The sequence below is a fragment of the Arachis hypogaea genome, chromosome 7, assembly GCF_003086295.3.
Source record: "Arachis hypogaea cultivar Tifrunner chromosome 7, arahy.Tifrunner.gnm2.J5K5, whole genome shotgun sequence".
In the NCBI taxonomy this organism is placed as follows: domain Eukaryota; kingdom Viridiplantae; phylum Streptophyta; class Magnoliopsida; order Fabales; family Fabaceae; genus Arachis; species Arachis hypogaea.
The window spans coordinates 9,146,870-9,198,379 of NC_092042.1; the positions used below are offsets into that span (position 1 = coordinate 9,146,870).

The 51,510-nt window shown below is 39.0% G+C and overlaps 1 protein-coding gene and 1 pseudogene across 8 annotated transcripts; one reads left to right on the forward strand and one right to left on the reverse strand.

Moving 5' to 3' along the window:
- The first annotated feature begins 17,772 nt into the window (after positions 1-17,772).
- LOC112702369 (lethal(2) giant larvae protein homolog SRO77) lies at positions 17,773-28,476 on the forward strand. 8 transcript variants are annotated; one of them, XM_025753366.3, is made up of 25 exons: positions 17,773-18,346; positions 18,537-18,667; positions 19,036-19,120; positions 19,438-19,491; positions 19,691-19,782; positions 19,888-19,991; positions 20,248-20,320; positions 21,331-21,790; positions 22,658-22,993; positions 23,163-23,369; positions 23,484-23,582; positions 23,676-23,748; positions 24,388-24,518; positions 24,647-24,935; positions 25,018-25,238; positions 25,315-25,439; positions 25,888-26,002; positions 26,530-26,585; positions 26,706-26,799; positions 26,881-27,061; positions 27,132-27,197; positions 27,268-27,315; positions 27,387-27,502; positions 27,582-27,644; positions 28,059-28,476. In XM_025753366.3, the coding sequence occupies exons 1-25, from the start codon at positions 18,290-18,292 to the stop codon at positions 28,164-28,166; spliced, it is 3,384 nt and encodes a 1,127-aa protein (XP_025609151.1). In that variant the 5' UTR covers positions 17,773-18,289; the 3' UTR covers positions 28,167-28,476. The 8 variants fall into 8 exon arrangements, with proteins under 8 accessions (XP_025609151.1, XP_072055148.1, XP_025609150.1 ...); XM_072199047.1 differs by having other exon boundaries at positions 17,806-18,346; positions 25,312-25,439; positions 26,530-26,603; XM_025753365.3 differs by having other exon boundaries at positions 17,806-18,346; positions 25,312-25,439.
- Positions 28,477-29,470: 994 nt separating this feature from the next.
- On the reverse strand, positions 29,471-32,582 carry LOC112702370 (zinc finger CCCH domain-containing protein 29-like; annotated as a pseudogene).
- Between the last annotated feature and the right edge of the window lie 18,928 nt (positions 32,583-51,510).

Here is a 51,510-nt window from a genome sequence, read left to right on the forward strand (position 1 = left end):
TAATATAGAAATTTTTGCATATAGCACATAAATATTTGCTACGAATATATTTTGTTGATCGGGTGAGTCAATGTTCTAGGCATACATGTGGTACTTTAAAAATTCATGTGTTGTGTGTAAGAACCAAATTTTCGGTAAATGGACTTTTCTGGTTAAAAAAAAAACAAAAATTAAAAAGAAAAAGAGAGTTACGAGGTCAAACTTGACTTTATGAGAGTAATTAATCCCTCTAAGTCAAATTTGACTAATGGATATTAAATGCTATCTTACTATTGTCTTAGTTATCACACCAGAAACTTTGAGCCCCAAAAACGCTTTTAATGACGACTGTGCGTACACCAAAAAAATTCTAGTAACAAAAATCTCAGAACCAGTAGTAAAAGTAATTTCTATTCAAGTAAATGTGTCTCTAGATTTATATTAGCTCTCTCTTCATGATTTACTTCTTTAAGAATAGTTATTAGCCATTAATTGTTTTACTGCACAATAAAAGTTATATGAACCAAATTTATACCTAGTTTTCCACAAATGACTCCTAGAGGCCTCGAATCCTCTTGCTTGCTACCCAAGTAACTTGGCCTCCATCTCTTAGCCTATAGGTTGAGATTATCTCAGACTCTCACCTTTCTCTGTTGTGTTTTTAACCACGAGTAATTAACCGCGATTAACTGCAGATAAACACGTTATTATGATGCTGACTGTGTTTTCTCAAAATTATGCCCCTTCTAACTTGCTATCAGCCCATTTCTCTGTAATTTTTCCATCCCTCTTTTAACACATTTAATTAGGTTAGACTTCAAATTTTATCTAAGACCATTACTAAGCAAAAATTCAATATTTTACCATAAAGAGAGGTATAGAACCTTGAGCGAGAGAGAAAAAACAGAGAAAATTTTGCACATACTACCTGCGTTTTCAGTTCTTATCTCACCATTCATACACTATTCTTCAAGTGTTCTTCAAAGACTCAAACCATACAAGTACAAACTCTTGTCCGTTTTCACCAATCTTGGCGTTTATACCGAATTTTGGCTAGGTAAACTCTGATTCTTTCTCCTTTTCTTTTTCTTTTTAAAAAACAATAGTAGCCATGATGAATCCTTACTCTCCTTCATGTATGGAGAACTCCTCTTGAAGAACCCATGGAGCACACCTAAAGAGTTAAGGAGTTTCGAGCTCACAGTGGTTGAATTTTGATGTTTGCTTTATTTTAGGCCCAAAAATGAAACTCACCACCACCAGCGGTATTTCTGCCCTTGTATGCACGTTTTCTAGTGTGAGAAAGATTTAATAACTGAATTACATAGGAGGTAAGGGTTAGGATTAGTTAGAGTATGGTCATGCTTGTTTTCGGTGCTTATATGAGCAATTTTGTGGTGAATTTATGCTTGTTTTGAATTTCTAAAAATTTTGTGAGTTACCACTATTTTGACTTGCTAAATATGTGTAATATATTGTTGTATTGCCTTTAAATTTTGTGTGAGAACATCCGGAAGCATAAAAGTGCTTGGGATTTAAGTTTCAAGCTTTAAACGTCACAAAAAATGAAGAAAAAGATAAAAACTGTACCTCTAAAATTTTCAGTCACTAAGAGCACAAAAATTATGATAGAAAAGAGTTAAAAAGTAGTTATAAAAATAGTTTTAATCCAAGAAAACAAAGGTGGAAAGATAAAACGGGTATTTTGTTCATTTTTGGGTTAAAAGAGAGTTAAAAATATAATTTAAACGAAAAATAAGTAAAATTTTGAATTTAATATTATTAGGGGTAAAATAGTAATCATATAAATTAGTTGGGTCAAGATTATAATTATAAAAAAATTTTGGGTCTAAATGAAAGCTTTAGTAAAGGTTAGAAGTAAAATAGTAAAAATCGATAACTAGAATAAGTAAATAAATTAATAAAGGGTAAAATTGATTTTAAGTCCTTTATGGTGAAAATTGGTATTTAATAAAAATGTTAGGAATAATTTTAATTATAGGCAACTACTAAGATTAATCCGGTGAAATTTTGATGCTAAATAAGGTTAAACGGTAAAATTAGAGTACTTATGAGCATATTAGTAATTTCAGGCATAAAGTCAAATTAAAAATGAATAATTTACTTAATCAAGGAAAAAATGTATATTAGAAAAAATATGAAGATATAATGATAAAATAGCAACATTATAGGTGAAAGTGTTATTAAAAACCTAATGAAAACGGTAAAAAGAAAAGTTAAATAAAAAGGGAAAAATGGTAAAACGTGACAAGACTGAGACATTTTAAGAAAGAGTCGGGCACAAGTTTTTACAAAAAAAGGGATGAGAAGTCCCTTAGAAATAAAGTTTGTTGAGATGTGTCATGGAAGAAGAAACTGTAAATTTCAAGGTGCTAAGAAGTACCTGGCAGAGCGAACTTCCATCCGCCTGGCCAAAGACTATATGAAAGTGGGGACACTCGCCATATGGACAGCTACTCACTGGGAGCACCTTGTATTTTTGGGCCATTCTTTATTAGTTCTGCGATTGTGTTTTGGGCACCGGTGCGCGACCAACCCAGTGGAGTAGTCATATCCAAACTTGGGCCAGGTAACCTCGGTCTACGGGTAGCCAACCGACCCATGAGCTGTTGATCTGCGTAGGACCAGACATGCATCATACTTGGTTGCTGCATTTCCTTGCTTACGTATGCTTACTTGTATATGTGACTGTTATACTGTTATATACTTGTGATTGCATCTGTTTGTATGATTGATTACTGTTGTGACCTTATAAACGATTAGACTTAGGCTGCAGACCCCCTTAGGTTTTTCTTATAGTACCCTACTAGGAACCTTAGGTTCTCACCCCCTTTTTCCATGTCTCCAGATGGGGAACAGCGTGATCTTTTTTGAGTACCAGCATACAGCAGATACGTGGACCCCGCGACAGGGAGTGCGGTATTTTTAGGTAGTCCGCATACACACAGCTACTATCTTCCCGACTATCCTTTCTCTCACCCTCTGCTCAGCCAGAAGCTTGACCCTGACATGCCTTATGATACACTGCTATCCGAGCTTCACCCCGACAGAGGCTAATATCCTTTTCTGCCTTACCCTCTGAACATGGCAGAGCCAATACCAGAGTCTTCGATCATTGACATATCCGAGTATCCACCATGGTTCAATCCTGAAGAGGATCAAGTAGTTCTTGGCGTACCTATGCCCGATGTTCCACCACCATCCCCTGTAGCCGAGCCAGGATTCGACGGGCCAGGGGTTCCTGAAAGCTATGGTTCTACACCTTCAACTGAGTTTAGCTCAGAGGTGTGGATTGACCAGACGATGGCGGATCTGTACTCTAACTCTTTTGAGACCGGGGAAGAGGACTCCACAGAAGATGCGAGTAGTAGCAATATCACTGGCGCATCTGAGTGATTCCCTCGCTTCAGCATATTGTGACAGTAGTTTCTAGACATCCAGTATCAGCAGCAGTAGTAGTAGTAATGGTAGTAGTCTTAATAATAGTGGTCTTTATCCTCACTCTTGAATAGTCTTTTTAGAGGGCTAGCTCTTTTTATTTATTTAATAATGTAGATCGGGTCCCAGTCTAGGGTGATTCTTGTGAGCTGGGGCTTGTAAGCATTAAATATGAAGTATGTAATCAAGTATGAACTTGGGTTTTGTGATGAATTAAGCCTGCGGGTGTTTCATGTATGATATGAGTATGCTATGCTATGCTTTTTCCGTTTCCTGTATTACCTGCTTAATTTATAATTATTCCAATATGCGCGACTAGATACACGATTCTCAACTAGCGCTATATGCTCATATGTATACACTTAATATATTGTCTAAAGTATCTAAAGTCAGCTAAATAGTTTCGCCTGGCTGCTAGCCTTGGTCATGATAGGCTAGAAGTTGGGTCGTTACAATTTGATATCAGAATAGTTCATCCTTAGGAGAGCCTGGGGAATGGATTGACTATGTTTCACTGCATACTTTCTTTTTTTTATCATGCCACTAGGATATCTCTGATGATATTATCGCATGATTGTCTGTACACATATATTTTGGAAATGTTAGCACTTAAATTGGATATGTTAAGATTGATCACGTTAATATTGATCGTTTGGTGTTAACAGGACCTCAATGTCTACAAACAGCTGTAGCCCCCGTCAAGCGAGTCTGAGTTATGAGCTGGCATGTGACCTGTCCACCTTGCTAGAATCTATGAAGGCAATGGCTGTAGCTGTGCGCAATTCTGTCGCTGTAACTAACAGAGTGGTGGAAAAAATGGAACGACAGCAGGGGAATGGTAATTGGAATGGCCACAACAGTGGAAATGGATCAGAAAATAGTGTACGTGAGGGGGAAATGCCAATGACTTTGGCATCTTTCCTTAAAGTTAATCCACCCAATTTCTCTGGAACCACCAATCCGACTGGTGCAGATGATTGGTTACGCACTATGGAGCGGGCTTTGTAGGTGCAACATGTCCCTAAAGGATAACAGGTAGAGTTCGCCACTTACATGCTGAAAGGGGATGTATAATATTGGTGGCAGAGAGTGAGCTAGTTGTTGAGGCAAGGAGGCACTGAGATCACTTGAGCTGACTTCCATACTGAGTTCTATAAGAAATATTTTTCTTCATCTGCCCGCACCACTAAGGAGTTGGAATTGCTATAGTTAAGGCAAGAAAACATGATAGTGGTTGATTACACCTGGAAGTTTGAAGACTTGTGTCGATTTTCGAAGGTGTGTCAAGAAAATCTTGCTAAATAGGAAGAGTGGAAGTGTATCAAGTATGAAGGAGGTCTTAGGGAGAAACTGATGGCTTCCGTGGGATCAATGGAGATTAGAAACTTTGCAGAGCTGGTAAATAAGAGTCAGTTGGCTAAGGAATGCACCAAGAAGTTGGCAGTAGCCCAAGCTAACCGTCGGAATTTTTCCTCTAGGAATTTCAACAAAAACCTGGCAAACAAGGAAGGAATTTTAAAAGAAATGGCTAGCTATAGCGTGAGATCCACCCAGCGGAAACTCTAACTCTTTATTCTACCCGAGAAACCATACTCAGAGACAGGACTTGGGGAGGCAGCCACAGCGAGATCAGGCAAGTTCCACTTATGCTAAGTGTGGGAAGGACCATGGAAGCAGGCCATGCCATTTTGGAGCGGGTGTTTGTTATAATTGTGGCAGGTCAGGAAACATAGCAAAAGATTGTCGCGTTAAGCGAAATGGACCAGTCCCTGACAAACCCCATTTTAAAGGTTTATCTTGTGCTAATTTCAAGGGTTTTATCAATGATTTCACACACTTTCTGTATGAAAATACAAGGATTTGCATTCCTTTCCTAGTTTTGCACCATGGATGAAAACATACTTATTTTGCACTAAAATAGATACATTTCTAATCCTCTCTCTCGATGCCATTCGATGCCGTGACCCGTGTGTTAAGTGGTTCCATAATACAGGGCAGGAGTGGACCGGAAGAGAGAAGGAAGATGGGAGCAAAGGAAGGGAGCAAGAGAATCAAGCCTTGGAAATCTCAGCATGGGCGCGTGCGCGCAATTGACGCGTCCGCGTGGATAGAATAACTAGAAGCCAAAGCCAAAAGTCAAGCCACGAGTCGGCTTGCGTAGCGGCTAAGCCATGATCTTCTTGGGCGCGCACGCGTACGTCTCGCCTCCGCGTACACTCCAAAATGCATCTATGGCGCGCGCGCGTACCTTGCGCGTACGCGCCGATGTTCGAATGTGATTTTTTTTAGAAGTCACGTGACTCAGGCGTGGAGTTGGTTAGAGATCCTAATTTTTGGGGAGTGTATTGGCGGGAAAAGTTTAAGAGGACCAGGGGGGCAAGGGTCAAGGACACCTAGTTCATTTTCTAGTTTTTGGAGATATTTTTGGGAGAGTTTCACTCTTGTGGGAAGGGAGAGAGGACTCAAATTCTTACTAGGGTTCTTCTTCATCAAAATTCTGGATTTTCACCCACTCCTTGGTGAGATCCATTGCAACTTTCACTTCACTTTGTTCATGTAATAGGTTTTCTTTTCCAATTTCAAGTTGTAGTTGTAATTGCTAAAATTCCTTGGATCTAAGATTCAACTTTATGATTTTTGGATTTTATTAATACTTTGAGATTTTGATCCTCATTATTGCTCTTTGACAATTGTTGTTAATTCCTTGTGTTGCAATACCTTTAATTCTACTTTTCTTCTCATTTTACTATGACTTTCTTTCTTGCTCATCACATGTTTGATAAAATGTCAACACTAGTTATGGAGTAGAGAATTCTCACTTGGCATAGGGTTGGATCATTAGAAGAAGTTGAATAGTTGTGTCAATTGTTGATTTGGAATTAGGGATTGCTAATTGACTTGGAGTGCACTAAAGCTAGATTCCCATGAGGTGAAGCTAGGACTTGTGACTCAAGTTGATTACCTTCATTTGATTTTCCTCTACACCTAGGGGATAACTAAATGAGGCAAGGTCTAATTGTTATCTTCATTGAAAGAATATAAGGATACGTATTCAAGTGCCAACTCTAAGCCAAGTCCTTTAATGATTGATTGCTTGTTCCCTACTACGTTGCTAAAACTTTCAAAGAACCTTAACAAATCTTTCTACTCAATAAGATGCACATTTTGGCAATTCCAAGGGAAGACGACTCGGGACTAATACTCTCGATTATAGATTGTAGATTTGTTTGATGATGGATTTTGCACCGGTTTAGACTATACTACGATTGATTACTTGATAATTTCTATACCGACAAAAATTCACTCATCAAAATGGCGCCGTTGCCGGGGAATTTGCTTAGTGTGCCATGTTATTGTTTGGATTGAGTGTGTGCATATGTACATAGCTACATTTCATTGTAAATTGTTCAAGTGACTAACCCCTCATCGTCACCATGAATTTCATTTTCCCTTCATTGCATGACGCGTTCACAACCGAATCCGAGCTTAGCCCCTTTTGATCCGGAAATAGAACGAACTTTGTTTCATATTAGACAAGCTCGGAGGCGGCTTAAGTTTGGAAAAGGGGAAGAGGTTTTCACCACCTCAACCACCTTACTAGAAGTGAACATTGAACCGTCACTCAAAGAAGGCATTAATCCTACTCCCATCAATCTCACTAACAAATCTTCTTTTGTTCAAGGTACTAATACCATGGATGCTCCGAGGAGAGTTACCATCAAGGAAGCGGGTGCACCGGATTATGTCCTTCAACCCCTTCACATAACTCACCCCAACTTGAATGCGAACTTCGAATTGAAGACCGCTTTGATCAACCTCCTACCCAAGTTTCATGGGCTTCCCGCACAAGACCCTATTCGACATCTCAAGGACTTCCATCGCATATGCTCGACTACTAGACGGGAAAGGTCCGATGAGGTTGCCATATGGTTGTTTGCTTTCCCTTTCTCTCTTGAAGACAAGGCTAAAGAATGGTTCTACACCCTATCTAGTGAAGTTACCTCCGATTGGGACTTACTTAGAAGAGTATTCTTGGATAAATTCTTGCCTCCGGAGAAGATGGATAGGTTAAGGAAGGAAATGTCTTGTATTGTGCAAGGTGAGACGGAACCACTCTACGAGTATTGGGAACGGTTTCGTAAGCTACTAGACGCATGCCCCAATCACATGCTTGATACACAAGTATTACTTGGATACATATGTCAAGGGATGCGAGAGCAAGATAGAACTCTCTTGGACACCTCTAGCAATGGTTCTTTGACCAAATATAAAACAGCGGAGGAGGCATGGCAACTTATCATTGACTTAGCCGAATCCAATCAACATATGAGACGAAGAGTCAACCGTCCAAGAACCGTGAATGAGGTATCAACTAGTAGTGAAACCACCGCTCTAACTCAATCTTTGAGTGAAATGACATCCATCTTGAGGCAACTCCAATTGAACCAACAACAACCACAACAACCTCAATCATACCAACAACAACCTACACCCCCTCAACAACACAACCAACAATTGGTCCCTCAAAAAGTATGTGGCATTTGTTCTTGCTATTCTCACTACACGGATGAGTGCCCAAGCCTTCAAGAAGATAACACTTTGGCGGCTACCCATAATTTCTATGACCGCCCAAATCAAGGATACTACCAAGGCGGTAATTCTAACCAAGGGCACCCTTATCAAGGAGGAAACTACAATCAAGGGGGAGGGTACCATAATCAAAATTGGAGAGACAATCACCAACAAGGAAATAGGGACAACAACAATAACGGAGGAGGTCAAAGATGGAACAACAACTCACAAAATTTTTCACAAAGCCGGCCACCATACAACCAACAAAATCAACCATACAACCAACAAAACCCACAAAGAAACTACCAAACATACCAACCACCACATCAAAGACCACCACCCAACCAATCACAAGCTCCTCAACTCACATATACAACCACTCCCTCCAACCAAGACGAAACACTCCGGACCATTATTCAAGGCCAAAAGGAACTACAAAACACACTTGCTTCCGGTCTCACCGGCCTCACCTCTACACTACAAGCTCTTCTTGCACGCATGGATACATCATCAAATTCCACCCCTCAACCCCCAATCCAAAGCGTCATTCCCTCTCAACCTCAACCCAATCCAAAGGGGGGTATCAATGCTATCACCCTTAGATCCGGAACACAATTAAAAGAGAAAGAAGCAAAGGACCCCAATTCCATCACGACCACCCAAGAGGATGAGGGAATAGATATGGAAGAAGTAGAGGAAGAGGAGACACCACAAGTCATAGTTGAGGATGAAGCCCAACCAACAAGAGAGATAGCCAAGCCCAAGAGAACTTTGGAAGAAGAAGAAATTGCTCAACCACTTCCATTTCCAACACTTGCAAAGAAAGCTAGAAAGCGCATGGAACTCGACCCAAAAATGGTAGAAATGTTCAAGAAGGTTGAGGTAACCATTCCCCTCTTTGATGCTATCCATCAAGTTCCTAGATATGCGAAATTCCTCAAAGATCTATGCATCAACGAGGATAGAATTCTTGAATTGGAAACCATCCCATTGGGGAGTTCTATCTCCGCTTTAATGGGAGCATTGCCCGAGAAGTGTGATGATCTGGGCCCTTGTATGGTCACTTGCACAGTCAATGGAGTTCAATTTAGAGATTGTATGTGTGACCTCGGAGCATGTGTTAGCATCATGCCGCTCTCCGTCTACCGGGTATTGAAGTTACCACCACTAAAAAGGTCGACGGCAAGATTTGTCCTAGCGGATAAAAGCATAATAACCGTAACGGGCGTTGCGGAAGACGTATTGGTGAATATCAAAGGATTGGTGTTCCCAATTGACTTTTATGTCCTTGAAATGCCATCAAGCGAAACCGAAAGAGCATCATCTATCCTACTTGGAAGACCATTCTTGAGAACTTCTAGATTTAAGCTAGATGCCTACTCGGGAACCTATTCATTTGAAATAGATGAGAGGGTCGTAAGTTTCAGCCTAGAGGAAGCAATGAAGCATCCACCGGAGAATCACTCACTATTCCGGTGTGACCCAATTGATAACATGGTTGCCGAAGTACACCTTGCAATGTTAGATGAGAAGTACATATGAAGCACTCTACGGTCGCAAATGCCAATCTCTACTATGTTGGTATGAAGGGAAAGAATCCAGTATGCTGGGACCAGAGTTATTTCAGGAGACAACTGAGCAAATCAAGAGAATTCGCGAGAGGGTTCTGACGGCTCAAAGCCGACAGAAGAGCTATGCCAATAAGAGAAGGAAACCTTTAAAGTTTAGTGAGGGTGATCATGTTTTTCTTAAAGTTCCACCAACCACCGGAGTGGGTCGTAGTCTCAAGACCAAGAAACTAATCCCTAGGTTCATAGGCCCTTTTTAGATTCTAAAAAGTTTGGGATCAGTAGTAGCCTATCAACAAGCTCTTCCCCTTTATCTATTCAATCTTCATAATGTATTCCACGTTTTCCAACTTAAAAAGATATAAGAACCACCCATGCAAATAGTCGACTGAAGTATCAAACAGCTGAGAGGCAAGGAGGTTCCGTTAGTAAAATTTGTTTGGGGATGAGATGGCATGGAAGAACACACCTGGGAGCTAGAGAGCACAATGAAGACGAATTACCCACAATTATTCACAGGTGACTAAATTTTGAAGGCAATTTTTTTTGAGGAGGGTAGAATGTAAGAACTATATTTTCGGTAAATAGACTTTTCTGGATGAAAAAAATGAAAATTAAAAAGAAAAAGAGAGTTACGAGGTCAAACTTGGCTTTATGACGGTAATTAATCCATTTAAGTCAAATTTGACTAATGGATATTAAATACTATCTTACCATTGGCTTAGTTACCAAACCAGAAACATTTGAGTCGCAAAAACGCTTTTAGTGATGATTTTGCGTGCACTGAGAAAAATTCTAGTAACCAAAAACCTCAGAACCAGCGGTAAAAGTATTTTCTATTCAAGTAAATGTGTCTATATATTTATAGTAGCTATCTCTTCATGATTTACTTCTTTAAGAATAGTTATTATCCATTAATTATTTTACTGCACGGTAAAACTTATCCGAACTGAATTTCTGCCTAATTTTTCGCAAATGACTCCTAGAGGTCCCGAATCCTCTTGCTTGCTACCCAAGTAATTTGGCCTCTCTCTCTTAGCATCTGAGCTGAGATTATCTCAACTTCTCACCCCCTCTCTGTTCTATTTTTAATCACGAGTAATTAATCGCAGTTAACTGTAGATAAACATGTTATTATGATGCTGACTGTGTTTCCTCGAAATCACACCTTTTCTCTCTTGCTATCAGCCCATTTCTCTCTAATTTTTCTATCCCTCTTTTAACACATTTAATTAGGTTAGATTTCAAATTTTATTTAAGACAATTACGAAGCAAAAATTCAATATTTTACCATAAAGAGAGAGATAGAACCATGAGTGAGAGAGAAGAGACAGAGAAAATTTTGCACATACTACCTGCGTTTTTAGTTCCTTATCTCACCATTCATACACTATTCTTCAAGTGTTCTTCAAGGACTCAAACCATACAAGCACAAACTCTTGTCCGTTTTCGTCAATCTTTGTGTTTATACCGAATTTCGGTTAGGTAAACTTTTGTTCTTTCTCCTTTTCTTTTTCTTAAAAAATAAACAGTAGCCATGATGAATCCTTACTCTCTTCCATGTATAAATAACTCCACTTGAATCACCCATGGAGCACGCCTAAGGAGTTAAGGAGTTTCGAACTCACAGTGGTTGAATTTCGACGTTTTGCGACACTTTAGGCCCAAAAACGAAACTCACCACCACCAGCTGTGTTTCTGCCCTTGTATGCATGTTTTCTAGTTTGAGAAAGGTTTAATAACTGAATTACATAAGAGGTAATAGTTAGGATTAGTTAGAGTATGGTTGTGCTTGTTTTCAATGATTATATGAGTCACTTTGTGGTGAATTTATGCTTGTTTTGAATTTCTGAAAAAATTTTGTGAGTTATCACTATTATACCTTGTTAAATATGTGTAATATACTATTGTATTACCTCTGGATTTGTGTGAGAATAGCCGGAAGCATAGAAGCACTTGGGGTTTAAGTTTCAAGCTTTAAACGTCACAAAAAATGAAGAAAAATATAAAAAATGTACCTATGAAATTTTCAGACATTAGGAGCACGAAAATTATGATATTAAAGAGTTAAAAAATAGTTATAAAAATAGTTTTAATCCGAGAAAACAAATGTGGAAAGGTAAAAAAAGTGTTATCGTCATTTTTGGTTTAAAAGAGAGTTAAAAGTATAATTTAAACGAAAAATAAGTAAAATTCTGAATTTAGTATCATTAGAAATAAAATAGTAATTATATAAATTAGTTGGGTCAAGATTATAATTAATAAATATTATAAAAGCTTTAGTAAAAGTTAGAAGTAAAACAGTAAAAAGCGGTAACTAGAATAAGGTTCCTTACGGGAAAAATTGGCATTTAATAAAAATATTAGGAATAATTTTAATCATAGGCAACTATTAGGATTAATCCAGTGAAATTTTGATACTAAATAAGGTTAAACGGTAAAATTAGAGCACTTAGGAGCATAGTAGTAATTTCAGGCATAAAGTCAAATTAAAAGTGAATAATTAACTTAATCAAGGAGAAAATATATATTAGAAAAAATATGAAGATACAATGATAAAATAATAACATTAGGGTTGAAAGTGTCATTAAAAACATAATAAAAACTTTAAAAAAGAAAAGTTAAATAAAAAGGAAAAAATGGTAAAATGTGATAAGACTGAGACATTTTAAGAAAGAGTCGGGCATGAGTTTTTATAGAAAAAAAAGGAAGAGAAGTCCCTTAGAAATAAATTTTGTTGAGATGTGCCGCAGAAGAAGAAACTGTAAACCTCAAGCTGCTAAGAAATACCTGGCAGAGCGAACTTCCATTCGCTTGGCCAGAGACTATATGAACGTGGGGACGCTCACCATATGGACAGCTACTCACTAGGAGCACTTTGTATTTTTGGTCCATTCATTATTAGTGCTGCGATTGTGTTTCGGGCACCGGTGCGTGACCGACCCAGTGGAGTAGCCATATCCGGACTTGGGCCGGGTAACGTCGGGCTGCGGGTAGCCAATCGACACATGAGCTGTTGACCTGCATAGGACCAGATATGCATCATACTTGGTTGCTGCATTTCCTTGCTTGTGTCTGCATACTTGTATATATGACTGTTATACTGTTATATACTTGTTATTGCATCTGTTTGTATGATTGATTACTGTTGTGACCTTATAAACGATTAGACTTAGGCTGCGGTCCCCCTTAGGTTTTTCGTATAGTACTCTACTGGGAACCTTAGGTTCTTACACCTTTTTTCCCATGTCCGCAGATGGGGAACGGTATGATCTTCTTTGAGCACCCAGCGTACGGCAAATACGTAGACCCCGCGACATGGAGCGCGCTGTTTTTGGGTAGTCCATGTTCACGCAGCTACTATCTTCCCAACCGTCCTTTCCCTCACCCTTTGCTCAGCCAAGAGTTTGACCCTGACATGCCTTATGATACACTGCTATCTGAACTTCACCCCAGTAGAGGCTAGTATCCTTTTCCGCCTTACCCTCTGGTGGACGAAATTGTGATCCTCAAAGTTGATCTCTTTGTACTTGTATGAAATCAAAAATACCCCAAAGAGATCATGGTATGATAAATTGGGATCTTAATAATCCCTAGTGTGATCATAACTTCGTTCAACTTAACCAGCAAGTGTATTGGGTCATCCAAGTAAAACCTTACGTGAGTAAGGGTCGATCCCACACAGATTGTTGGTATGAAGCAAGCTATGATCACCTTGTAAATCTCAGTTAGGCAGATCAAATGGTTTATGATAAGTTTGAAAATAAATAATAAACAAAAAATTAAATAAGATAGAAATACTTATGTAAATCAATAGTGGGAATTTCAGATAGGCGTATGGATATGCTGTGCTCTTCTTGAATCTCTACTTTCTTATTACATTCATCCAATCCTTCTTACTCCTTTCCATGGCAAGCTATATGTAGGGCGTCACCGTCGTCAATGGCTACTTTTCATCCTCTCGGGAAAATGGTCCTATGCGCTGTCACTGCATGGCTAATCGTCTGGAGGCATCACCCTTGTCGATGGCTACATCCCATCCTCTCAGTGAAAATGGTCCAAATGCTCTGTTACAGCACGGCTAATCATCTGTCGGTTCTTAATCAGGTTGGAATAGAATCCCTTGATTCTTTTGCGTCTGTCACTAACGCCCAGCCTTCAGGAGTTTGAAGCTCGTCATAGTCATTCAATTCCGGAATCCTACTCAGAATACCACAGACAAGGTTAGACTTTCCGGATTCCCATGAATGCCGCCATCTATCTAGCTTATACCACAAAGATTCTGTTGAGGAATCTAAGAGATATGCGCCCAGCCTAAGGTAGAACGGAAGTGGTTGTCAGTCACGCGCGTTCATAGGTGAGAATGATGATGAGTGTCACGGATCATCACATTCATCAAGTTGAAGTGCAACGTATATCTTGGAATAAGAATAAGGAGAATTGAATAGAAAGTAATGGTAATTGTATTGAAACTTGAGGTATAGCAGAGCTCCACACCTTTAATCTATAGTGTATAGAAACTCCACCGTTGAAAATACATAAGTGAAAGGTTCAGGCATGGCCGAATGGCCAGCCCCCAAAACGTGATCAATGGCCTCCTAAGATGAAGAATAAAACAATACTGAGACCAAAGATGAAACGTGGTCGAAAGACGACTAATACACTAGTAAAAAGTCTTATTTATACTAAACTAGCTACTAGGGTTTACATGAGTAAGTAATTGATGCATAAATCCACTTCCGGGGCCCACTTGGTGTATGCTTGGGCTGAGCTTGATCTATCCACGAGCTGAGGCTTTTATTGGAGTTGAACGCCAAGTTATAGCGTGTTTCTGGCGTTCAACTCCGGGTTGTGACGTGTTTCTGGTGTTTAATTCCAGACAGCAGCATGTACTTGGCGTTGAGCGCCACTTTACATCGTCAATTCCCGAATAAAGTATGGACTATTATATATTGCTTGAAAGCTCTGGATGTCTACTTTCTAACGCCGTTGAGAGCGCGCCATTTGGAGTTCCGTAGCTCCAGAAAATCCATTTTGAGTGCAGGGATGTCAGATTCCAACAGCATCAGCAGTCCTTTTGTCAGCCTTTTTCAGAGTTTTGCTCAAGTCCCTCAATTTCAGCCAGAAATTACCTGAAATCACAGAAAAATACACAAACTCATAGTAAAGTCCAGAAATGTGAATTTAACATAAAAACTAATGAAAACATCCCTAAAAGTAGCTTGAACTTACTAAAAACTACCTAAAAATAATGCCAAAAAGCGTATAAATTATCCGCTCATCACCCTCTGAACATGGTAGAGCCAATACCGGTGTATCCACCATAGTTCAACCCTAAAGAGGATCAAGTAGTTCCTGATGTACCTATGTCTGATGTTCCACCACCATCACCTGTAGCCGAGCCAGGATTCGACGGGTCAGGGGTTCCTGAAAGCTCTGGTTCTGCACCTTCAACTGAGTTTAGCTCATAAGCGTGGATTGACCATATGATGGTGGATCTGTACTTTAGCTCTTTTGAGACCGGGAAAGAGGACTCCTTAGAGGATGCAAGCAGCAGCAACATCACCGTCGCATCAGAGTGATTCTCTCGTTTCAGCATATTGTGACAGCAGCTTCTGGAGATCCAATATCAGCAGCAGCAATAGTAGTAGTAATGATAGTAGTCTTAATAATAGTGGTCCTTACCCTCGCTCTTGAATAGTCTTTTTAGAAGGTTAGCTCTTTTTATTTATTTAATAATGTAGATCGGGTCCCGGTCTAGAGTGGCTCTTGTGAGCCAAGGTCCGTAAGCATTAAAGATGAAGTATGTAATCAAGTATAAACTTGGATTTTGTGATGAATTAAGCCTGCGGGCATTTCATGTATGATATGAGTATGCTATGCTATGCTTTTTCCGTTTCCTGTATTACCTGCTTAATTTATAATTATTCCAATTTGCGAGACTAGATACATGATTCTCGACTAGCACTACAAGCTCATATGTATACACTGAATATATGGTCTAAAGTATCTAAAATAAGCTAAATAGTAGCGGCTGGCTGCTAGCATTTGTCATGACAGGCTAGAAGTTGAGTTGTTACACTGTGGACCAAAATTGATGTATTGTGCGTGTTTTTTTTAATTGGGTGTCAATGCTTCGAGTATGGAATCCTTAAAATTTTTATGTGTTGAAGACAAATTTTTTTGTACTATACACCAATTTTTTTTTTGTGTTTTGCATCAAAATTTATGTGGTCTAGTTTTCTCAAGATGCATAGAGAAGAATAAGATGAAGATGAAGTGGACGATAATGATAATAAAGGAGGATGAAGATGAAAAGGAAGGAGGAGAAGAAATTAAATAACAACAAGACACGGATGGCAGCAGTAGTGACAACAACATTGAAAAAAGAAACACGCAAAATAAGAAGATAACAGATAAATAGGAAGAAGAAGAAATAACACAAAAAAAGAAATAGCAGCGCCTATGTACGTACGAAAGAGAAAAAGTGGGTGATAACTTGGTTAGAAATTTAGTTTACAAAATGTTTAAAAGCCTAAATCTATTGATGGCAAAATAGGCCCATGTCTAAACTTTTTTAAAAGTCTAAATTTATTAATGCCGAAACTCACAAATTAATCTAATTAGCTTGCTAGATCTACTTGAACCTGGTTAAGATATAAATAACTATATAAATACCTTTTTAAAATTTGTTAAGACTTGATCATAATTAAATATTTTTATATTTTTTAAATGTTTTAAAAATTTAAATATTATTTTAAATATTTAATTTAGTATATTACTTATAAGTAATTCTTCATTGAAAAATATTTTTTTAAATAATTTAAAAAAAATTTATCAAACCTTTTAATAAATATAAGACTACATCACACTTTACATTCAAATTTAGTATTTAAAAAATTAATCTACAACAAATTATATGTCATATTTAAAAAGTTAACTATATTGTAGATTTGGTTTGTTTTCACCCTTGATGACATAGAAGTGATATGTATATAAATTATGTTATGATATATAATATTAGCATCTCCGCTAATATTTTATATGTCACTAATCAACACATCATCATCTTATTATACGTAATCGAACTATATTCTACTATATGATATTAATTATTCACATTACATAAAGTGAAAATTCAAGATTCAAATTGAGTTAATTAAAAATCTAAGGATTAATTTAAAATTACAGCAAAAATTTAGTTGTCACTTTAAGGTTTAACTCAATGACCAAGTCACTAATTGAATTGCACTTGGCTTTGGTTTTGCTTCAAAATCCTAATCACTAAATTATTCGAGTTGGGATTACTAGTTTTAAAGCTCCATTTTCATCTTTTGATTCTCTTTTATTATTTTTGTTTAGGTCAGACCAAGTATGTTTCTTGACTAATTCTCTTTTGAGACACTGAGTGAGAATCGATGGGAGGGGACCTGCAATGACACTTCGATATCAAAATTAATAAAGTATCTATGAAATCGAAAGTTAGAATTAGGTTGCATACTTTGCGAGAATCGTGGTTTTCCCTTTTATAGAATTCCAACGCTTCTTGAAATGGAAAGATACGATGCGTATCCGTGACATTAAGTGCCGAAAGTGATATGGACGAAATTAAAGGAATGGGCCATATCATCGTGCAAATCTCCAATAAGTCGGGTCTAGGGTTCGCCCATTATTGGGCCACCTGGTCTGGAGCCCAGGCCCGGAATAATAGCCCCCCAAACGTGGCATGCTTAGTTGTTACAACGTCGTCACATTTCTAAGGACCTAAGGTGATGTTTGTTCTTTCGGAGTTTGACTAGAGACGAACAATTTTCAGAAGCTCCTGATTGTGGGAGGCGTTGAGAACGAAAAGAATACATAGAAGGAAGAGAATGTAGAGAATACAGAGAAGGAAGAGAACGCAAAAAATGTTGAGAAAATAAAAAAAAACGAAACACGTATAAAAAAGACAGATATATATAATTGTGCGTTAAATAAAAAAGTTATTAAAAGTAATGGCGTATGGAGTTGAATTAGATTACAGGCTTATAATAACTTGGTTGGACTTAGTTGGTTAAATGATTTGGATATAAAATTTTATTATTAAATAATTAAAAATAATGATAAAAAACAATATATTTTAATGGTATTATAGCATTTCTACACCTAAAGTGTAGCATACATATAAGTTGATTATGATTTTAATAGATCTTTTATCATGTATGCTTGTTAACTCTATCAACCGAACAAGTAAGACTAGTAAAATTTTCAGGGAAAAAGAGAGAATTTAGTTTAGAATCAGCTGCTTATCGGTAAATCAATAACTACTGGTCAATTATAATTATTCTTTATGGAAAAATATGTTAATATGTTTGTAATTTTGAAAGAGAAGAAGTCGATGGAGTAGAGCAATGGCAATGAATAACTTCCACGGGCCCTACATATTCCTTTTTCAGTTTTTTGCTTTTCCGACCAGATCTTCATAGCTCCCTTGCAGCTTCAAATCGTACGGTCGAACAGTCGAAGTGTTCCCTGCAGCCCCGCATCACCGTCCATCTTTTTTATCACATCATACGAACAAGCGCCCCTGCACGACGCATCATACTGGTGACTAACACGGTACCTGAAACCCGCGCAGAAACCGAAAAAACCCGAATACACAAAATCTTCAGCACAGAAAGAAGCGAGAGGTCATTTCTATTCATTCATCGTCATCATCAACACCAACAGCAATGTTTTCTAGATTCTTTCAGAAACCTCCACCACAGCAATCTCCTTCTCATGCGCAGGTAGTGCGTGCCTCCGTTTCCGCCATGGATCAATGCTTTTTTTTCTATTTTTTCCCTGGCGAATTCTTCGATTACTTGTTTTCATCGATTGTGCATTTTGAATGTGCGAAGTTTCTTTGTTGAGCTATGCATTGATGTGATTATGCGATTTTTTTCTGAAATCGATGCCGTGTTTCTGTTCTTTCTGCAGCAGGAAGCGGGAAAAGGAATTTCTAAATCAGCGGATTTCGATCCGCGAGTTGTTCTTCACTTCGGAGTTCCATCTACGGCGTCTATCCTTGCATTTGATCGCGTCCAGCGTCTATTGGCTGTGGGAACACTGTGAGTTATTTACCAAAGTAGTAACATAATAGCATTGACTAATGCGTGAATCAGATGACATTAATTTTAAGGAAGATCATATATAGTATGCATGCTTTTGTAACTAGCTATAGAGCATGTGGTTAATTTTTCATTGGTTAGGCAGGTTTGTTATATACTACCTAGGGATACGTTGAATACTTTTTCCTTCAATTTTGTTTAAAAGGAATACATACGCAATTTCGTTATTCTTTCTGTTTGATGATTGAGGAGTAGCATATGTATTGGAATAGCAATATTACACTAGCATGTTGTGGACTTAACAAGTTTCCCATGGAGAGATTTAGTGGCTTTATTAGTTCACTGAGGAATTTTCTTCACCCTTGCAGTGATGGCAGGATAAAGGTGTTTGGAGGAGACAATATTGAAGGAATTCTTTACTCGTCTAAGCATACAGCCTTCAAGAATTTAGAGGTTCATAATTTTCGGTCGATTTTCAATTTTAGAGACTATTCTATTCTGTTTATTTATTTTATCAAAAACATTCAATCTCTTGTATATTATATTATGACCGGGATAATGTGTCTTGTTTCTAATTTTGAGTGTCCGTGTCCATGTCCGTATCCGTGTCTAGAGTCATGTGATCACGAGTATCACATGATGTGTGTACAGAACTGTGCTCTATGTATGTTTGGAGGTGCCCATGATTGAACTATAGAAGCTACAAAGTGAAATATTTATTGAGGCTTTCATGAATATTATGGTATCTAATATTTCTTGATCTCTCTCAGTTCTTGGATAATCAAGGTTTTCTTGCTAGTGTCTCAAGTCGTAATGAGATTCAGGTACCTTCTAAGGCTACTAAAGTTCTTAAAAACTGTCTATGATCAGGCATTTTCCATGTCTGCTTTTGACTGCTTTTTGATTTTTCATCTGAGCTTTCTTTATACTTTATTTCTTGTCGATTTCTTGTTTCCCTCTTATTCTTCCCCCTTACCGCTGTTTTATTTACTAATTTTCCCATTACGTTTCTGATAATGGCAGATTTGGGATTTGGAAAGCAGGCAAATTGCTTCTGCTTTGCAGTGGGAGTCCACTATAACTGCTTTCTCTGTTATTTATGGCACCAGTTACATGTAAATACTTGTTCATGTGATTTGGAATCAGCATTTGCATATAACACTTTCTGATAAATAATGCACATGGGTTATTAGTTATTCCCCACTGCTTATGATATTTAGGTATATTGGGAGTGAGCATGGGATGGTATACGTGTTGAAGTTTGACGCTGAAGGCAGAAAAATTGATATATTGCCTTATTATGTTCCTACAAATGTTATATCTGGTAAGTTTTCTACAATGAAGTCAGTATAGGGAAGGTGGCTCATGAAAAGAAAAAAGAAAAAGAGAGAAGAAAAAGAAAAAGAAGCTACTAGAATATTTGTACTTCATTTTGGAGGGGAATAGAATGACTTGTGAAGGGTGTTAGGTAGTAATGCTTACATTATATTAGAGCACAAAACGTTAAAAAAAAATGTTCCATGAGTTATTGTTCATTTCTCTAACATCTAACATATTTCAAATGATACTCACCTTTGCAGATGCAGTTGGAATATCACTTGATCAAATTTCAGTGATCAGGGTTCTTCATCCGCCTTATTCCAATGGAAACAGGTAACACTAGAAATTATTTTAAGAGTTTCTCTAATTGATTTCCTTGTATCTTATTGGAATTTGCATGACATGAATATTAGGTAATCTTGCTTTCGAAGGCTGCTAGTGATCTTTCTATTGTGTTCTCATTTTTTCAGGTTTATTCTGACTTTGGGTCGTGATGATTTTAGAGTTTAAATAATTTGCAAATAGGCTTTAACCACGGAAGTGACGAAACAAAATTGAATTATCACGAAATTTCTTCTATAAAATTTGAATGCAGTATATTTAATTCATGTTTTCAGGGGACAACTAAGTTTTCTTGACCGTTTTGTTGTTTGGAAATGAATTATAAATGAGGATTCTTCAATTTAAAGTGAGTCAAACTGCTTGGTATATCTTTTTGGTGTTTACAACATGGACACTGAATTCAGTGTTCACATAATTCAAGATAAAGGTAGAGACCCAGTGAACATAGAAAGCAAGAAGAATATAAAGCTTTTACTCTCTTAATAATGTTTGCACTCATTCAAAGGAAAGGAGAAGAGCCAAATAAAATAGTTGCAGTCTGCCAATCTGCCTGTCTAACTTGAGGGTTTTGTGGGTTAGGATGAAGTGCTAGCTTAATTTACCCTGTCCTTCCAGTCTGCAGAGTAAATTGGTTAGGGATGGTTAAGCAAAATTTTTATATAAAAAATATAAGTTGAATCAATCAACATAAAGGTCAAATTGCCATGGATCTTATTCAGACTTACGACCTTAAAATTTTGTCCTTGATGCATTTAGATAACTTGAATGCCTAAAATCTAAGATGATATACTTATTGTGTAAATTGAACCATCCAGTTATCCAGTATCCATTTTGGCTCTATTAAGGGTTAATTATGCTAATTATTTACAGTTACAAATTACAATACAGAAAAAACCAATATGAAAAGTTGTGTATGTAGAATATGTGTTTGTAACAATAGAACTTAACTTTTTGCGTAAGGTACGTTTGTTTATTGATTCAATAAAACCATCATCTTGCAGACTATTGATGGCATATGAGAATGGCTTGATAGTACTCTGGGATTCTTCTGAAGATAAAATTGTTCAAATCAGAGGACAAAAGGACTCTGAGCTGAAGATAGAAAGGGTGACTAGTTATTCAAATGACCCTAAGGATGATTCCTCTGACAATAAATTAGATAATGAAGAAGAGGATAAAGAGATAAGCTGTGTTTCATGGGCATCTAATGATGGATCTGTTGTTGTTGTTGGTTATGTAGATGGTGATATAATGTTTTGGGATTTGTCAAATGCTGACTCTTCTTCAAATCATCAATCCCAAAAGTTGTCTAATAATGTTGTCAAGCTTCAATTATCATCGGCAGCTAGAAGACTTCCTATTATTTTTCTACATTGGTGTGCCAATAAATCTTTTGGTAATAATGGAAGCCAACTTTTTGTGTATGGTGGTGATGAAATTGGGTCTGAAGAAGTTCTGACAGTAAGATTCATACTCATAGTAGTTATTTTTGGCAATGATGTTTTAATAGTTACTATTAGAGGTAAAAGAAAAAGAAGAAAATCATAGCTTTGGGTGTGTTTGTGGTGTCTGTATATAGAACATGATAAAACAGAGCCATGATTACCACAATTTCCTGTCATAACAAACTATCTGATTAGTGTTTTAGACAGTTTAGTCTTAACAAAAAACCAGTTGGAGGAAAAAACCCTGTCTTGTGTGGGCTAAGTGTGGAGATGCTATTGCAAACATTTTTCATGAGTTAGCCCCTTCTTGAAGAAAGGTTCCTATTCAGGAGTTTCATGATACAAAAACCTAAGTAGGGATGCGGGCAAAAAATACTCAAGAGATCACATATTCATTAGTTACTTTCTGTAGAGAGAGCTAATTCAGGCGTTGCACTCAAGGAATTGTTGTCCAATTATAGAACAAATGAACCACACTAGGAAAGAAATAAAGACAACAAAAGTAACTAGATGAGTACTACAACTTTATTATTTTGGTTTGTGCCTTTTCAATCTATTGGTGGATTGCTTTTGTTATACACAATAAATATACTTCCTGTCATCCTAATGTGGTAGATTTGCAAGGAAGAAAACAGGCTACAGTTAAGAACTCGGGGAACAGACATTGTTCAGCCTCTGCATTGCTAGTTAATTGTTTTCTACTGAAAATTAACTACTTTGTTGGAACTGCTTATTGCCACAATCAGTTTTGTACTTTTGCCATATCAGATTAAAAAATTAACTGTTGTCATGTTTAGCACTGTCAGTGGCTTGTTAAGCTTTCATAAATTCAACTTATATAGATGATAAATCAATATGACACGCCCTTTTCTCTTACTTACAGGTTTTGGGCCTTGATTGGTCATCTGGTTTAAAAAGTATTAAGTGCACTGGTCGCATTAATATTGCACTTAATGGTTCCTTTGCTGATATGGTTTTGTTATCTAGTGATTACCATGCAGCGGGAACTGGTAATATGATATTTGTGTTGACAAATTCTGGACAGCTGGATCTTTATGACAACAATTGTTTGTCGTCTTTAATGTCTAAGCAAGAAAAGAAGACTTCTTCTCCTACACTGCAATATCCCATGGTCATACCCACTCTTGAACCCTACATGACAACTGCAACGCTTGCTGTGATAGATCACGATGTGAAGACATTTAGGGACTTGTCTCAGGTAAATGCATATTCAGTGGGTCCAAAGATTCGTTCTTTCTTTATCAATAGTTGCCATGCCTATGTAAACTGTTACATAGATGTCATGTTTTCCTTACAAATGTTGATAACTTATTTTGAAGATAAAGCAGCTCTATTGTCAGTACTAATTGTAAGGGATATCTGTGTAGGTTCTTGTAGCTGCAAAGCAGCATTTAGTACAAAATCAGACAAGTATGGGCATAAAGTGGCCTTTGACCGGTGGTGTTCCAGGTCAGCTTTTCAAAGAAGACGATCATATCATTCAAATATATATAGCAGGATACCGAGATGGATCTGTTCGGATATGGGATGCCACATATCCGGCTTTGTCATTAGTTTACAACATAAAATGTGAGGTTAGCCATTAGCATACTACAAAAATTAACTAGCATATATTTCTATTGATACAGGATGCACTAATATTAATAGGTTGTTGAGACTTAACAGAAAATTATTCCTGCAACTGATAGGTAAATGATGTTAACAGTGACAGTGCAAGTGCACCAGTGTCAGCATTGAATTTTTGCCCTGATACTTTACACCTGGCTGTTGGTGATGAAAGTGGTATTGTAAGTTTTACAAGTGTTGAAATTGTTTGTCATTCTCTGTCTCCATAAAATAAAGTGTTCTATCTCTGATAATTTTATCTTGTCGGAGTGTAGGTCCGTCTATATGGTCTAATACAGAGTTCAAGTGAAACAACCTTTCATTTTGTGACTGAAAAGGGAACTGAAGGTTGGGTTTGCTCTCTATTTGACTTAAAAATAAATCCATATTTGTTTCAAGTATCTCATTAGGCTTGAATCATGAATAATGCACAAACACACCCTACCTTGTGTTGGAGCTTAAACTTTTTATAGAAGAAAAGGTGTAAACAAGGATCGTACTAAATTCCAGACTTCTTGTCATAAAAGCTCCAATAACATTTTGTAAACCATCTCTCACAAAAGCTCAGTCTATTGGGTAAAGGCAAATAAATGGCTTTACATCATAACACAACATTATGCAATAGTTAGTTGGGTTTCACGTGTGGACAATGCACAAGCCCTACCATCATATACTGAAATTCAATTTGCTTTGTTTAGAATAATGAGAACAAGAAGTATTGAACTTTTAACCACTAGTTCATAGAGGTTTCGATACCATATGATAAATCTTTTCTCCCTAATGTGTAAGCTATTGGGTATGACTTTACATCTTAACATTTGGAAACAAAGGAGAGTACGTTAAAGTTGTACCCTTTCCTGCTGCAGTGTGGTGCATTTGGTTTACGCGATATGAAAATGGAAGATTCTTTTTGTGTCTATGTTTACGCTACAAATTGAATTGATGTTTCTAATATCTAGTTTAACCTGTTTCTATTTATTGAGACAGTAGTTCACAATAAGCATCAAGGAGATGTACCTCATTGCACAGTACTGTTTTCCCTTCAAACTTCTGTTGTATGCACCCTACAGTTCGCAAACCATGGAGGGAAGCTTGCTGTTGGATATGAAAATGGCCAGGTGAGATCATGCAGTTCCTTTCTTTGTTGAAAGAAATGGTGTATTTATTGTCAGTTTAGTTGTCAAGTAGCTTTTTGGATTTGGAGGGCATTGAGTTTCCAACTTACACGTTCTAGTCCACTTTGCAGGTTGCTATGCTTGATATCAATACATCATCGGTTTTGTTTCTTATGAAAACTGAACCTGACTCACCTTCAGCAGTTGTTTCTCTGACTGCAAAATTTTCAGACTCTTGTAGCGTAAACATTCCACAGCAATCTGTATCTGATAATTCTGATAGTTCTGAAAAGGGGATACTCTTCATTATAACAAGGGATGCAAACCTTGTTGTAGTAGATACTTCAAATGGAAATATGGTCTGCAGTAGGAGCATGAGTGTAAATGCAAAATTGAATGCAGTTTCAATGTATGTTACAGGCAAGTAATTTCGGTTTGAAACATGTACATATATAAAATTGCCAAATAATTACATTTCTTACATGGTGATGTGTTATTTCAGATGGTTTTTCTGAACTATCAACTGAAACAGAGTCATTAAAATCACCTCAGAAGAGTGATTCGGGAATTCAGGACAATGTTCAGTCCGAAGATGCAAAAGTTGTAGATGAAACAGCTACTACCGTAGAAACTTCATACTTCGGGGAGATAGTATCCAACTCTCTCATTTTAATTTGTTATGAGACTGAATTGAGCTTACACACTTTAAAATCTGTGATTGAGGTGCAATTCGTCTGTCTATTCTTTTTCAAATTTTAATTTATTTCTTTCCACAGCTTGATAAAATTATTTTCAGCAGGATAGCAGCAAGTGTATAAAGAAGGTGAACCTTGTAGAGAAATGCTGCTGGACTACAATCATTAAGAAACATGAGAAAGAATGTGTTCTTGTTGTACTGTATCAAACTGGAGGCATTGAAGTAAGGTGAAGTGCTTCGTGTAATACATGTCTTCATGTAACCTATTTAGATCACTCGTTGAGTCAGGTTCTAATGAGAATAGCCAATGCTGAAGTGCCCAAAAGAAAGAAATTGAACTTCATTTGCTAACAACTAATAAGAAAATTTAACATGGGCTCTTAAAAATTTGAAATACTACTTTTCAGTTTTCAAATAAACCATGTATATATGAAATATCGTTAATTCTATATTATCTTCATGACCGGGATTTTTGGCTCCTCCTCCTTCCAATATTAAACCTGTAGTTTTGCCAATTGAAAAATGCATAATGAATTAATTATATGTGTTGCTTAAGAGAAATCGTATTTTTTGCTCTGAATCCATAATAGTAATTCCTGTCAAATGTTGGTGTTGATATTTTTCTTCCAGCAACTTACGACAAGCTTTTGATGGATGTAATGTCACTTTCATCAGGTCCATACCAACTTTGGAAGTGTTGGGAGAGAGTTCTTTAATGTCAGTCCTAAGATGGAATTGGACAACTGAGATGGAAAAGACAATATGTTCTTCAAATGGACAAATAATTCTGGTTTGTAATTCCTCCTGAAAAGTGCTATTTTGTTAGAATTTGTTGCAGGAACCTGTTAGATTGGTCTGTTTAGTAAAGTGAATTTGGTATTACTTAACCGATATCCATTCACTCAGCCTTTTGTACAGTGAATCATGCAGGAACTGCACTTATTTGGAAACAAGTAGGCCAAATAAACAAGTTTATTCTGTTTCTCCTATTTTATTTCTTATTTTCTTTTAAGCATCACCTGTGATATATAATGTATTATTAACATTTGAAATACAATGTGATCTTTCTAACTGCACCGAATAATCCACAATTGACATCAACATTTCTGATTTAAAGGAGAAAAATTGAAAATTCACTAAAAGCACTAAACAGTTGCCTTCTATGTGCATTGATCTTTCGGAAAGCATTTCATCTGAAAGATCCTAGAACATGCATTGCATGAATAGGTCTTGTATTTTTACAATTGAACAAATTCCAGTTGCCTTTTGCTTTTGTAATCAGACTAATGGTTATCTTGTTTTCAACTTTTTATATAGGTCAATGGGAATGAAATTGCTTCAATATCACTGTTGACATGGCAAAATGAGTTCTGGTATCTTTCTTTGGTCATGTAAACTTGCTGAATGTGATTAGCCTCTATAAAATTTATAAAGAAAATCATATTTACAGACTCAGTAATCTGTAAACTCAATTTTAAAACATAAACTTTTAGGATTCCGGAGTCTTTTCCTTGTCTTCATGATAAAGTTCTCCAAGCTGCTGTTGATGTTACTGTGAGCCAATCTCCAAGCCAGAATGAAAGACAGGTCCAAATTTTTCAGGCTTTCTGTGCTTTTGGTTCTTTCATTACAGTTACAGGATTTTTAATTCAACTTTCCTTGCCACAGGGAACAACTTCTGTATTTGCTAATTTTGTCAAGAACTTCACGGGAAAAGCAGATCCAAATGCAAATCAACCAGCTCATCTTAATATTTTGGAGAATCTAGAACAATTATTCTCAAATCCTCCCTTCTTAAAGCCTTCATCAGGCACAGTTGATCCACTTGATGATTTGGAGCTTGACTTAGGTCTGTCCTTAATTTCTTCTTCTGCTACCATCTATATTTTATTTATGAAACTTTTTACTTTCTCTTGCAGATGATATTCACATTGATGAACCCATAGTCCTTTCACCTATACAGAAAAGCGATGATGACAAAAGAGGTATATTTAACATTTGTATTTCCTCATTGTGTTATGTCTGTCTTTTGAATACTGAATGCTTGGCTTGCAGATAAAGGAAAAACAGCTGACAAACAGAAAACTGATATCGACAAGAAAGGTACACCTCTATTGTTTTATTTCCTCATTCCGGTATGTTTATCTTTTAAACACTGAACGGTTGGGTTGCAGATAAAGGAAAAGCAACGGACAGAGAGAAACTGTTTGAGGATGTAGGCACTGATTCAAAACCAAGAGCTAGAACAGCTGATGAAGTTAAGGCCAAATATAGAAAGACAGAGGCAAATGTAAGTTGTGAAAATTCTCTAATTTATTCATCTTCTTAGGTTACAAGTTCTGACCCTTGGACATGGTGAATGGTTTCAGGATGCCGCTGCAGCAGCTTCGCTTGCAAAGCAAAAACTTCTAGAGCGGCAAGAAAAGCTTGCGGTACATTATTATTTTATTCTATTTTACATGAATTATATTTCTCTGGACAGGTTTATATGAATTACAACAAAAATCTCTTTCAAGTAAATTTGGATTCATCTTAATTATAGTTGAAATCCCATTATCTAGCTGCATGACACATTCCTACTAAATAATACCTTTTCTTCTTTTAAGTTTTGACAATAAAATTCTTTTTGGTTCCTGATTGCGACTTCTAATGAAGAGGCCAAAATTTAAATTGCTACAACCAAGTTTTATGTTTGATTTGTTTGTAAAATAGGTTTGATTGCAAATGTGACCATTTACCAATATGAGAAAATGGAGTTATTACATATAATTGATTGGAACCTGGCTGAAATTCTTCCAATTGTGTTTTATTACTTTTCTTTCCAACGGTATCTACTTTCTTTATAGCTGCTCAACGAACGTACTGAAGAGCTGGCAAATGGGGCAGAAGATTTTGCATCCATGGCCAAAGAACTCGCTAGAAGAATGGAAAATCGTAAATGGTGGCAGTTATAACCAAGTTACATGATTCATTTTTCTCGTGGGCGTGTCCAACCGCCAACCTGCCTCACTTCTCTCCGAGGTAGCTCTTACTCTCTAGTCTGTTGCTTAGTTAGTAGTTACGCTTGTACAAAAACATTTATTATTCTTACATGTGTTAGATTAATTTGATTATTGTGTGTGCTTATATTTTATTTTTGTATATTATAATTAGACTCAATAAGGCGCTAAACGTGAAGAGAATATTTCAGTAATTTTTCTCAAACTAAATGTATAACTATTTTACTATCAGATAAATGAAAATACGACCAGAGAAAATTATGTATATGCTAATATGCAAGCTTTTATATATCTAGTAGTGCAAAATATATTATGGTTTTGAATTTACTATTCGAATTATTTTCTGAAAAATTGTTTCGAGGGTGGCACCTTTCTAGCTTCATATAAATTTCGGCATTTATTCATTGCTTGCTAAAAAAGAATTTATTATTATAAAATTGATGATGTGGAAGAAAAAGTGATTTACCTTAAATACATATAATAAAAAATGAAACTCTTTGATTTATAGAGGCAATAATGAGCTTGTCAGCCACATTTAAGTATTTAGAGTTGTCTTCATTTAAATTTCTAACGGTACTCGAACATGATTACTTCAGAGGGAACATAATATCTTAATTTGGTGGAAAGGATAATTTCTTAATGCCCTCAATCTTACTATTTTTTGTGTATAAACAAAAAATAAACCGAAGCGAAGTACTGTAAAACATAAAAATCGATATTCGGTACTAAAAAGCAAATGCTAAATCGTTAAAAAGTAAATAAAACAAATTTAATAGCATATATACTACACGAATTGACAAATAAACCTAAAAATTTAATTTGAAAGATACAGAGCCACCATTTTCGTTTTCTGTTGCAACCTCTCACGGTTTTTGCTTAGGACTCTTGATAATGATACACAGAACATGATTGTCTTCCTGAAACAAAATAATATAATAAAAAAATGAATTATCCTAATCCTTAACGTTCAAAATAGTATAGGTAAGGTCATATGGAAATGAGTTGTATTTGAAGTAATCATGTTTCCAGCCTATGATTATTTATCATAGCGGGCGCCATTTCCTGTTGATATTCACACACGAACTACAGAAGCAGTTTTAAGAAATGATTTCCTTTTGCCTGAGATTAATTAATACTTTAATAGTAATACTTATTTATGCTTTAGGACGAATCAGATTTCCGGATAAAGACAACCACAACAGTTGAAAATTGAAAGCCAACACAGATAAGAATAGGATGCCCAAAGAATACTATAAGAATTTATCAGCCGACTTAAAACAATATATATTTAAAAAATGACCTGCTTTATCAAATATCAATGACAAATACCTTGTCCACTTGTGCTAAATAAAATACAACAACCCACTAAGAAAAGGGGGGCCAATTAAATAATATAATAATAAAAAATTCAGCATCCTTCATCCAACGTTTCTCCATGTCTTCCTTGATCAAGAAGGCGACACTATGCTCAATTCTCTGGATTAACCTGAACTCTGTTCTTTGCAACATCTCTTCTTCTATCCCTAACTATACTCTAATGTTGGATAGTAATAACAGTTCAAATAAATAAATAATTAATAAATAAATAAACTCTTGTCAGAAAGACCAAGGAGCGCTCCCATGGCAGCACCTTATGCTACCATCTGCTCCTGCTCTATATACAACTGCTCCACCCATGGTGGAAGCCTTTCTTTACTGAGATCAAACTGCTGCTTCTTCTCAGCACCAAATATCTCAGAACTTTCAGAAGGAACCAATGAATGAACCCATGAGACATCTGGCTCAACATGTTCTGACTGTGCCAAAGGGGAGGCAGTTGCTGCCCCATTGTTTCTGAATCCAAAAGAAGCTGATTTCCTCAGCTTATTCAGTTCATCTCCATTCACACCCCAATCAAGCTTCCCAGATGGGGAATTCCAATCTGAAAGGCCAGAGGAGACCCTGCAGCTGGGGTTGGAGGGCGAAGACAGCCCAATGTGGTGGTTTGCAGCACTGCGATCAATGAAGCTTTGGCTTCGCTTTGCAAAGGCAGCAGACCTTGAATTCATCACTGCAGCTGCCACAGCAGCTGAAGAATCAAACCCAAAAGCAGAAGGTTTCCTCACCGGTGAGGAAGTGACATTGGATGGATAACTTGCCCGAAGATGGTTCATGTTTTGGCGCATCGACGATTGCAATTGCGTAGGAGTTGAAGGTTGAGCAGAGATTCCATGCAATTGAGACAGGAGAGAAGGGTCAGCAGCTGCTAATAGGTCATCAAGGTTAGTAGGATTCAAATCACCAATCCTGCTCCTGAAAGATGGAGAAGAGATCCTTGCAATCTCCTCAATTAGTTGTTGCTGCTGCTGCTGCTGTTGACGAGCAGGGCTGTCTAGACCAAGCAGTTCCATCTCCATATCGAAATCCCTGGCACTCAAAGCAGTCTTCAAGCGACTGCCAGGGAGCTGCAATGATGGTGGAGTAAGGTTTATTTTGTTTGCCCACAAGCTTCCACTCTTGGGAGATGAAGAAGCTGCCAAGGGTGACATGGGTGGTGTTGAAACGGTTGGCATAGGCAACGACGAGGAACTAAGTGAAAGAGGACTCATCGCCGTCATGTCAAGTCCACTAGCTGAGTAAGATTTTGGCGAAGGCATAGCTGAGCCAGTGGAAGCATACACAGGACGCAACTCCTCGGGTTTGTGAGCAAAGAAGCAGACTTTTCTGCTGCAGCCAGTCTCATCCTTGCAAAGCCTTGTTCTGTATTGAGCAGGGTGAAGCCAGGACTCAAAACACCATGTGCATACTCGCAGGAATCTCCCTTCTGGCAGGACCCTTTGCGGAATTCTGGGCAGGGAACACAGCTGTAAGGGTACTTGCGTGGGTCTCTCCTCCTTGCGTTCTCCCCTGGATGAACAAATGGGCACTCAGTCCAATCATGGGAATAAGCCCTTGAGCATGGCTTCACCTTGAAGCTGTACATCCTGAACTCGTCAGTTCCATAGACACCATTGTTTATGTCTGGCAACGAAACATCAACAGGATATTCCTTCTTATCAGCTCCTTCCTTTTTCTCCAATCCTTCTTTCAACGAGAGAGAAGAGAGCATCTGTTGCTCCATCTCCTGGTTGAAAAGCTGATCTCTTTCCCCACCTCTTAGAAACAACTCTATGGCCTTCCTCCTTGAACTTGACAAAGAATTGAAGGCAGGAGCAATCAGATTAACAGGCTTATTACCACTAGCATCAACACAATCGGCATCAGCATGGGCATCGAGCAAGAGCTTGACGATCTCAAGGGAGGATTCAGAGCCCCCAGCAACAGCACAGTGGAGAGCCGTTGCCCTATCAGAACCACAGGCCCTGTTCACATCAACCATGCCTGTCTCAATAATATACTTCAGCACCCTGGTGCTTCCAAACAGTGAAGCAATCATGAGAGGGGTCCTCTTCTCGAAACCCATCTTCTTTGATCCGATTCTTCTCCCATACCAAAAGCCTGCGTCGTTTACATCACAACCCTTCTCTTCAACTTCTCTTCTGAAAGCTTCGAAATCATCGGATGCAGACAGCTCAAGCAAAGCTGAGAAGTTATGGACACCATCCTGATTCTGCTTCTGAAGCTCACCTTCCATGACTTTGTCCGAGGGAGAAAGCTTACTTTTTGAACCACTGCACATGCCCCAAATCCTGCATAATTTAACAACATAAACTAAATAAGCCACAAAATTCAAACCCTATTATCATTTCAGGAAAAGAAAATGGACTAAAAGCGCTAACTTTACAAACAAAAACTTCCCAATCCCGGCAACATCTAACAACAACCATGGTTTTGCATCACTATAACATCACATAAAAAGGTTTATGCCATATAAACTAATAAGTAATAACAGATCATAGAAAGTATAATTTATGTATCAGACATCAAATATCTAAGACACAACGGGGTATTATACACCAACTTTTTTCTTCGATTTGAATCTCCAAAAGATTAAACAAAGTGACCCAAAAAGGTATAGAGAAAAGGGGCCAAAAGAAAACCTAAACCCAAAGTTTGAAACTTTGATCTACCCATAATGAAACCCAGGAACCATTTTCATCCATTTCAAGCTACACAAGTTAAGATCAAGCAAGAACACCCAAAAGGGAATGGAAAAAAAGCCTTTTTTTTTCAATCACATAGTCAAAACATGAATGAGAAAAAAAACATACCTAGAGAAAGTGTGTATGTAATACTGTGATAAGGTTGTTTTTGTTGCAGATAAAGAGAGTGAAGAGTGCGTGTGTAGAGAGAAGAAAATCGAGAAGACCTCGATTGAGAATTGTAGATGAGGAAGCAAGATTGGAGGGGGAAGCCTTTTTATTGTCTTGGAGAACAACGCCCACCAGCAACAGCTAATAAGGGAAACAAAGGAAGAAGAGAGGAAAGTGGGACTTTTCTTCCTCTCTCTTTCTCTCTCTATTTCTCTTTGGTCAAAGTCAATTATTCAATGCCAAAGCTATGGGTCCCACTTGCAGCGCTTGCAGCTTGCTTCTATCTCCTTTATTTTCTCTCATCAACTCAAATGCAGATGCAAATTCAAATGCAAATGCAAATGCAAATGAAAATGAAACCCCAAATGAGATTGAAATGTAGCTTAATTTTTCATGGACCCCACCATTAATTGATGATTCCCCACTCCATTATCCTCTGATTTTTTTTTTATTATTTTTTTCTCTAACGGGTGGTTTAACTCTCTCACGTGCGCTGACTAAGCTGTGAATCTCTCTTGGTCTTGGGTTTGGGTACGCGCAAGTGTCCGGTTTCACTTCCTTAGTCTTTCTGTTTTCTTCTACTAGTTGATATTTTCTACTCCCCACAAATTGCATCCAGAGTGAAGATTCTAGGTTCACCTCACCTTCCATATACATTGCCCAAAGCTTAAATCCCTTTTAATTATACAGGTCAATTGTATCTTAAACTTTTGATCTGGAAAAAAAAGTGCAAATTAACATGCTTTGTACTATTATCTTCTAAAAAGTTCTGTGATTGTAAAATACAGCAATACCTGCATACCGAATAATTGGCCCAAGAATGTAATTAATATCAGCCAAGATAGAGACGGGATAATCTTCCAAGAAAAATATTTAAAAAAAAGGAAAGTTTTAATTTTTATTTTATTAAAAAATAACATATATTTAATTTTTTACTGATTTAAGTATTAAAATGATAATTAAAATAATAATTTGAGATTCTCAATCATCATTCATCTTTCAAAACTGTTAGGGCTGCTAAGTGTCCAGCCCAGCTAGCCGCCGGATCAGGGCACCGCTCCCGACCTAGGCCCAGATCACCCTTACGACGGGTCGACCCCGTATCCGACTCGAGGTCCTTATCACTTACCACCACGGCTCAAGCGAACCGGTCGAGGCGATATCTCTGGGGCACCACTCGAACCCCCGACCCAGAGACCAAAACGATATGCGTCTCCCACGTGGACTAGGACAGCTCATAGAAGCTTCCTAGCCAATGGGCTAGGTCATCCAAGAGCCCGCCCAGCAAATAGTATATAAGGGGAGAGGTCAGCTCTCCCCCCGAGGTACGTCACAATTTTATCTAATTCGGCTATCATCTCGTATGGATACTGACTTGACCGTTGGAGTGTCCTTGCAGGTAGCCAACCCCTCGCCCTCTTCTCCTCCGGTGACAGCAACTTTCCGTTCATACCTCCACGCCCGCTCCAAGTCCACCCGGGATTCCGCTTGCTCACCTTTCCACCCGAACATCCGAGATCGCGAGGCAACGAACATTGACGCCGTCTATGGGATCCCGGAGTAGACATGGAGCGACTCCCCACGTCGGAGGAGCTTTGCGAAGGAGGAGGGGCCCGCCTGAGCAGGGCGAGTTCAACGGGCCATGCCGTCAAACACCCGCAGTCCTCCGTTCAGCCTAACCAGATCTACACCAAGACCCAGGTCGATAGATATAAGGAGGCTCCCAGGGACGGAACCCCGGCCAAGCAGCACAAACAACCCCCACGAGTGGGAAGGTTCACAAATTACACGTCACTCACGGCGCCTATAGTGGAAGTTTACCAGTAAATTGCGCACAAGGGAATCCTATCCAGACTCAGACCACTAAAAGAGAGAACGGGAGGCAGCAAAAGCATGTACTGCGATTATCACAAGGGTTTCGGTCACAAGACCCAAGGCTGTTTTGACCTCAAAGATGCCTTAGAGCAGGCCATCAGGGAAGGAAAGTTAAGTGAGTTCTTCCGGCTTATTCGAGAACCGAGGAAACGAGAACGGGAGCGCTCAGAAGAAGATCGTAGCCGGACTGTCAAGGCAAGATAGGAGCCCACAGGGGCCACCGACAACCCCCAATTTTGTGGTTAACGTCATGATCGGACGTGATACCCCCAAATCTAAATCAGCAACCAAGAAGGATACCCGGATCCTCTCTATATCGGCAAGAGGTCCCACCACCTCAAAAGGAGGACCTCCCATGATATCCTTCAGCCTAGAAGATCAGTGGTTTCACGATCTCCCTGAGAACCCCTATGGTAATCAGGGCAATGGTTGGGACCGGGTTGGTCAGGCGAATCCTCGTCGATACTAGAGCCGACTCCAACATCCTATTCAGGAACGTGTTTGACACCATGGGACTCAGGGAGCCCGACCTTAAGAGTCACCAACATGGTGTCATGGGACTAGGCGACAACTATATAAAGCCCGACGGGACGATCTCTCTCTCAATCTGCCTTGGAACCGGTGACGCTAGGAGGTCAGTCATGGCGGACTTCGTAGTCCTCAGAGACTCCACGGCCTACAACATCATTCTAGGGGACAAAATCATCAACGAATTTTCAGCCGTGATATGCACTAAACTCCTAATGATGAAGTTCGTAATGGACAAAGGAACTGTTGGCTCCATTAGGGGAGACTTAGAAGCGGCGGTTGCCTGCAACAATACCAATCTCTCCCTAAAGAGAGAGTCTAAAAAGGCAGCCGGCGTATTCTTGGCAGACTTGGATGTAAGAATGGAAGACAAGCTGAGACTAGAACCAGAAGGGGACATGGAGAAGTTCCAAATAGGGAAGTCGGCAGAACAGTTCACCTTTGTAAACAAAAATCTGCCCCATGAACTCAAGGGTCCCCTTATGGAAGTTGTAAGCGCAAACGGCAACCTCTTCGCATGGGCGCCATTAGATATGCCAGGCTTGAATCCCGAAGTCATGTCCCACCAACTAGCTGTCAAACTAGATGCAAAGCCAGTAGCACAACGGCGAAGAAAGATGTCCCAATAAAGGGCCAATGAGGTCGCCAGACAAACAGCTGGGCTACTCGAGGCCAAGTTCATAAAAGAGCTCGAGTACTCGACATGGCTATCCAACGTCGTCCTGGCCAAAAAAGCTAGTGGAAGATGGAGAATGTGTGTCGACTATTCCGACCTGAACAATGCATGCCCTGAGGACTCTTTCCCCCTTCCCAACATCGACACCTTGGTAGATTAGGCGGTAGGATATCGTTTCCTCAGCATCATGGACGCGTACTTCGGCTATAATCAGATCCCCATGCACTGACCTGACGAGGAGAAGACGGCGTTCATAACACCAGGAGTCACTTATTGTTACAAAATAATGCCATTCGGATTGAAGAATGCGGGGGCCACCTATCAAAGGCTAATGAGCAGAGTCTTCCATGACCTCATCGGTAAGACAGTAGAAGTCTATGTCGACGACATCTTGGTAAAAATAGCAGAGCCAAACAGCCTCATAGACAACCTCTAAGCTGTCTTCAAAGCGCTAAGAAAATTTAAAATGAGGCTCAATCCACTCAAGTGCGCATTTGCTATGGAGGATGGGAAAATCCTAGGCTTTATGATAATACAACAAGGAGTAGAGGCTAACCCGGACAAGTACAGGGTGCGTCAAAGATGTGCAACGGCTCACTGGAAAGCTCACAGCCCTATCCCGGTTTCTCGGAGCCTCGGCAGAAAAGGCCATCCCATTCTTCAACCTAATGAAGAAAGGGATCGCCTTCGAATGGACCCCAACCTGCGAAGAAGCGTTCAGCCATTTCAAAAAGATACTCTCAGAACCACCCGTACTCAGCAAACCCAGAGAATGAGAGCCTCTGTACCTATATCTAGCAGTGACCACACAGGCCATGGCAGCGGTCCTTGTCCGAGAAGAAGAGAAAACTCAGCGCCCAATATACTTCATCAGTAAAGTGCTCCAAGGGGTGGAGTTGAAATACACCAAGCTGGAAAAGCTGGCTTACGCCCTACTAACCTCATCGAGAAGGCTCAAGCAATACTTCCAAGGGCATGTGATCATTCTAAGGACCGACCAAGCCATTTGGCAAGTCCTCCAGAAACCCGACCTCGTAGGGTGAATAATGGCATGGGCAGTGGAGCTGTCCCAATGCGATTTGTAATATGATCCCAGGCAAGCGATCAAAGCCCAAGCAATGGCAGAATTCCTCGTAGAAGTCACATGAGAAGCACCCGACATACCAAACACACAGTGGAAGCTCCACGTTGACGGAGCATCCAACCAAACGTTCGGAGGGGCCGGGATCATCCTCGAAAACTCGGCGGGGATAGTTTACGAGCAGTCGATCAGGTTCGATTTTTCGGTCTCTAACAACCAAGTGGAATATGAAGCACTGATAGGAGGGCTAATCCTGGCTAAAGAAGTTGGAGCATCCAGGATAGAAGTTAGCAGTGACTCCCAGGTCGTCACATCCCAGATAAATGGCAGCTACCAAGCCAGGGACACACTGTTACAAAAATACCTATAGAAGGTAAGATAGTTATGCAAAAACTTTGAGGAAGTCATAATCCAGCATGTTCCCAGGGAAAGGACCACCCGAGCTGACCTCCTCTCCAAGCTAGCAAGCACCAAGCCTGGGACAGGGAACATGTCTCTAATACAAGGACTGGCAACTGAACCATCAATAATCTTATGCGCAACCCATACCCCAAGCCCCCCATATTGAGACCCTATCTTCCGATACCTGGAGCTCAGCAAAACACTCCAAGACGAGAAGGAGGCAGAAGCCACCCAGGAGGAAAGCCCCCAAATTTGTGATCATACAAGGACAGTTGTACAAGCGAGGACTTCACCAACCTCTGCTCAAATGCCTACGCCCCGACCAGACGGACTACATCCCAAGCGAAGTCCATGAGGGGTGTTGTGGTCACCACATTGGAGGAAGAGCACTAGCAAGGAAGATCATCCGAGCAGGGTATTACTGACCCACGATGATGTCGGACGCTTAGGAGTTCGTCAGGAAATGCAAGAAATGCCAAGAAAAATGCTAACTTCCACAAAGCTCTAACTGAGGAACTTAGTTCAATGATGGTACCCTGACCTTTCGCCCAATGGGGAGTCGACCTACTGGGGCCATTCCCACCCGGGCAAGGACAAGTAAAATACTTGATAGTAGCCATAGATTACTACACCAAATGGATAGAAGCAGAATCACTAGCCAGCATATCCTCAGCGAACTGTCAAAAATTCATGTGGAAAAAAGTGATCACAAGGTTCGGAATCCCAGAATCTGTCATATCAGATAATGGGACACAATTCACTGACAAGAAATTCAAAGAATTCCTCTCATGACTAGGAATCAAGCAAAAGTTCTCCTCAGTCGAACACCCTCAAAGCAACGGACAGGTAGAAGCAGCCAACAAAATCATTTTGAATGGGCTAAAGAAGCGACTCGAAGGGAAGAAAGGCTCATGGGCAGATGAGCTAGCCTCAGTCTTATGGTCTTACAGAACCTCTCCCCAATCATCTACCGGCGAAACCCCCTTTCGACTCACATACGGGGTCGACGCGGTCATCCCAGTCGAGATAGGGGAGCCAAGTCCAAGATTACTTCTTGGGGGAGGAAACGAGGCAGTCGAGAAAGACCTAATTGGTGAAACAAGGCAAATGGCACACCTAACCGAAATGGCAATCAAGCAGAGAATAGCCTTAAGGTACAATGGCAAAGTGCTAAAAAGAAGCCTTGGTGAAGGCGACCTAGTCTTACGATGCAACGACATAAGGCCTCCAGCACCAGGAGAAGGCAAGCTAGCCGCGAACTGGGAAGGTCCTTACAGGATGAGAGAAGTCCTCGGCAAAGGAGCATACAAGCTGGAGAGGTTGGATGGAAACGAGGTGCCGAGGACATGGAACATGACAAACCTTAAAAGATTATGGTCTGACGACCCCGCCACACCCACCTTAACTCTTTCCATTTTCTTTTGTTTCTGTCTCCTTTAATTATGTATTACTTCACCCCCTTGTTTTAAGTTCTACATATGCATATATGATAACTTTTGTCTTTTGCAAGATTTACACAAAAATACGACAAAACAGCAAAAACGGTGAGCGGTCGACCTGACGGATTCCCGGGATTGATCACCCCGGGAACCAGGGAACTAAAGCTAAAAACAATTAAAACGGTAAATACCATAAAAATGGTAAACCAAAAGGGACGACCCGGATAAGCAAAACAATAAAGTAGGCAAAGCCACGACGGCCCAAACAAGCGAACAATTATCATAAAATGGCCTAATTAAAATAAAACGACAAAGTGTTCATTACAACCAAAGGCGCCTTAAAAGGCCCAGAAGTAAAAGCAAAATTACAAAGGCAAGAGCAAAGAGTACAAAAGCTGAAAAGAAGAATCCATCTCAAGGTTTGAGGATATCAACAATCTTTCCATCCTTAACAGTCTTGAGAGTGCCCACCTGAGAGAGATCGAGGTCGGGACCCAGCACAGCACTGAAGCTTAATCCCCTCCTCAGTCAGCTTCACGACCTCCCGGGGCCCCTTAGCAATTTCCTTATTCTTCTTCTTCGGGGCGGCTGCTTCCTGGCGGGCAGCTGTTGCCGAGCTCTTCGCCAATTTTAGCTTTTTCTCCAAGTCTTTGACCTTCTTCTCCGCAGCAGTAATCTCACCGCGGGAAGCATTCAAATCTTTCATTAAGGCGTGGTCCCGCTCCACCAACCTATTTATTTCATTGGCATCTTCCTTAGCCTTCTCCTCCTGCTCAGATAACTTCTTCTTCAGAGACTCCTCCCGAGATCTTGAGTCAGTTAGATTTTTCTGGGAGTTCCGAAGCTTCCCCTCCATAACATGAAAATTCCCCAGGACGGCTCCATCTTCTTAGCAATAGCGGCAACACGAAGGAAACTACGGTAGATCCACCGAGCCTGACCTGTAAGGTTGGCATCCCGGATGTAATCTTCGGTGCCAGGAAGCAGTTGGGACTCAATAAAACCCCCCGTATCAAAATTTTTTCCATAACGTAGAGGGCCTTCCCCGAATCCCGTTTTCTCTTCTTCAGGTTGCCAACTACCTTCAGGTCATCGTCAGCAGACCCCAGGTCCTCCTCCATATGAACCTCCTCTTCCACACTTGGGTTCACTGGAGCGTTCCCAAGAGGAGCCTCCGCTACCTCCGCCTGATCAGCCTCGGCAACCTCCTCGGCCGGACTCACCATAGGGGTTGCCGAGGAGTCCTCATCACCATCATCACCATCATGGATGAGGTCCATCAGCTGAGCCAGGGTAGTCTTCTCACCAGCCATAGAAACTACAAGCAAAAAGCAAAGGTCTGAGCAGCAAGAAAGTAAAAAACTAAGCAAAAAACACAAGAAAAATGACGAACTTACCAACATACGACCGACCGGTCTCCTGGTCCCCCCATAACCATATGAGGATTAAGGTTTTTCTCGCCAAAAATAGCCAACAAGATGTCGACAATGTTACGATCCTACGGGCTCAACCAGTCATAGGATATTTTTATTAAGTTATCGAATCCCGCCCCAAAGATCCAATAAGTCGGAATCCGCCTTTCCCCTTCGACAGTAAACCAGAAGGGCTGATGACCTTCAACCGGCCTGACCTTGAAGAAGGTAGACCTAAAACCATGGAAAGAATCCTCAAAAAGGCCAAAAATCTTGCGGCCTTGCTGAGCCCTAAAAGACATATACCCCTTTTTCGTCTTCTCCTCCTGAGACGGGTTTGTAAGAAAGAAGAAGTAAAGAAAGACGCTCACAGAGATCGAGAGCTTCAGATACTCGCAAACCATCTCGAAGCATCGGATGGCAGCCCAGCTATTTGGGTGCAGTTGCGACGAGGCAACATCACAACGGTTCAGCAAACCCATAACGAAAGGAGAAAAAGGCAAGCGAACTCCCAGGGTCGTGAACATGGGTTTATAAACCCACAACCAATCGACAACCCGTGGAGCTGCCAGGTTCTTTTGGTAGACTCGCTCCCGATCAGCCAGAACATAAACCTAGTAGAACGCCTCCTCAAGCCCCCTCCGCACAGGACCCCGGCTTGGCGAAGGTCCTGAAGGCTCTCTTTTGTGACCTTAGAAGGGGTTTCCCTCACATCGGAAGTAACCCAGGCGCAATGATCGACAAAATTAGCCAGCGGCCGCTGAGCCAGGTTCGAAAGCACGGGGCATTCAGCCATACCTGCAGCAGGGGCACCACTTAGTCAGAACGGGAGGTCAGGAACCCTACCAATAAGAAAAACAAACTACGAACTCCTTAAATCACCCCCTACACTAACCCAGAACCCAAGCCAAAGCCCAAATAAAACCCAGTGGCGTCCCCTCTAAGGAAGAAGCAACAAGAAAAAACAAGAAACCCAGGCATGCATAGAGGAAAATGCACAAAGAAGAACAACACCCAAACCAAAAGGAAAAAGCAAAACAAAGAGAAAACCATAAAAAGTAACGTACCAGAAAAATGCAGAAAGGTTGAAGGAAGGATCCAAGGAAAAGAATGAGCACTGGAAGGAGGAAGAAAACTGACGCAGCAGCAAAAGCAGGAAGAAAATTAGAAGCGGCAGCAGCGTGAGGGAATAAGAAGAAGAAGAAGAAGAAGAGAATAGTGGAGTTTTGGGGAGGTTACAAGACAAAAATAGGGAAAAAGTGTAACTGCCAAGGAAGAAGTACCAAAAGGCAGGGGCATATTCGCCATTCCACATGGATTTCAAATCATGAAATGATGGACATTTAATGCCCAGCGCAAAAGCCAAGGAGGCAGCGTCAGAAGCGAGATGACTACGCGTGAGAAACACAAAACACCATCAACGAGCTCTCGAGAAGGAGAACACATCCCATCCCGGTGAGTGGAACAAACGCGCCTAGTCACGAGCTCCAAAACTTGAGGCTGGCACGTTGGGGGCACTGTTACGGGCCGCTAAGTGTCCAGCCTAGCTAGCTGCCGGGTCGGGGCAGCGCTCCCGACCCATGGCCAGATCACCCCTACGACGGGTCGGCCCCGTACCCGACCCGAGGTCCTCATCACTTGCCACCACGGCTCAAGCAAACCGGTTGGGGCGATATCTCCGGGGCACCACCCGAACCCCCGATCCGAAGACCAAAATGACCTGCGTCTCCCATGTGGACTAGGACAGCTCATAGAAGCTTCCTAGCCAATGGATTAGGTCATCTAAGGGCCCGCGCAGCAAACAGTATATAAGGGGAGAGTTCAGCTCTCCCCCAAAGTACGTCACAATTTTACCTAATTCAGCTATCATCTCGTATGGACACTGACTTGACCATTGGAATGTTCTTGCAGGTGGCCACTCCCCTTATTCTCTTCTCTTCCGGTGATAGCAACTTTCCATTCATACCTCCACGCCCACTCCAAATTCATCTGAAATTCCACTTACTCTCCTTTCCACCCGAACATCCGAGATCGCGAGGCAACGACCAAAAGCCTTTAGCTTTAAGGATCCTTTCTTAATTTCTATATATGTGAGGATGTTTACACCTTCATTGTATCTCATATATATTTATATATACCGTCTAAGATACATTCAATGATTTAAAATTCTATTTATACAATATACATGACACCATGTAAGACCTGAAATGATGTGCTAGTAGATTGGATATATATCTAAGAGTATGTTTGTTTATAGGTATGGAATATTAAAATAAAAAATATAAAAATATAAAATTATGTTTGATAATAAAATATAAATATAAATATTATATTTAAAAATATTAAATTATTATATTTTATATTTTTTAATAAAAAATATTCTAATATTAACAAAATATATTTTATTTTTTATTATTTTTATTTAATTTTTTAATTATATTTTTATTATATTTTTATTCTAATTTTTTGTATAAAAAATAAATTAAATTATTATAATTTATTTTAATTTATTATTAAAATAAAATATAAAAATATTAATTTTTGTATCTTTATCTTTTATAATTTTTCTCAACCTAAATATTGAGGGCTTAAAAAAGATAGCACCAAAAGGAAAACCCAAAGTTCTTTCAATAATTTGGTGCGCCAATTTTCAGCCTAATTTTGTCTATTGTTTTAACATTATGTGCATGCAATTGTTTTCATAATTAAAGATACTGGTCAGATCAGGTATCTACCCAATATCCATACAATAATAGTATTATTGCAAGAAAGTTAATGAATTCGTCAACCGTGTTGCCCCATAGGTCATGAGTCATGACTAATCCTTTATCATTGAATAATGATTATGTTTATAAGAGAAAAATAATATTAGATTATGTAACTAATGGCTCTTGCTTTTCATCTTAGAATAAGCAACCGATGCTGCACTTCATTTTCAGAAAATAATTTTATATTTTATATATGGTACTAGTACCATACTATTCTCTTTTGAATTCTTATTTTCTTCTTTCCAACTCTTGGACTTTATTTGATAAATTAATTAATGATAATGTTGAAGAGAAGAGTATGGGAGCAAGTAAGGGGAGGACCACAAAGGAAAAAAAAAATGAATAATATGAGGTTATGGCAGTTCAACCCATAATAGTTTGAACGCGCTTACGCTGTTTATTACCATGAGGTTATTGATATATGTTTGGCTCTTTTAAAATAAATGTCGGAAGATTATCAAAATTTATTATTTTTTGTTATTATTTAATTATTAATATTTAAAATATAAAATAAAATATATTATTAAATTATTAAATTAAAAAAATTAAATTAAAAAAATTAAATTAATAACTATATAATAATTAAAAATAATAAATTTCGATGATTCTAACATTTCTCATCTAATAATGTGTGATGATAGTTGAGTGCTTAGTGAGTGGGTCGTAGTTGGGTGACAGACAGCAATATATGTATGTTCCTTGAGTCAGCGTTCCACTACTTTATACTATACACTATGCTATTGCATGCCTTGAATTGAAAATTGAAAAAGCCTCTTCTCTTCTTCCTCTCTAATCTAGAGTGTAGCACTTGGAAATAAGGGCACCACAATTTTGACGGAGTCATACTACATCTTCCATTACTTTTTCATCTATGCTCTTTTATGAAGTACTATGCCACCTTATTTATTTCTATTGGTTCCAACCCAGCTCATATATTTTATTGTAAATTTTAAAGTGAAAACTATTGATTGAATAATAACAAAAGGAATTTTAACGTGCCTTGGAAATTTTAATATTATTGAAAACTTTAATAAATATTTTTGGAATATTAAAAAGTTAGATAGTAGTAAAGTTTAGTACCGCTTGAGGAAATAATCATATATAATGTATACATAAAAGAAAGTATCAGAACCAATTTTTTTAAGTCAATTTCAGTTAATTTTTTTTCTTAATAAATTATCTTTTTCTATCTTACTCTTCACCTTGGCCAATTTTATAGTTATAACTTATAAGGAGTGAAGTTTTAAATTGTTACATGATGATATGTTTATGATAATAGGATACAGTACTAAAGTCTGCTTTTTGATGTGTTAAGCTTTTGTTTATTGTTCAAGAGAGTTACTTATCGATTCAAAAAGTATTTATTTTAGTGAAGAGGGATTGAGTATTTATTGGTCTGGCAGAATGATAAGGTTAGTTTTTTGAGATAGGGTGATACAGTGATATCTATAAAAATATTTGGATATTTAAGTTAGAGAGTAAAAAAAGAGAAAATTAAGTATTAAAATAGAATAAATCGTATCTGAAAGATCGAACTCTCATTTTATAAGTAATGTAAGATATTTTATTTTTGTAAAAAGAATTTTATTTCATATAATTTTGAAAATTGGTTAAGAGGTAAAGATAGTTTTGGGCAATTAGGATGACGGAATATTTTTGAGTCAGTTATATTGGATCCGTTAAGAATTTGAATGCTACGTTCGGAATAGTTACCTCCAAAAGCGTGAGGGTAAACTTGCTTAGTCTCCATGTTAATTGAGTTTGGTTTTTCGTGTGTTCGGCGTATGTTGGGATTTTTACTTTTTGCCTTTAGGGGTCGTAGTACTTTATTTTTTTAGATACTTTTGAATTTTTTGGTGGGCCTTTTGGATCTCTTGGTGGGCCTTTTGGACCTTCGATGAGCTGTTTTAATATTTAGTTTATTTAACTTTGGATACCTGTTTTGTTGATTTTGGAGGTGATCAATTTCCGGGATAGCCGTTTTGTCGAGTTCTATTTTGGGTTTACTCGTAAAAAATAGTTTGGGCCTTTTTGGTTGGCCGTTTGGGCCTCTTGGTGGGCCGTTTTGATATTTTAGTTTTGTTAACTTTGGATATCCGTTTCGTTGGCCTCAGGGGTGATCAGTCCTCGGGGTAGCCATTTTGTTGAGTTCCGTTTTGGGTTTACTCGTAAAAAATGGTTTGAGCCTAGGTGGGCCATTTTGATATTTTAGTTTTGTTAACTTTGAATATCTGTTTCATTGGGCTTGGGGTGATCAGTCCCCAACATAGCCGTTTTGTCGAGTTCTGTTTTGCGTTTACACTTAAAAAATGGTTGGACCTTTTTGGTGGGCCATTTTGGCATTTTAGTTTTGTTAACTTTGGATATTTGTTTCGTTGGCCTCAAGGGTGATTAGTCCTTAGAGTAGCTGTTTTATTGAGTTCCGTTTTGAGTTTTCTTGTAAAAAATGGTTTGGGTCTTTTGATGGGCTATTTGGGCCTCTTGGTGGGTTGTTTGGAGTTTCTCTAGCCGCGGTCATCTAGGCAGGGGTCAGATTTTCGAAATCTGCTACAGTTCCTGCGCCTCCTGCGATCGTGGTTCGGGGTTCTTAATCTGTATTTCCTACGGGAGTTAGTTCGGAAAATTGCTTCGTGTTCTTACTAGTAGCATTTATTGGCGACGACTCTACCTTCTAAGGACTGCACCCGATGGCGCAGCTCTTGAATTATTCAATTCATGTCTTTGCCTAGGTTAGCGAATGGCCTGCTTCTGTTAGATTAGCAATCGTCTTCCCGTGAGTGTCGTCTTGATTGGCGGTGTGTTGCATAGTTTTGGACCATGCTGGTTACCCTTTCTTGGGCTGGATTGTCACTGTAGTCTTGAGGTTCGAATTGATTGGGTTGATGGTGAGGGTTGGATTTTGAGCGGTGTCAGGAGGCTGCTTTTCGGAAACTCCCACCATGCTGCCAGGATTTCAGTGGGTCCCCACAAACGGCGCCAATATTCAGAAGGGTTACCTAACGGATCAAAAAGTGTTTGTTTAGATGAAAAGAGATTGGGTACCTGTTAGTCCGGCATGATGCCAAGGCTAGTTTCTTGTAAAGGGGTGGTACTTATAAAGGAACTCCAACGCCCAAGTCAAAGAGTTAGAGAGATAAGGGATAAGTATTATGGTAGAATGAATCATGCTTACGAGAGCAGTTGAGCTCTCCTTTTATAAGTGGTGTAAGCTATTTTATTCTTATCTTTGTGGAAGGATGTCTCATGTAACAACCTAATATTCAAATCCTTATGCTCGAGTCATAAGTCAATGATATTACGGTGGTAAGACTCTCAAGTGGATTTTTAATATATAAATATAGGTAATTTCGAAAGGAGTATTAATCGAGAAGCCTGAAAAGAGTAGAAATAAAATCGTGAAGACGTATCACTCACGTTTCGACAACGAAAAGTTAAACTGTGAAGCCGAAAGGGATATACGGACAAGGCATAAAGGAGATTAAGAGATAGATAACAGATAGATATATATAACATAAGTAATAGCCAATAGTCGCGACCCGCGAAGTTTAGGCTGGCTAGGGTACAGTATGAAAGTAGTTGACAACAGTATATCCTAATCTCTCCCAAAGGAAACATAAGAGCCTCTATAGGCAAGTTCCAAAAGAGTTCAATACATAATATAATCTTTTCAAAACAAAGGTGGAGAGATTTTAAGCAAAACACAAAGTAGAGAAAATAAACATCCTCGCCGTCTCTCAGACGAACTACAGCTCACTTTTGAGCACCTGGACCTGTATCTGAAAAACAAGAGATATATACGGAATGAGAACCCCGGGCCCATGGGTTCTCAGTACGGTAAAAGTGCCAAATAAATACAATGCACTGCAATAAAAACTCACTAAGCATCCTAAACTTCTTCACCAGATATCTAGCCTAGATTCTCACTAATCCATGAATAGGCAACTGTCGTAAGGGGATACTAAATCTAGTTCATGTTACACATGTTTCCCAACTCGCTGACTCTTCTACGAATCAGACTCAGAATCATAAGCAAAACCATCACCAGTTGTTCTACCTCAGCAATTTTGTATCAATACATCATACCCTTACCTGGAGCTAGTGAAACCACATCACTGCGTCTCCCCAGGGAGCTCAAATGATCTCATTCAATGATCATCATCATCATCATGCAATCATATCATCAAATCATCTCATCAAGAACAGCCCCCAACATTCACCGACACCAGCATGAGGGGCCTCTCAGTTGTACAAACACAAGCAATACAGGCAAGTAATACACAAATAAGGTACAAGTAGAACAAGTAGCACTTAATCAGGTAACATAGCATATATGATGTAGAAATTCAAAACAAATAGGCAAACCCAAACAATTCAAACATATGCAAATGATGTATGCCTGCCCTATGGCTGATGATATCATCTGTCGGTTATATAGCCAACCCGACATGTCCTGGTAGCTAACCATTGGACAGGAACACCCCTTGCGGAGCAAGTAGGCTTGAGCTACAACCCCCTTGCTACTACCCGCTCAACCCAGAGCCAGTGGAATAACCACTACTGCGGCTACTACCAAGGCGGGTGTTCAAAAGCTCAACTTGGAGCGAGTGGATTCACCACTACTGCCGCTACTACCCAGGCGTCACAATCTCTGACCTGGAGCAAGTGGAACGAACAACAACCCTTGCTACTGCCCAGGATCTCAGAATATACATTCGTTCAGTTTAAAAGCAATCCTCATTGTTATCAAATCTCAAACATTAACTTGGAGTAAGCGGGACGAACCACCACCCCTTACTACTACCCAGGTATCACAAATACGTTCATTCAAAACACCTTAATTAAACTCATTTATCATAAACATTCTCATACCAGGAGCAAGTGGACAACGCCACTGCCTACTACCCGGGTTCACACATTACATTTCAACATTTTCCATTATTATCCATTTAACACATTTATTCATTAATCATATATGCATTTATACTCAGCCAAAATCAATAATGGCTTTGTCATAACCCGGCAATAACTCAACCATCCGGCTCATGGTTCAATTAAGAACTAGCCATTTATCAATAAATATAGCCATTCGGCTCATGGCATACACGGTCCTTCCACCGTCATCCTCCATATCTCACATAATCATCTTTGATCATCATTGATCACAACTTTTTCCCTTGCTTCATTCGCAAGTTACCACATCCCCTAGCTCCTTCCTCATTGCTAGGCATATCATAAAGATTTAATACATAAGGGGTGAGATCGGAGGCTTAGAAGTATGAGATTTGACTTTTAAAACTCAAAAATCAACTTTGGCATGAAAACAGGGCCACGCGTACGCGTCTTCCACGCGCACGCGTGGATGGCCACAAAGCTCATCGACACATATACGTCATTCACGCGGATGCGTAGATTGAAACACAGCCAGACGACGCGTACGCGTCAGTCACGCATACGCGTGGGTGCATTTGCGCCCCAGGCACAAAACTGGCACAACTCTGTCACAACTCTCGGGAAAATGGCTGGGCATTGGGTGCAGCACATCGACGCGCACGCGCACGCGTGAATGGTGCCTTCTTGAAGAATGACGCGTACGCGCCAAGTGCGCCTACGCGTGGAGGGTCATTCTGCTAAAAAATTTTCTAAGTTAAAAGCTGCAAAATTCACATATTCAACCCCCAATCTTCCGACGGACATAACTTTCTCATTTTAAATCGTTTTTCGCCCATTCTTCGAACGGCATGGACATCCTGGATCTAATTTCACTTCTAAACAAGTTTGGCACAAAACGGGAATCCAGAGTCCAAGTTATGTCCCATCAAAGTATGCCCAAAAAACCATATTTTCATACAAAACCACAAGGTGCCCTTTTCAAAACAAGCCATTTTCAACCCTTTTCAAAATCAACCAAAACATGCTAGTTTCAACCCTTTTTGAAATCCATCAAAATATACCAAAATCAACATCAAGCCTCCTCAACTCATACATTAACACTTTACCACGATTTACAAAACTGCCATATAACCATTTTTACCCATTTCAAACAAATGGCTAAATTACAAACACATCAACATGTCATACATCCTTCCTCATCCCAATTTCTAACAATACTATTTCCAATCAACCATCATTATACATAATCAATGTCATACTCACTATCACGTGGTTTCACCCACAAATCAACCTTAATCATTCCTCAAGCATATATCACAACATACATATCTCTCATGCATCATCATACCATCAAGGCATCAATAATCATGATCACATATATGACCACATAACATACCTCAACCAAAATCAAACATACCTCATCTATACAATTTCACCCAAAATTACCAATTTTCACACTTCAACTCCTCAAACCTCATTATTCAATAACCAACCCAATCATTCATATATTCATTATCTGAAATTCATTCAATCACTTGTGTTATCATACAATGCACACATCAACTTACCTTCCTTACCTCTTTCCGGCCTCCGGCCCAATTTCACAATTTAAATGCATAAACCACAAATTAATACTCATTACCCAATACATCAAATTTTTAATACACCAAGCATACAAGGCCACACAATTCTCAACCCAATCATTAATTCACATTACATACCAACTATGCATATTAGCACCAACCATTTACACAATCCAAACTTAATCCTAGGGGCATCTAGCCTAGGAATTCTCATCACACCACACGGTACTTAAATGAAACTTAAACTGTACCTCTTGTAGCCAATTCAATTGAGCCTCTTCTTTAGAAGTCTCCACCAACCTTAGCCCCAAGCCTCACCAAAGCTCCTCAAGCAACACCAATCTCCCAATTGTGCACCAAGATCATCAAATACACTAACATAACCAATATCACATACATACATCAACCTAGGGCTCATAAAAATGACAAATCACAAGGGTTTGAGCACTTCTTATCTCAGCCCATATGAAGTAGGGATGGAACCCACTTGGAATCCATGTTGGAGTATCCCTAAATACCCAAAATCACAAGATTTCAACACTAACTATCCAAAAACGTATAACAGTAGGGAATTTCAAAAACTGGGCAGAGATAAATGAAATACTCACAACAAAACTTAAATATAATTGTAGAGGATGAGAAGAGTAACGCGTGGCCACAAACGGCTCGTCAATCAGAGCTCCGTAACTCAAGTTATGGTGGTTTGAAGATCAAAGAGAGTTAGGTTTTCTCTCTTCTCTTCTCTCTTCTCAATTCAGCACCCAACACCCCTTCTTTAGGGCAAAATGAGCTGAAATGCTTATAAATAATATTTATATATGTTGGGTCTTGGGCCCACTTAGGCGCAGTTCACTTATTTTTGTCCGTTGGCCCAAATTTGGACCAAAACCTTTAAGATTAGCGCTCTAAATCGCACTTCAAATATTTCTACCTCCCCTAATTATAATTTCTCATTTCTTAATCTTATTTACTCATAATCAATTTTCTCAGCTGCAGTACCAGACAGATCTCAGTCGGTACTTCCGATCAAAATTCTATTGCGCGCTTTTACGCAGAAAACTATGTTTTCCGACTCGGAAAAATTCACTGAATCCAAATATCATATTTAAATCATCAAATTCCAATTGTCAAATCTTCCAACCATATTCGCTCCTATTTAACTTAGTATTTAATTAATTTCGGTTAGACCGGGTATTACATTCTACCCCCTAACAGAAATTTTTGCCCTCGAAAATTCCATCCATCACTGCGAGTACGCGAGCGTAGTCTGCCTTTATATCCAACGCATAACAGTTCCAATGTCCTTTTACTCTGCGCGCTTCCGTTGTCGTGCTCTGATTTCTCTATCTCCGAGGGTCTCGGTCATTCGTTCAACGCCGACCAACAGCCTCGTTCCTTACTTTTATCGTCTCATCAACTCACACCTTATTAAATCTCAAATCATGTCATCAATAAGATTGCCATCATCGTTAATCATAGCCATTATCCCACATCACTATAATCAATCAAAGATCATCACCACACCTTAATCATACTCCATCACTATCCTCTCTCTCTCTACCGAGCCAATTCTTCTAATCACAGTTCAACTCCAAGCATAACCTCCAAACTTACTTTCTCATTCTCAAACCCTCAGATTTCTATATGACTTGCTGTTATAAAGTCTCTGACTCATCAATCAAAAACCCCTTTCATTCCTAGAAATCAAATGAGTTTGGAATAACAAGCTAACAAAATTATAAGAGTCCGACTTTCTTTTAATAATCTATAAAAGCATTTGAAACACATCTCTCTTGTTAAAGTTATTCAAATCAAAGGTCCTTCTCGAAACTATAACCAACACTCTTTCAAATTCTTGGGAAAAATTGACAGCACCTCTCCTAAAAACTAGAGTTTACCACCCGTCACGGGTTCCCTCAAACCAATCTCAGTACCACATCAGCATTTCAATTTAATGGTTTTCACATTCGTCTTTCAAAACCAATCATTATAAATCTCAATCTAAATCCAAGGTCACTATGATCAAACATCGTAGTACTTATCTCTCAAACACGATAACTTGCACTCTCTCATCATCTAAATCCAATTGTGCATCAATGATAATTTCCTCATCCGCTTTAGAACCATCAAAGCTCGCAGCCACAATCAATTCCAACTATTTGGGGATCATTACTTGCAATAACCCGCTTAACCCTTCTAGTATTCAAACTTAAGATATTATAGTAAACTTTTACAGCTTCTATTCGTAGCTATCCTGTGTTACTGCTTCTGCAAGTTTCTGCTGCTTTATTATGATCTCTCGTATAGTACTAGCTCTATCACTTACTTCCTCAAGTACTCAACCACAACTTAGCATGACTGGTATTTCAAATCAACGTTTCTAAATCCATCATTTAGGACCATTCCTTATCTA

What these genes read in the sequence shown, in the direction of transcription:
- LOC112702369 (XM_072199047.1), top strand. Translation starts at nt 18,290, where the DNA reads ATGTTTTCTAGATTCTTTCAGAAACCTCCACCACAGCAATCTCCTTCT. An exon ending in CATTTAGGGACTTGTCTCAG is followed by an intron (nt 22,994 to 23,162) that starts GTAAATGCATAT and finishes ATATCTGTGTAG; the next exon opens with GTTCTTGTAGCTGCAAAGCA. An exon ending in TTGGATATGAAAATGGCCAG is followed by an intron (nt 24,519 to 24,646) that starts GTGAGATCATGC and finishes TCCACTTTGCAG; the next exon opens with GTTGCTATGCTTGATATCAA.